At 43.8% G+C, this 72,089-nt stretch overlaps 1 long non-coding RNA gene across 1 annotated transcript; it reads left to right on the top strand.

The window, feature by feature from the left end:
* Positions 1 to 24,597: 24,597 nt before the first annotated feature.
* Positions 24,598 to 64,850, top strand: LOC307181113. Its single transcript, XR_013825908.1, has 3 exons — positions 24,598 to 24,684; positions 64,078 to 64,159; positions 64,778 to 64,850. It is a non-coding gene; the product is annotated as an uncharacterized lncRNA (long non-coding RNA).
* The last annotated feature ends 7,239 nt before the right edge of the window (positions 64,851 to 72,089 follow it).

Raw genomic sequence — 72,089 nt, 5'->3', positions numbered from 1 at the left:
TTGGACGATAGCTGTCATTTATAACTCTGCAGGTTTGTGAATTACAGTGCCCCTGAGCTCCTTTGTTCAACTCGCTTTCTTTTGAGCTGGCCGCAACACCGCAGGATGGCTTCAGGCCCTAATCTGGTTCCGGTACGGCACGCTGAGCCTTTGGTTATTTCCTCTTCCTGGTGGGAAATGAGAGTTAAATTTGCCCGTCCAGACACCTTCAGCTAGCCTCTCATTGGTTCTCGCTATTCCTGTTCATCTTCCACAGAAATTGCAAACTGGGCCAAACAGGAGGTTAAAGGGACTGACTCTCCAAGTGGGGAGAGTGTTAGTAAAGCGTGTGGAATGTTGCACCCGCGTACCAGGGTACGAAAACTGAGACATATTTGAACACGTCTCCCGATCACATGGTTGATCATACTCTAGGTTCCACATGCATGTTTTAGCTGAAGGAAGAATACCTTAAACCTGGGTAGTTGAAACCCGTGGAATGGGTACCATGCAATATGACTTCAAAAGGTCTTCATTTGCTCACGAACCTCTCCAATCCTATCACTGCTGCGTTTATGCCCCTGTACACATGCTTGATTCTCTTTCGGAGACATAGCAATCCATAGGTTTTAAGATACTTACTAGTCAGGTACATTCTTAGGCGTTTAATATGCGGTGTTGAGTCCATTTCGTTGAGCAAGGAGTAGCTCTTGTCTATTCCATATTTGGCTTAAGGAACTTTATCTGTGCTCATTTCAATCTCTGGTTTTATGCAGCACCCCAACTCACCTTTCCCCTTAAGCAAGCATAAGTTGGTTTTCTAAATTTGAGACCCTGTTCTGTTCTGTAATTCAGTTCCTGTGTAGCCAAGTTTACATTCCGTGTATTACTGATATCTTATGATGTTTCTTTTTCTGTGTGACTTATTTCAGTTAGAATCATCATACCTGAATCCACTCATTGTGCTGCTAAGGGCCTGATGACACAGATTTCATTGCTGAGTGATATTGCTTTGTAAGTAAACACCACAACTTCTTTATCCATTTTTCACTTTCTGCGATGTTGAACGTGTACTGTAAACGAGGTTCTTGTAAACAGAGGCGTCCCAAACTTTGGGGTGGCTGTGTCTTTTTGATTTTAATTTCCCTAAGCTATAGGACCATAAGTGGCAGTGCCCTAGGCTCTGTTGCTTTGTTTTTTAGATGTTACAGGAAACACCATACACTTCTCCCGAGTGGTTGTTGGCAATTTACATCCCGCCCATCAGCATAACAAGGCTCCCAGTTCTCCATGGCCTGTCCTGCCTTTCTGGATTTTACACTTTTTTCAGATGGCCCTTTTGACCGGGGGGAAGTGAGACTTCATTGTAGTGCAGATTTCCTTTGCAAGCTTGCTTGGTTGGCCAAAAAGGGCGTATGCGTTTTTTCCTGAATATATTCAGGAAAAAATGCATACGCCCTTTTTGGCCAAGTGCATCATTGTGGACGTTCTGCCTCTTTTCCTATGCTTTCAATGCAATTCCAGTCTACCTCCTGAAATCGGTTTCCTGCAATTCTGCCCCGCTTTCAAGTCCTCTTGGCAGCCTTACTTCAGTCTATTTTTGGACGATAACTGTCATTTATAACTCTGCAGGTTTGTGAATTACAGTGCCCCTGAGCTCCTTTCTTCAACTCGCTTTCTTGTGACCTGGCCGCAACACCGCAGGATGGCTTCAGGCCCTAATCTGGTTCCGGCACGGCATGCTGAGCCTTTGGTTAATTCCTCTTCCTGGTGGGAAATGAGAGTTAAATTTGCCCGTCCAGACACCTCCAGCTAGCCTCTCCTTGGTTCTCGCTATTCCTGTTCATCTTCCGCAGAAATTGCAAACTGGGCCAAACAGGAGGTTAAAGGGACTGACTCTCCAAGTCGGGAGAGTGTTAGTAAAGCGTCTGGAATGTTGCACCCGAGTACCAGGGTACAAAAACTGGGACATATTTGAACACGTCTCCCGATCACATGGTTGATCATACTCTAGGTTCCACATGCATGTTTTAGCTGAAGGAAGAATACCTTAAACCTGGGTAGTTGAAACCCGTGGAATGGGTACCATGCAATATGACTTCAAAGGGTCTTCATTTGCTCACCGAACCTCTCCAATCCTATCACTGCTGCGTTTATGACCCTGTACACATGCTTGATTCTCTTTCGGAGACATAGCAATCCATAGGTTTTAAGATACTTACTAGTCAGGTACATTCTTAGGCGTTTAATATGGGGTGTTGAGTCCATTTCGTTGAGCAAGGAGTAGCTCTTGTCTATTCCATATTTGGCTTAAGGAACTTTATCTGTGCTCATTTCAATCTCTGGTTTTATGCAGCACCCCAACTCACCTTTACCCTAACCAAGCATAAGTTGGTTTTCTAAATTTGAGACCCTGTTCTGTTCTGTAATTCAGTTCCTGTGTAGCCAAGTTTACATTCCGTGTATTACTGATATCTTATGACGTTTCTTTTTCTGTGTGACTTTTTTCAGTTAGAATCATCATACCTGAATCCACTCATTGTGCTGCTAAGGGCCTGATGACACAGATTTCATTGCTGAGTGATATTGCTTTGTAAGTAAATACCACAACTTGTTTATCCATTTTTCACTTTCTGCGATGTTGAACTTGTACTGTAAACGAGGTTCTTGTAAACAGAGCCGTTCCAAACTTTGGGGTGGCTGTGTCTTTTTGATTTTAATTTCCCTAAGCTATAGGACCATAAGTGGAAGTGCCCTAGGTTCTGTTGCTTTGTTTTTTAGATGTTTCAGGAAACACCATACACTTCTCCCGAGTGGTTATTGGCAATTTACATCCCGCCCATCAGCATAACAAGGCTCCCAGTTCTCCATGGCCTGTCCTGCCTTTCTGGATTTTACACTTTTTTCAGATGGCCCTTTTGACCGGGGGGAAGTGAGACTTCATTGTAGTGCAGATTTCCTTTGCAAGCTTGCTTGGTTGGCCAAAAAGGGCGTATGCGTTTTTTCCTGAATATATTCAGGAAAAAACGCATACGCCCTTTTTGGCCAAGTGCATCATTGTGGACGTTCTGCCTCTTTTCCTATGCTTTCAATGCAATTCCAGTCTACCTCCTGAAATCGGTTTCCTGCAATTCTGCCCCGCTTTCAAGTCCTCTTGGCAGCCTTACTTCAGTCTATTTTTGGATGATAGCTGTCATTTATAACTCTGCAGGTTTGTGAATTACAGTGCCCCTGAGCTCCTTTCTTCAACTCGCTTTCTTTTGAGCTGGCCGCAACACCGCAGGATGGCTTCAGGCCCTAATCTGGTTCCGGTATGGCACGCTGAGCCTTTGGTTATTTCCTCTTCCTGGTGGGAAATGAGAGTTAAATTTGCCCGTCCAGACACCTCCAGCTAGCCTCTCATTGGTTCTCGCTATTCCTGTTCATCTTCCGCAGAAATTGCAAACTGGGCCAAACAGGAGATTAAAGGCGCTGACTCTCCAAGTGGGGAGAGTGTTAGTAAAGCGTCTGGAATGTTGCACCTGAGTACCAGGGGAGGAAAACTGAGACATATTTGAACACGTCTCCCGATCACATGGTTGATCATACTCTGCGTTCCACATGCATGTTTTAGCTGAAGGAAGAATACCTAAAACCTGGGTAGTTGAAACCCGTGGAATGGGTACCATGCAATATGACTTCAAAGGGTCTTCATTTGCTCACCGAACCTCTCCAATCCTATCACTGCTGCGTTTATGCCCCTGTACACATGCTTGATTCTCTTTCGGAGACATAGCAATCCATAGGTTTTAAGATACTTACTAGTCAGGTACATTCTTAGGCGTTTAATATGCGGTGTTGAGTCCATTTCGTTGAGCAAGGAGTAGCTCTTGTCTATTCCATATTTGACTTAAGGAACTTTATCTGTGCTCATTTCAATCTCTGGTTTTATGCAGCACCCCACCTCACCTTTCCCCTTAAGCAAGCATAAGTTGGTTTTCTAAATTTGAGACCCTGTTCTGTTCTGTAATTCAGTTCCTGTGTAGCCAAGTTTACATTCCGTGTATTACTGATATCTTATGATGTTTCTTTTTCTGTGTGACTTATTTCAGTTAGAATCATCATACCTGAATCCACTCATTGTGCTGCTAAGGGCCTGATGACACAGATTTCATTGCTGAGTGATATTGCTTTGTAAGTAAATACCACAACTTCTTTATCCATTTTTCACTTTCTGCGATGTTGAACTTGTACTGTAAACAAGGTTCTTGTATACAGAGCCGTTCCAATCTTTGGGGTGGCTGTGTCTTTTTGATTTTTATTTCCCTAAGCTATAGGACCATAAGTGGAAGTGCCCTAGGTTCTGTTGCTTTGTTTTTTAGATGTTTCAGGAAACACCATACACTTCTCCCGAGTGGTTGTTGGCAATTTACATCCCGCCCATCAGCATAACAAGGCTCCCAGTTCTCCATGGCCTGTCCTGCCTTTCTGGATTTTACACTTTTTTCAGATGGCCCTTTTGACCGGGGGGAAGTGAGACTTCATTGTAGTGCAGATTTCCTTTGCAAGCTTGCTTGGTTGGCCAAAAAGGGCGTATGCGTTTTTTCCTGAATATATTCAGGAAAAAACGCATACGCCCTTTTTGGCCAAGTGCATCATTGTGGACGTTCTGCCTCTTTTCCTATGCTTTCAATGCAATTCCAGTCTACCTCCTGAAATCGGTTTCCTGCAATTCTGCCCCGCTTTCAAGTCCTCTTGGCAGCCTTACTTCAGTCTATTTTTGGACGATAGCTGTCATTTATAACTCTGCAGGTTTGTGCATTACAGTGCCCCTGAGCTCCTTTCTTCAACTTGCTTTCTTGTGACCAGGCCGCAACACCGCAGGATGGCTTCAGGCCCTAATCTGGTTCCGGCACGGCATGCTGAGCCTTTGGTTATTTCCTCTTCCTGGTGGGAAATGATAGTTAAATTTGCCCGTCCAGACACCTCCAGCTAGCCTCTCATTGGTTCTCGCTATTCCTGTTCATCTTCCGCAGAAATTGCAAACTGGGCCAAACAGGAGGTTAAAGGCGCTGACTCTCCAAGTGGGGAGAGTGTTAGTAAAGCGTCTGGAATGTTGCACCCGAGTACCAGGGGAGGAAAACTGAGACATATTTGAACACGTCTCCCGTTCACATGGTTGATCATACTTGGGTTCCACATGCATGTTTTAGCTGAAGGAAGAATACCTAAAACCTGGGTAGTTGAAACCCGTGGAATGGGTACCATGAAATATGACTTCAAAGGGTCTTCATTTGCTCACCGAACCTCTCCAATCCTATCACTGCTGCGTTTATGCCCCTGTACACATGCTTGATTCTCTTTCGGAGACATAGCAATCCATAGGTTTTAAGATACTTACTAGTCAGGTACATTCTTAGGCGTTTAATATGCGGTGTTGAGTCCATTTCGTTGAGCAAGGAGTAGCTCTTGTCTATTCCATATTTGGCTTAAGGAACTTTATCTGTGCTCATTTCAATCTCTGGTTTTATGCAGCAACCCAACTCACCTTTACCCTTAAGCAAGCATAAGTTGGTTTTCTAAATTTGAGACCCTGTTCTGTTTTGGAATTCAGTTCCTGTGTAGCCAAGTTTACATTCCGTGTATTAGGGATATCTTATGATGTTTCTTTTTCTGTGTGACTTATTTCAGTTAGAATCATCGTACCTGAATCAACTCATTATGCTTCTACGGGCCTGATGACATAGATTTCATTGCTGAGTGATACTGCATTGTACGTAAGTACCACAAGTTCTTTATCCATTTTTCACTTTCTGCGATGTTGAACTTGTACTGTAAACGAGGTTCTTGTAAACAGGGCCATTCCAAACTTTGGGGTGGCTGTGTCTTTTTGATTTTAATTTCCCTAAGCTATAGGACCATAAGTGGCAGTGCCCTAGGCTCTGTTGCTTTGTTTTTTAGATGTTTCAGGAAACACCATACACTTCTCCCGAGTGGTTGTTGGCAATTTACATCCCACCCATCAGCATAACAAGGCTCCCAGTTCTCCATGACCTGTCCTGCCTTTCTGGATTTTACACTTTTTTCAGATGGCCCTTTTGACCGGGGGGAAGTGAGACTTCATTGTAGTGCAGATTTCCTTTGCAAGCTTGCTTGGTTGGCCAAAAAGGGCGTATGCGTCTTTTCCTGAATATATTCAGGAAAAAACGCATACGCCCTTTTTGGCCAAGTGCATCATTGTGGACGTTCTGCCTCTTTTCCTATGCTTTCAATGCAATTCCAGTCTACCTCCTGAAATCGGTTTCCTGCAATTCTGCCCCGCTTTCAAGTCCTCTTTGCAGCCTTACTGCAGTCTATTTTTGGACGATAGCTGTCATTTATAACTCTGCAGGTTTGTGCATTACAGTGCCCCTGAGCTCCTTTCTTCAACTTGCTTTCTTGTGACCTGGCCGCAACACCGCAGGATGGCTTCAGGCCCTAATCTTGTTCCGGCACGGCACGCTGAGCCTTTGGTTATTTCCTTTTCCTGGTGGGAAATGAGAGTTAAATTTGCCCGTCCTGACACCTCCAGCTAGTCTCTCATTGGTTCTCGCTATTCCTGTTCATCTTCCGCAGAAATTGCAAACTGGGCCAAACAGGAGGTTAAAGGCGCTGACTCTCCAAGTGGGGAGAGTGTTAGTAAAGCGTCTGGAATGTTGCACCCGAGTACCAGGGGAGGAAAACTGAGACATATTTGAACACGTCTCCCGTTCACATGGTTGATCATACTTGGGTTCCACATGCATGTTTTAGCTGAAGGAAGAATACCTTAAACCTGGAGAGTTAAGACCCGTGTAATGTGTACCATGCAATATGACTTCAAAGGGTCTTCATTTGCTCACCGAACCTCTCCAATCCTATCACTGCTGCGTTTATGCCCCTCTACACATGCTTGATTCTCTTTCGGAGACATAGCAATCCATAGGTTTTTAAGATACTTACTAGTCAGGTACATTCTTAGGCATTTAATATGCGGTGTTGAGTCCATTTCGTTGAGCAAGGAGTAGCTCTTGTCTATTCCATATTTGACTTAAGGAACTTTATCTGTGCTCATTTCAATCTCTGGTTTTATGCAGCACCCCAACTCACCTTTACCCTTAAGCAAGCATAAGTTGGTTTTCTAAATTTGAGACCCTGTTCTGTTCTGTAATTCAGTTCCTGTGTAGCCAAGTTTACATTCCATGTATTACTGATATCTTATGATGTTTCTTTTTCTGTGTGACTTACTTCAGTTAGAATCATCATACCTGAATCCACTCATTGTGCTGCTAAGGGCCTGATGACACAGATTTCATTGCTGAGTGATATTGCTTTGTAAGTAAATACCACAACTTCTTTATCCATTTTTCACTTTCTGCGATGTTGAACTTGTACTGTAAACGAGGTTCTTGTAAACAGAGCCGTTCCAAACTTTGGGGTGGCTGTGTCTTTTTGATTTTAATTTCCCTAAGCTATAGGACCATAAGTGGAAGTGCCCTAGGTTCTGTTGCTTTGTTTTTTAGATGTTTCAGGAAACACCATACACTTCTCCCGAGTGGTTGTTGGCAATTTACATCCCGCCCATCAGCATAACAAGGCTCCCAGTTCTCCATGGCCTGTCCTGCCTTTCTGGATTTTACACTTTTTTCAGATGGCCCTTTTGACCGGGGGGAAGTGAGACTTCATTGTAGTGCAGATTTCCTTTGCAAGCTTGCTTGGTTGGCCAAAAAGGGCGTATGCGTTTTTTCCTGAATATATTCAGGAAAAAACGCATACGCCCTTTTTGGCCAAGTGCATCATTGTGGACGTTCTGCCTCTTTTCCTATGCTTTCAATGCAATTCCAGTCTACCTCCTGAAATCGGTTTCCTGCAATTCTGCCCCGCTTTCAAGTCCTCTTGGCAGCCTTACTTCAGTCTATTTTTGGACGATAGCTGTCATTTATAACTCTGCAGGTTTGTGCATTACAGTGCCCCTGAGCTCCTTTCTTCAACTTGCTTTCTTGTGACCAGGCCGCAACACCGCAGGATGGCTTCAGGCCCTAATCTGGTTCCGGCACGGCATGCTGAGCCTTTGGTTATTTCCTCTTCCTGGTGGGAAATGATAGTTAAATTTGCCCGTCCAGACACCTCCAGCTAGCCTCTCATTGGTTCTCGCTATTCCTGTTCATCTTCCGCAGAAATTGCAAACTGGGCCAAACAGGAGGTTAAAGGCGCTGACTCTCCAAGTGGGGAGAGTGTTAGTAAAGCGTCTGGAATGTTGCACCCGAGTACCAGGGGAGGAAAACTGAGACATATTTGAACACGTCTCCCGTTCACATGGTTGATCATACTTGGGTTCCACATGCATGTTTTAGCTGAAGGAAGAATACCTAAAACCTGGGTAGTTGAAACCCGTGGAATGGGTACCATGCAATATGACTTCAAAGGGTCTTCATTTGCTCACCGAACCTCTCCAATCCTATCACTGCTGCGTTTATGCCCCTGTACACATGCTTGATTCTCTTTCGGAGACATAGCAATCCATAGGTTTTAAGATACTTACTAGTCAGGTACATTCTTAGGCGTTTAATATGCGGTGTTGAGTCCATTTCGTTGAGCAAGGAGTAGCTCTTGTCTATTCCATATTTGGCTTAAGGAACTTTATCTGTGCTCATTTCAATCTCTGGTTTTATGCAGCAACCCAACTCACCTTTACCCTTAAGCAAGCATAAGTTGGTTTTCTAAATTTGAGACCCTGTTCTGTTTTGGAATTCAGTTCCTGTGTAGCCAAGTTTACATTCCGTGTATTAGGGATATCTTATGATGTTTCTTTTTCTGTGTGACTTATTTCAGTTAGAATCATCGTACCTGAATCAACTCATTATGCTTCTACGGGCCTGATGACATAGATTTCATTGCTGAGTGATACTGCATTGTACGTAAGTACCACAAGTTCTTTATCCATTTTTCACTTTCTGCGATGTTGAACTTGTACTGTAAACGAGGTTCTTGTAAACAGGGCCATTCCAAACTTTGGGGTGGCTGTGTCTTTTTGATTTTAATTTCCCTAAGCTATAGGACCATAAGTGGCAGTGCCCTAGGCTCTGTTGCTTTGTTTTTTAGATGTTTCAGGAAACACCATACACTTCTCCCGAGTGGTTGTTGGCAATTTACATCCCACCCATCAGCATAACAAGGCTCCCAGTTCTCCATGACCTGTCCTGCCTTTCTGGATTTTACACTTTTTTCAGATGGCCCTTTTGACCGGGGGGAAGTGAGACTTCATTGTAGTGCAGATTTCCTTTGCAAGCTTGCTTGGTTGGCCAAAAAGGGCGTATGCGTCTTTTCCTGAATATATTCAGGAAAAAACGCATACGCCCTTTTTGGCCAAGTGCATCATTGTGGACGTTCTGCCTCTTTTCCTATGCTTTCAATGCAATTCCAGTCTACCTCCTGAAATCGGTTTCCTGCAATTCTGCCCCGCTTTCAAGTCCTCTTTGCAGCCTTACTGCAGTCTATTTTTGGACGATAGCTGTCATTTATAACTCTGCAGGTTTGTGCATTACAGTGCCCCTGAGCTCCTTTCTTCAACTTGCTTTCTTGTGACCTGGCCGCAACACCGCAGGATGGCTTCAGGCCCTAATCTGGTTCCGGCACGGCACGCTGAGCCTTTGGTTATTTCCTTTTCCTGGTGGGAAATGAGAGTTAAATTTGCCCGTCCTGACACCTCCAGCTAGTCTCTCATTGGTTCTCGCTATTCCTGTTCATCTTCCGCAGAAATTGCAAACTGGGCCAAACAGGAGGTTAAAGGCGCTGACTCTCCAAGTGGGGAGAGTGTTAGTAAAGCGTCTGGAATGTTGCACCCGAGTACCAGGGGAGGAAAACTGAGACATATTTGAACACGTCTCCCGTTCACATGGTTGATCATACTTGGGTTCCACATGCATGTTTTAGCTGAAGGAAGAATACCTTAAACCTGGAGAGTTAAGACCCGTGTAATGTGTACCATGCAATATGACTTCAAAGGGTCTTCATTTGCTCACCGAACCTCTCCAATCCTATCACTGCTGCGTTTATGCCCCTCTACACATGCTTGATTCTCTTTCGGAGACATAGCAATCCATAGGTTTTTAAGATACTTACTAGTCAGGTACATTCTTAGGCATTTAATATGCGGTGTTGAGTCCATTTCGTTGAGCAAGGAGTAGCTCTTGTCTATTCCATATTTGACTTAAGGAACTTTATCTGTGCTCATTTCAATCTCTGGTTTTATGCAGCACCCCAACTCACCTTTACCCTTAAGCAAGCATAAGTTGGTTTTCTAAATTTGAGACCCTGTTCTGTTCTGTAATTCAGTTCCTGTGTAGCCAAGTTTACATTCCATGTATTACTGATATCTTATGATGTTTCTTTTTCTGTGTGACTTACTTCAGTTAGAATCATCATACCTGAATCCACTCATTGTGCTGCTAAGGGCCTGATGACACAGATTTCATTGCTGAGTGATATTGCTTTGTAAGTAAATACCACAACTTCTTTATCCATTTTTCACTTTCTGCGATGTTGAACTTGTACTGTAAACGAGGTTCTTGTAAACAGAGCCGTTCCAAACTTTGGGGTGGCTGTGTCTTTTTGATTTTAATTTCCCTAAGCTATAGGACCATAAGTGGAAGTGCCCTAGGTTCTGTTGCTTTGTTTTTTAGATGTTTCAGGAAACACCATACACTTCTCCCGAGTGGTTGTTGGCAATTTACATCCCGCCCATCAGCATAACAAGGCTCCCAGTTCTCCATGGCCTGTCCTGCCTTTCTGGATTTTACACTTTTTTCAGATGGCCCTTTTGACCGGGGGGAAGTGAGACTTCATTGTAGTGCAGATTTCCTTTGCAAGCTTGCTTGGTTGGCCAAAAAGGGCGTATGCGTTTTTTCCTGAATATATTCAGGAAAAAACGCATACGCCCTTTTTGGCCAAGTGCATCATTGTGGACGTTCTGCCTCTTTTCCTATGCTTTCAATGCAATTCCAGTCTACCTCCTGAAATCGGTTTCCTGCAATTCTGCCCCGCTTTCAAGTCCTCTTGGCAGCCTTACTTCAGTCTATTTTTGGACGATAGCTGTCATTTATAACTCTGCAGGTTTGTGCATTACAGTGCCCCTGAGCTCCTTTCTTCAACTTGCTTTCTTGTGACCTGGCCGCAACACCGCAGGATGGCTTCAGGCCCTAATCTGGTTCCGGCACGGCATGCTGAGCCTTTGGTTATTTCCTTTTCCTGGTGGGAAATGAGAGTTAAATTTGCCCGTCCTGACACCTCCAGGTAGTCTCTCATTGGTTCTCGCTATTCCTGTTCATCTTCCGCAGAAATTGCAAACTGGGCCAAACAGGAGGTTAAAGGCGCTGACTCTCCAAGTGGGGAGAGTGTTAGTAAAGCGTCTGGAATGTTGCACCCGAGTACCATGGGAGGAAAAGTGAGACATATTTGAACACGTCTCCCGATCACATGGTTGATCATACTCTGGGTTCCACATGCATGTTTTATCTGAAGGAAGAATACCTAAAACCTGGGTAGTTGAAACCCGTGGAATGGGTACCATGCAATATGACTTCAAAGGGTCTTCATTTGCTCACCGAACCTCTCCAATCCTATCACTGCTGCGTTTATGCCCCTGTACACATGCTTGATTCTCTTTTGGAGACATAGCAATCCATAGGTTTTTAAGATACTTACTAGTCAGGTACATTCTTAGGCATTTAATATGCGGTGTTGAGTCCATTTCGTTGAGCAAGGAGTAGCTCTTGTCTATTCCATATTTGACTTAAGGAACTTTATCTGTGCTCATTTCAATCTCTGGTTTTATGCAGCACCCCAACTCACCTTTACCCTTAAGCAAGCATAAGTTGGTTTTCTAAATTTGAGACCCTGTTCTGTTCTGTAATTCAGTTCCTGTGTAGCCAAGTTTACATTCCGTGTATTACTGATATCTTATGATGTTTCTTTTTCTGTGTGACTTACTTCAGTTAGAATCATCATACCTGAATCCACTCATTGTGCTGCTAAGGGCCTGATGACACAGATTTCATTGCTGAGTGATATTGCTTTGTAAGTAAATACCACAACTTCTTTATCCATTTTTCACTTTCTGCGATGTTGAACTTGTACTGTAAACGAGGTTCTTGTAAACAGAGCCGTTCCAAACTTTGGGGTGGCTGTGTCTTTTTGATTTTAATTTCCCTAAGCTATAGGACCATAAGTGGAAGTGCCCTAGGTTCTGTTGCTTTGTTTTTTAGATGTTTCAGGAAACACCATACACTTCTCCCGAGTGGTTGTTGGCAATTTACATCCCGCCCATCAGCATAACAAGGCTCCCAGTTCTCCATGGCCTGTCCTGCCTTTCTGGATTTTACACTTTTTTCAGATGGCCCTTTTGACCGGGGGGAAGTGAGACTTCATTGTAGTGCAGATTTCCTTTGCAAGCTTGCTTGGTTGGCCAAAAAGGGCGTATGCGTTTTTTCCTGAATATATTCAGGAAAAAACGCATACGCCCTTTTTGGCCAAGTGCATCATTGTGGACGTTCTGCCTCTTTTCCTATGCTTTCAATGCAATTCCAGTCTACCTCCTGAAATCGGTTTCCTGCAATTCTGCCCCGCTTTCAAGTCCTCTTGGCAGCCTTACTTCAGTCTATTTTTGGACGATAGCTGTCATTTATAACTCTGCAGGTTTGTGAATTACAGTGCCCCTGAGCTCCTTTCTTCAACTCGCTTTCTTGTGAGCTGGCCGCAACACCGCAGGATGGCTTCAGGCCCTAATCTGGTTCCGGTACGGCACGCTGAGCCTTTGGTTATTTCCTCTTCCTGGTGGGAAATGAGAGTTAAATTTGCCCGTCCAGACACCTCCAGCTAGCCTCTCATTGGTTCTCGCTATTCCTGTTCATCTTCCGCAGAAATTGCAAACTGGGCCAAACAGGAGGTTAAAAGCGCTGACTCTCCAAGTGGGGAGAGTGTTAGTAAAGCGTCTGGAATGTTGCACCCGAGTACCAGGGGAGGAAAACTGAGACATATTTGAACACGTCTCCCGTTCACATGGTTGATCATACTTGGGTTCCACATGCATGTTTTAGCTGAAGGAAGAATACCTAAAACCTGGGTAGTTGAAACCAGTGGAATGGGTACCATGCAATATGACTTCAAAGGGTCTTCATTTGCTCACCGAACCTCTCCAATCCTATCACTGCTGCGTTTATGCCCCTGTACACATGCTTGATTCTCTTTCGGAGACATAGCAATCCATAGGTTTTAAGATACTTACTAGTCAGGTACATTCTTAGGCGTTTAATATGCGGTGTTGAGTCCATTTCGTTGAGCAAGGAGTAGCTCTTGTCTATTCCATATTTGGCTTAAGGAACTTTATCTGTGCTCATTTCAATCTCTGGTATTATGCAGCAACCCAACTCACCTTTACCCTTAAGCAAGCATAAGTTGGTTTTCTAAATTTAAGACCCTGTTCTGTTTTGGAATTCAGTTCCTGTGTAGCCAAATTTACATTCCGTGTATTAGTGATATCTTATGATGTTTCTTTTTCTGTGTGACTTATTTCAGTTAGAATCATCATACCTGAATCCACTCATTGTGATGCTAAGGGCCTGATGACACAGATTTCATTGCTGAGTGATATTGCTTTGTAAGTGAATACTACAACTTCTTTATCCATTTTTCACTTTCTGCGATTTTGAACTTGTACTGTAAACGAGGTTCTTGTAAACAGAGCCGTTCCAAACTTTGGGGTGGCTGTGTCTTTTTGATTTTAATTTCCCTAAGCTATAGGACCATAAGTGGAAGTGCCCTAGGCTCTATTGCTTTGTTTTTTAGATGTTTCAGGAAACACCATACACTTCTCCCAAGTGTCTGTTGGCAATTTACATCCCGCCCATCAGCATAACAAGGCTCCCAGTTCTCAATGGCCTGTTGCCTTTCTGGATTTTACACTTTTTTCAGATGGCCCTTTTGACCGGGGGGAAGTGAGACTTCATTGTAGTGCAGATTTCCTTTGCAAGCTTGCTTGGTTGGCCAAAAAGGGCGTATGCGTTTTTTCCTGAATATATTCAGGAAAAAACGCATACGCCCTTTTTGGCCAAGTGCATCATTGTGGACGTTCTGCCTCTTTTCCTATGCTTTCAATGCAATTCCAGCCTACCTCCTGAAATCGGTTTCCTGCAATTCTGCCCCGCTTTCAAGTCCTCTTGGCAGCCTTACTTCAGTCTATTTTTGGACGATAGCTGTCATTTATAACTCTGCAGGTTTGTGAATTACAGTGCCCCTGAGCTCCTTTCTTCAACTCGCTTTCTTGTGACCTGGCCGCAACACCGCAGGATGGCTTCAGGCCCTAATCTGGTTCCGGCCCGGCATGCTGAGCCTTTGGTTAATTCCTCTTCCTGGTGGGAAATGAGAGTTAAATTTGCCCGTCCAGACACCTCCAGCTAGCCTCTCATTGGTTCTCGCTATTCCTGTTCATCTTCCACAGAAATTGCAAACTGGGCCAAACAGGAGGTTAAAGAGACTGACTCTCCAAGTCGGGAGAGTGTTAGTAGAGCGTCTGGAATGTTGCACCCGAGTACCAGGGGAGGAAAACTGAGACATATTTGAACACGTCTCCCGATCACATGGTTGATCATAATTGGGTTCCACATGCATGTTTTAGCTGAAGGAAGAATACCTTAAACCTGGAGAGTTGAGACCCGTGTAATGGGTACCATGCAATATGACTTCAAAGGGTCTTCATTTGCTCACCGAACCTCTCCAATCCTATCACTGCTGCGTTTATGCCCCTGTACACACGCTTGATTCTCTTTTGGAGACATAGCAATCCATAGGTTTTAAGATACTTACTAGTCAGGTACATTCTTAGGCATTTAATATGGGGTGTTGAGTCCATTTCGTTGAGCAAGGAGTAGCTCTTGTCTATTCCATATTTGGCTTAAGGAACTTTATCTGTGCTCATTTCAATCTCTGGTTTTATGCAGCACCCCAACTCACCTTTACCCTTAAGCAAGCATAAGTTGGTTTTCTAAATTTGAGACCCTGTTCTGTTCTGTAATTCAGTTCCTGTGTAGCCAAGTTTACATTCCGTGTATTACTGATATCTTATGATGTTTCTTTTTTGTGTGACTTATTTCAGTTAGAATCATCATACCTGAATCCACTCATTGTGCTGCTACGGGCCTGATAACACAGATTTCATTGCTGAGTGATATTGCTTTGTAAGTAAATACCACAACTTCTTTATCCATTTTTCACTTTCTGCGATGTTGAACTTGTACTGTAAACGAGGTTCTTGTAAACAGAGCCGTTCCAAACTTTGGGGTGGCTGTGTCTTTTTGATTTTAATTTCCCTAAGCTATAGGACCATAAGTGGCAGTTCCCTAGGCTCTGTTGCTTTGTTTTTTAGATGTTTCAGGAAACACCATACACTTCTCCCGAGTGTCTGTTGGCAATTTACATCCCGCCCATCAGCATAACAAGGCTCCCAGTTCTCCATGGCCTGTCCTGCCTTTCTGGATTTTACAGATTTTTCAGATGGCCCTTTTGACCGGGGCGAAAGTGAGACTTCATTGTAGTGCAGATTTCCTTTGCAAGCTTGCTTGGTTGGCCAAAAAGGGCGTATGCGTTTTTTCCTGAATATATTCAGGAAAAAACGCATACGCCCTTTTTGGCCAAGTGCATCATTGTGGACGTTCTGCCTCTTTTCCTATGCTTTCAATGCAATTCCAGTCTACCTCCTGAAATCGGTTTCCTGCAATTCTGCCCCGCTTTCAAGTCCTCTTGGCAGCCTTACTTCAGTCTATTTTTGGACGATAGCTGTCATTTATAACTCTGCAGGTTTGTGCATTACAGTGCCCCTGAGCTCCTTTCTTCAACTTGCTTTCTTGTGACCAGGCCGCAACACCGCAGGATGGCTTCAGGCCCTAATCTGGTTCCGGCACGGCATGCTGAGCCTTTGGTTATTTCCTCTTCCTGGTGGGAAATGATAGTTAAATTTGCCCGTCCAGACACCTCCAGCTAGCCTCTCATTGGTTCTCGCTATTCCTGTTCATCTTCCGCAGAAATTGCAAACTGGGCCAAACAGGAGGTTAAAGGCGCTGACTCTCCAAGTGGGGAGAGTGTTAGTAAAGCGTCTGGAATGTTGCACCCGAGTACCAGGGGAGGAAAACTGAGACATATTTGAACACGTCTCCCGTTCACATGGTTGATCATACTTGGGTTCCACATGCATGTTTTATCTGAAGGAAGAATACCTAAAACCTGGGTAGTTGAAACCCGTGGAATGGGTACCATGCAATATGACTTCAAAGGGTCTTCATTTGCTCACCGAACCTCTCCAATCCTATCACTGCTGCGTTTATGCCCCTGTACACATGCTTGATTCTCTTTCGGAGACATAGCAATCCATAGGTTTTAAGATACTTACTAGTCAGGTACATTCTTAGGCGTTTAATATGCGGTGTTGAGTCCATTTCGTTGAGCAAGGAGTAGCTCTTGTCTATTCCATATTTGGCTTAAGGAACTTTATCTGTGCTCATTTCAATCTCTGGTTTTATGCAGCACCCCAACTCACCTTTACCCTTAAGGAAGCATAAGTTGGTTTTCTAAATTTGAGACCCTGTTCTGTTTTGGAATTCAGTTCCTGTGTAGCCAAGTTTACATTCCATGTATTACTGATATCTTATGATGTTTCTTTTTCTGTGTGACTTACTTCAGTTAGAATCATCATACCTGAATCCACTCATTGTGCTGCTAAGGGCCTGATGACACAGATTTCATTGCTGAGTGATATTGCTTTGTAAGTAAATACCACAACTTCTTTATCCATTTTTCACTTTCTGTGATGTTGAACTTGTACTGTAAACGAGGTTCTTGTAAACAGAGCCGTTCCAAACTTTGGGGTGGCTGTGTCTTTTTGATTTTAATTTCCCTAAGCTATAGGACCATAAGTGGAAGTGCCCTAGGTTCTGTTGCTTTGTTTTTTAGATGTTTCAGGAAACACCATACACTTCTCCCGAGTGGTTGTTGGCAATTTACATCCCGCCCATCAGCATAACAAGGCTCCCAGTTCTCCATGGCCTGTCCTGCCTTTCTGGATTTTACACTTTTTTCAGATGGCCCTTTTGACCGGGGGGAAGTGAGACTTCATTGTAGTGCAGATTTCCTTTGCAAGCTTGCTTGGTTGGCCAAAAAGGGCGTATGCGTTTTTTCCTGAATATATTCAGGAAAAAACGCATACGCCCTTTTTGGCCAAGTGCATCATTGTGGACGTTCTGCCTCTTTTCCTATGCTTTCAATGCAATTCCAGTCTACCTCCTGAAATCGGTTTCCTGCAATTCTGCCCCGCTTTCAAGTCCTCTTGGCAGCCTTACTTCAGTCTATTTTTGGACGATAGCTGTCATTTATAACTCTGCAGGTTTGTGCATTACAGTGCCCCTGAGCTCCTTTCTTCAACTTGCTTTCTTGTGACCAGGCCGCAACACCGCAGGATGGCTTCAGGCCCTAATCTGGTTCCGGCACGGCATGCTGAGCCTTTGGTTATTTCCTTTTCCTGGTGGGAAATGAGAGTTAAATTTGCCCGTCCTGACACCTCCAGCTAGCCTCTCATTGGTTCTCGCTATTCCTGTTCATCTTCCGCAGAAATTGCAAACTGGGCCAAACAGGAGGTTAAAGGCGCTGACTCTCCAAGTGGGGAGAGTGTTAGTAAAGCGTCTGGAATGTTGCACCCGAGTACCAGGGGAGGAAAACTGAGACATATTTGAACACGTCTCCCGTTCACATGGTTGATCATACTTGGGTTCCACATGCATGTTTTAGCTGAAGGAAGAATACCTAAAACCTGGGTAGTTGAAACCAGTGGAATGGGTACCATGCAATATGACTTCAAAGGGTCTTCATTTGCTCACCGAACCTCTCCAATCCTATCACTGCTGCGTTTATGCCCCTGTACACATGCTTGATTCTCTTTCGGAGACATAGCAATCCATAGGTTTTTAAGATACTTACTAGTCAGGTACATTCTTAGGCATTTAATATGCGGTGTTGAGTCCATTTCGTTGAGCAAGGAGTAGCTCTTGTCTATTCCATATTTGACTTAAGGAACTTTATCTGTGCTCATTTCAATCTCTGGTTTTATGCAGCACCCCAACTCACCTTTACCCTTAAGCAAGCATAAGTTGGTTTTCTAAATTTGAGACCCTGTTCTGTTCTGTAATTCAGTTCCTGTGTAGCCAAGTTTACATTCCGTGTATTATTGATATCTTATGATGTTTCTTTTTCTGTGTGACTTACTTCAGTTAGAATCATCATACCTGAATCCACTCATTGTGCTGCTAAGGGCCTGATGACACAGATTTCATTGCTGAGTGATATTGCTTTGTAAGTAAATACCACAACTTCTTTATCCATTTTTCACTTTCTGCGATGTTGAACTTGTACTGTAAACGAGGTTCTTGTAAACAGAGCCGTTCCAAACTTTGGGGTGGCTGTGTCTTTTTGAATTTAATTTCCCTAAGCTATAGGACCATAAGTGGCAGTGCCCTAGGCTCTGTTGCTTTGTTTTTTAGATGTTTCAGGAAACACCATACACTTCTCCCGAGTGTCTGTTGGCAATTTACATCCCGCCCATCAGCATAACAAGGCTCCCAGTTCTCCATGGCCTGTCCTGCCTTTCTGGATTTTACACTTTTTTCAGATGGCCCTTTTGACCGGGGGGAAGTGAGACTTCATTGTAGTGCAGATTTCCTTTGCAAGCTTGCTTGGTTGGCCAAAAAGGGCGTATGCGTTTTTTCCTGAATATATTCAGGAAAAAACGCATACGCCCTTTTTGGCCAAGTGCATCATTGTGGACGTTCTGCCTCTTTTCCTATGCTTTCAATGCAATTCCAGTCTACCTATTGAAATCGGTTTCCTGCAATTCTGCCCCGCTTTCAAGTCCTCTTGGCAGCCTTACTTCAGTCTATTTTTGGACGATAGCTGTCATTTATAACTCTGCAGGTTTGTGCATTACAGTGCCCCTGAGCTCCTTTCTTCAACTCGCTTTCTTGTGACCTGGCCGCAACACCGCAGGATGGCTTCAGGCCCTAATCTGGTTCCGGCATGGCACGCTGAGCCTTTGGTTATTTCCTTTTCCTGGTGGGAAATGAGAGTTAAATTTGCCCGTCCTGACACCTCCAGCTAGTCTCTCATTGGTTCTCGCTATTCCTGTTCATCTTCCGCAGAAATTGCAAACTGGGCCAAACAGGAGGTTAAAGGCGCTGACTCTCCAAGTGGGGAGAGTGTTAGTAAAGCGTCTGGAATGTTGCACCCGAGTACCAGGGGAGGAAAACTGAGACATATTTGAACACGTCTCCCGTTCACATGGTTGATCATACTTGGGTTCCACATGCATGTTTTAGCTGAAGGAAGAATACCTTAAACCTGGAGAGTTAAGACCCGTGTAATGTGTACCATGCAATATGACTTCAAAGGGTCTTCATTTGCTCACCGAACCTCTCCAATCCTATCACTGCTGCGTTTATGCCCCTCTACACATGCTTGATTCTCTTTCGGAGACATAGCAATCCATAGGTTTTTAAGATACTTACTAGTCAGGTACATTCTTAGGCATTTAATATGCGGTGTTGAGTCCATTTCGTTGAGCAAGGAGTAGCTCTTGTCTATTCCATATTTGACTTAAGGAACTTTATCTGTGCTCATTTCAATCTCTGGTTTTATGCAGCACCCCAACTCACCTTTACCCTTAAGCAAGCATAAGTTGGTTTTCTAAATTTGAGACCCTGTTCTGTTCTGTAATTCAGTTCCTGTGTAGCCAAGTTTACATTCCATGTATTACTGATATCTTATGATGTGTCTTTTTCTGTGTGACTTACTTCAGTTAGAATCATCATACCTGAATCCACTCATTGTGCTGCTAAGGGCCTGATGACACAGATTTCATTGCTGAGTGATATTGCTTTGTAAGTAAATACCACAACTTCTTTATCCATTTTTCACTTTCTGCGATGTTGAACTTGTACTGTAAACGAGGTTCTTGTAAACAGAGCCGTTCCAAACTTTGGGGTGGCTGTGTCTTTTTGATTTTAATTTCCCTAAGCTATAGGACCATAAGTGGAAGTGCCCTAGGTTCTGTTGCTTTGTTTTTTAGATGTTTCAGGAAACACCATACACTTTTCCCGAGTGGTTGTTGGCAATTTACATCCCGCCCATCAGCATAACAAGGCTCCCAGTTCTCCATGGCCTGTCCTGCCTTTCTGGATTTTACACTTTTTTCAGATGGCCCTTTTGACCGGGGGGAAGTGAGACTTCATTGTAGTGCAGATTTCCTTTGCAAGCTTGCTTGGTTGGCCAAAAAGGGCGTATGCGTTTTTTCCTGAATATATTCAGGAAAAAACGCATACGCCCTTTTTGGCCAAGTGCATCATTGTGGACGTTCTGCCTCTTTTCCTATGCTTTCAATGCAATTCCAGTCTACCTCCTGAAATCGGTTTCCTGCAATTCTGCCCCGCTTTCAAGTCCTCTTGGCAGCCTTACTTCAGTCTATTTTTGGACGATAGCTGTCATTTATAACTCTGCAGGTTTGTGCATTACAGTGCCCCTGAGCTCCTTTCTTCAACTTGCTTTCTTGTGACCAGGCCGCAACACCGCAGGATGGCTTCAGGCCCTAATCTGGTTCCGGCACGGCTTGCTGAGCCTTTGGTTATTTCCTTTTCCTGGTGGGAAATGAGAGTTAAATTTGCCCGTCCTGACACCTCCAGGTAGTCTCTCATTGGTTCTCGCTATTCCTGTTCATCTTCCGCAGAAATTGCAAACTGGGCCAAACAGGAGGTTAAAGGCGCTGACTCTCCAAGTGGGGAGAGTGTTAGTAAAGCGTCTGGAATGTTGCACCCGAGTACCATGGGAGGAAAAGTGAGACATATTTGAACACGTCTCCCGATCACATGGTTGATCATACTCTGGGTTCCACATGCATGTTTTATCTGAAGGAAGAATACCTAAAACCTGGGTAGTTGAAACCCGTGGAATGGGTACCATGCAATATGACTTCAAAGGGTCTTCATTTGCTCACCGAACCTCTCCAATCCTATCACTGCTGCGTTTATGCCCCTGTACACATGCTTGATTCTCTTTCGGAGACATAGCAATCCATAGGTTTTTAAGATACTTACTAGTCAGGTACATTCTTAGGCATTTAATATGCGGTGTTGAGTCCATTTCGTTGAGCAAGGAGTAGCTCTTGTCTATTCCATATTTGACTTAAGGAACTTTATCTGTGCTCATTTCAATCTCTGGTTTTATGCAGCACCCCAACTCACCTTTACCCTTAAGCAAGCATAAGTTGGTTTTCTAAATTTGAGACCCTGTTCTGTTCTGTAATTCAGTTCCTGTGTAGCCAAGTTTACATTCCGTGTATTATTGATATCTTATGATGTTTCTTTTTCTGTGTGACTTACTTCAGTTAGAATCATCATACCTGAATCCACTCATTGTGCTGCTAAGGGCCTGATGACACAGATTTCATTGCTGAGTGATATTGCTTTGTAAGTAAATACCACAACTTCTTTATCCATTTTTCACTTTCTGCGATGTTGAACTTGTACTGTAAACGAGGTTCTTGTAAACAGAGCCGTTCCAAACTTTGGGGTGGCTGTGTCTTTTTGAATTTAATTTCCCTAAGCTATAGGACCATAAGTGGCAGTGCCCTAGGCTCTGTTGCTTTGTTTTTTAGATGTTTCAGGAAACACCATACACTTCTCCCGAGTGTCTGTTGGCAATTTACATCCCGCCCATCAGCATAAGAAGGCTCCCAGTTCTCCATGGCCTGTCCTGCCTTTCTGGATTTTACACTTTTTTCAGATGGCCCTTTTGACCGGGGGGAAGTGAGACTTCATTGTAGTGCAGATTTCCTTTGCAAGCTTGCTTGGTTGGCCAAAAAGGGCGTATGCGTTTTTTCCTGAATATATTCAGGAAAAAACGCATACGCCCTTTTTGGCCAAGTGCATCATTGTGGACGTTCTGCCTCTTTTCCTATGCTTTCAATGCAATTCCAGTCTACCTCCTGAAATCGGTTTCCTGCAATTCTGCCCCGCTTTCAAGTCCTCTTGGCAGCCTTACTTCAGTCTATTTTTGGACGATAGCTGTCATTTATAACTCTGCAGGTTTGTGAATTACAGTGCCCCTGAGCTCCTTTGTTCAACTCGCTTTCTTTTGAGCTGGCCGCAACACCGCAGGATGGCTTCAGGCCCTAATCTGGTTCCGGTACGGCACGCTGAGCCTTTGGTTATTTCGTCTTCCTGGTGGGAAATGAGAGTTAAATTTGCCCGTCCAGACACCTCCAGCTAGCCTCTCATTGGTTCTCGCTATTCCTGTTCATCTTCCGCAGAAATTGCAAACTGGGCCAAACAGGAGGTTAAAGGCGCTGACTCTCCAAGTGGGGAGAGTGTTAGTAAAGCGTCTGGAATGTTGCACCCCAGTACCAGGGGAGGAAAACTGAGACATATTTGAACACGTCTCCCGTTCACATGGTTGATCATACTTGGGTTCCACATGCATGTTTTAGCTGAAGGAAGAATACCTAAAACCTGGGTAGTTGAAACCAGTGGAATGGGTACCATGCAATATGACTTCAAAGGGTCTTCATTTGCTCACCGAACCTCTCCAATCCTATCACTGCTGCGTTTATGCCCCTGTACACATGCTTGATTCTCTTTCGGAGACATAGCAATCCATAGGTTTTAAGATACTTACTAGTCAGGTACATTCTTAGGCGTTTAATATGCGGTGTTGAGTCCATTTCGTTGAGCAAGGAGTAGCTCTTGTCTATTCCATATTTGGCTTAAGGAACTTTATCTGTGCTCATTTCAATCTCTGGTATTATGCAGCAACCCAACTCACCTTTACCCTTAAGCAAGCATAAGTTGGTTTTCTAAATTTAAGACCCTGTTCTGTTTTGGAATTCAGTTCCTGTGTAGCCAAATTTACATTCCGTGTATTAGTGATATCTTATGATGTTTCTTTTTCTGTGTGACTTATTTCAGTTAGAATCATCATACCTGAATCCATTCATTGTGATGCTAAGGGCCTGATGACACAGATTTCATTGCTGAGTGATATTGCTTTGTAAGTGAATACTACAACTTCTTTATCCATTTTTCACTTTCTGCGATTTTGAACTTGTACTGTAAACGAGGTTCTTGTAAACAGAGCCGTTCCAAATTTTGGGGTGGCTGTGTCTTTTTGATTTTAATTTCCCTAAGCTATAGGACCATAAGTGGAAGTGCCCTAGGCTCTATTGCTTTGTTTTTTAGATGTTTCAGGAAACACCATACACTTCTCCCAAGTGTCTGTTGGCAATTTACATCCCGCCCATCAGCATAACAAGGCTCCCAGTTCTCAAAGGCCTGTTGCCTTTCTGGATTTTACACTTTTTTCAGATGGCCCTTTTGACCGGGGGGAAGTGAGACTTCATTGTAGTGCAGATTTCCTTTGCAAGCTTGCTTGGTTGGCCAAAAAGGGCGTATGCGTTTTTTCCTGAATATATTCAGGAAAAAACGCATACGCCCTTTTTGGCCAAGTGCATCATTGTGGACGTTCTGCCTCTTTTCCTATGCTTTCAATGCAATTCCAGCCTACCTCCTGAAATCGGTTTCCTGCAATTCTGCCTCGCTTTCAAGTCCTCTTGGCAGCCTTACTTCAGTCTATTTTTGGACGATAACTGTCATTTATAACTCTGCAGGTTTGTGAATTACAGTGCCCCTGAGCTCCTTTCTTCAACTCGCTTTCTTGTGAGCTGGCCGCAACACCGCAGGATGGCTTCAGGCCCTAATCTGGTTCCGGCCCGGCATGCTGAGCCTTTGGTTAATTCCTCTTCCTGGTGGGAAATGAGAGTTAAATTTGCCCGTCCAGACACCTCCAGCTAGCCTCTCATTGGTTCTCGCTATTCCTGTTCATCTTCCACAGAAATTGCAAACTGGGCCAAACAGGAGGTTAAAGGGACTGACTCTCCAAGTCGGGAGAGTGTTAGTAGAGCGTCTGGAATGTTGCACCCGAGTACCAGGGGAGGAAAACTGAGACATATTTGAACACGTCTCCCGATCACATGGTTGATCATACTCTGGGTTCCACATGCATGTTTTAGCTGAAGGAAGAATACCTTAAACCTGGAGAGTTGAGACCCGTGGAATGGGTACCATGCAATATGACTTCAAAGGGTCTTCATTTGCTCACCGAACCTCTCCAATCCTATCACTGCTGCATTTATTCCCCTGTACACACGCTTGATTCTCTTTTGGAGACATAGCAATCCATAGGTTTTAAGATACTTACTAGTCAGGTACATTCTTAGGGGTTTAATATGGGGTTTTGAGTCCATTTCGTTGAGCAAGGAGTAGCTCTTGTCTATTCCATATTTGGCTTAAGGAACTTTATCTGTGCTCATTTCAATCTCTGGTTTTATGCAGCACCCCAACTCACCTTTACCCTTAAGCAAGCATAAGTTGGTTTTCTAAATTTGAGACCCTGTTCTGTTCTGTAATTCAGTTCCTGTGTAGCCAAGTTTACATTCCGTGTATTACTGATATCTTATGATGTTTCTTTTTCTGTGTGACTTATTTCAGTTAGAATCATCATACCTGAATCCACTCATTGTGATGCTAAGGGCCTGATGACATAGAATTCATTGCTGAGTGATATTGCTTTGTAAGTAAATACCACAACTTCTTTATCCATTTTTCACTTTCTGCGATGTTGAATTTGTACTGTAAACGAGGTTCTTTTAAACAGAGGCGTCCCAAACTTTGGAGTGGCTGTGTCTTTTTGATTTTAATTTCCCTAAGCTATAGGACCATAAGTGGCAGTGCCCTAGGCTCTGTTGCTTTGTTTTTTAGATGTTTCAGGAAACACCATACACTTCTCCCGAGTGTCTGTTGGCAATTTACATCCCGCCCATCAGCATAACAAGGCTCCCAGTTCTCCATGGCCTGTCCTGCCTTTCTGGATTTTACACTTTTTTCAGATGGCCCTTTTGACCGGGGGGAAGTGAGACTTCATTGTAGTGCAGATTTCCTTTGCAAGCTTGCTTGGTTGGCCAAAAAGGGCGTATGCGTTTTTTCCTGAATATATTCAGGAAAAAACGCATACGCCCTTTTTGGCCAAGTGCATCATTGTGGACGTTCTGCCTCTTTTCCTATGCTTTCAATGCAATTCCAGTCTACCTCCTGAAATCGGTTTCCTGCAATTCTGCCCCGCTTTCAAGTCCTCTTGGCAGCCTTACTTCAGTCTATTTTTGGACGATAGCTGTCATTTATAACTCTGCAGGTTTGTGAATTACAGTGCCCCTGAGCTCCTTTCTTCAACTCGCTTTCTTGTGACCTGGCCACAACACCGCAGGATGGCTTCAGGCCCTAATCTGGTTCCGGTACGGCACGCTGAGCCTTTGGTTATTTCCTCTTCCTGGTGGGAAATGAGAGTGAAATTTGCCCGTCCAGACACCTCCAGCTAGCCTCTCATTGGTTCTCGCTATTCCTGTTCATCTTCCGCAGAAATTGCAAACTGGGCCAAACAGGAGGTTAAAGGCGCTGACTCTCCAAGTGGGGAGAGTGTTAGTAAAGCGTCTGGAATGTTGCACCCGAGTACCAGGGGAGGAAAACTGAGACATATTTGAACACGTCTCCCGTTCACATGGTTGATCATAATTGGGTTCCACATGCATGTTTTAGCTGAAGGAAGAATACCTTAAACCTGGAGAGTTGAGACCCGTGTAATGGGTACCATGCAATATGACTTCAAAGGGTCTTCATTTGCTCACCGAACCTCTCCAATCCTATCACTGCTGCGTTTATGCCCCTGTACACACGCTTGATTCTCTTTTGGAGACATAGCAATCCATAGGTTTTAAGATACTTACTAGTCAGGTACATTCTTAGGCATTTAATATGGGGTGTTGAGTCCATTTCGTTGAGCAAGGAGTAGCTCTTGTCTATTCCATATTTGGCTTAAGGAACTTTATCTGTGCTCATTTCAATCTCTGGTTTTATGCAGCACCCCAACTCACCTTTACCCTTAAGCAAGCATAAGTTGGTTTTCTAAATTTGAGACCCTGTTCTGTTCTGTAATTCAGTTCCTGTGTAGCCAAGTTTACATTCCGTGTATTACTGATATCTTATGATGTTTCTTTTTTGTGTGACTTATTTCAGTTAGAATCATCATACCTGAATCCACTCATTGTGCTGCTACGCGCCTGATAACACAGATTTCATTGCTGAGTGATATTGCTTTGTAAGTAAATACCACAACTTCTTTATCCATTTTTCACTTTCTGCGATGTTGAACTTGTACTGTAAACGAGGTTCTTGTAAACAGAGCCGTTCCAAACTTTGGGGTGGCTGTGTCTTTTTGATTTTAATTTCCCTAAGCTATAGGACCGTAAGTGGCAGTGCCCTAGGCTCTGTTGCTTTGTTTTTTAGATGTTTCAGGAAACACCATACACTTCTCCCGAGTGGTTGTTGGCAATTTACATCCCACCCATCAGCATAACAAGGCTCCCAGTTCTCCATGACCTGTCCTGCCTTTCTGGATTTTACACTTTTTTCAGATGGCCCTTTTGACCGGGGGGAAGTGAGACTTCATTGTAGTGCAGATTTCCTTTGCAAGCTTGCTTGGTTGGCCAAAAGGGCGTATGCATTTTTTCCTGAATATATTCAGGAAAAAACGCATACGCCCTTTTTGGCCAAGTGCATCATTGTGGGCGTTCTGCCTCTTTTCCTATGCTTTCAATGCAATTCCAGTCTACCTCCTGAAATCGGTTTCCTGCAATTCTGCCCCGCTTTCAAGTCCTCTTGGCAGCCTTACTTCAGTCTATTTTTGGACGATAGCTGTCATTTATAACTCTGCAGGTTTGTGAATTACAGTGCCCCTGAGCTCCTTTCTTCAACTCCCTTTCTTGTGACCTGGCCGCAACACCGCAGGATGGCTTCAGGCCCTAATCTGGTTCCGGCACGGCATGCTGAGCCTTTGGTTAATTCCTCTTCCTGGTGGGAAATGAGAGTTAAATTTGCCCGTCCAGACACCTCCAGCTAGCCTCTCATTGGTTCTCGCTATTCCTGTTCATCTTCCGCAGAAATTGCAAACTGGGCCAAACAGGAGGTTAAAGGCGCTGACTCTCCAAGTGGGGAGAGTTTTAGTAAAGCGTCTGGAATGTTGCACCCGAGTACCAGGGGAGGAAAACTGAGACATATTTGAACACGTCTCCCGTTCACATGGTTGATCATACTTGGGTTCCACATGCATGTTTTAGCTGAAGGAAGAATACCTTAAACCTGGAGAGTTAAGACCCGTGTAATGGGTACCATGCAATATGACTTCAAAGGGTCTTCATTTGCTCACCGAACCTCTCCAATCCTATCACTGCTGCGTTTATGCCCCTGTACACATGCTTGATTCTCTTTTGGAGACATAGCAATCCATAGGTTTTACAATACTTACTAGTCAGGTACATTCTTAGGCGTTTAATATGCGGTGTTGAGTCCATTTCGTTGAGCAAGGAGTAGCTCTTGTCTATTCCATATTTGACTTAAGGAACTTTATCTGTGCTCATTTCAATCTCTGGTTTTATGCAGCACCCCAACTCACCTTTACCCTTAAGCAAGCATAAGTTGGTTTTCTAAATTTGAGACCCTGTTCTGTTCTGTAATTCAGTTCCTGTGTAGCCAAGTTTACATTCCGTGTATTACTGATATCTTATGATGTTTCTTTTTCTGTGTGACTTATTTCAGTTAGAATCATCATACCTGAATCCACTCATTGTGCTGCTAAGGGCCTGATGACATAGATTTCATTGCTGAGTGATATTGCTTTGTAAGTAAATACCACAACTTCTTTATCCATTTTTCACTTTCTGCGATGTTGAACTTGTACTGTAAACGAGGTTCTTGTAAACAGAGCCATTCCAAACTTTGGGGTGGCTGTGTCTTTTTGATTTTAATTTCCCTAAGCTATAGGACCATAAGTGGCAGTGCCCTAGGCTCTGTTGCTTTGTTTTTTAGATGTTTCAGGAAACACCATACACTTCTCCCCAGTGTCTGTTGGCAATTTACATCCCGCCCATCAGCATAACAAGGCTCCCAGTTCTCCATGGCCTGTCCTGCCTTTCTGGATTTTACACTTTTTTCAGATGGCCCTTTTGACCGGGGGGAAGTGAGACTTCATTGTAGTGCAGATTTCCTTTGCAAGCTTGCTTGGTTGGCCAAAAAGGGCGTATGCGTTTTTTCCTGAATATATTCAGGAAAAAACGCATACGCCCTTTTTGGCCAAGTGCATCATTGTGGACGTTCTGCCTCTTTTCCTATGCTTTCAATGCAATTCCAGTCTACCTCCTGAAATCGGTTTCCTGCAATTCTGCCCCACTTTCAAGTCCTCTTGGCAGCCTTACTTCAGTGTATTTTTGGACGATAGCTGTCATTTATAACTCTGCAGGTTTGTGAATTACAGTGCCCCTGGGCTCCTTTCTTCAACTCACTTTCTTTTAAGCTGGCCGCAACACCGCAGGATGGCTTCAGGCCCTAATCTGGTTCCGGTACGGCACGCTGAGCCTTTGGTTATTTCCTCTTCCTGGTGGGAAATGAGAGTTAAATTTGCCCGTCCAGACACCTCCAGCTAGCCTCTCATTGGTTCTCGCTATTCCTGTTCATCTTCCGCAGAAATTGCAAACTGGGCCAAACAGGAGGTTAAAGGGACTGACTCTCCAAGTGGGGAGAGTGTTAGTAAAGCGTCTGGAATGTTGCACCCGAGTACCAGGGGAGGAAAACTGAGACATATTTGAACACGTCTCCCGTTCACATGGTTGATCATAATTGGGTTCCACATGCATGTTTTAGCTGAAGGAAGAATACCTTAAACCTGGAGAGTTGAGACCCGTGTAATGGGTACCATGCAATATGACTTCAAAGGGTCTTCATTTGCTCACCGAACCTCTCCAATCCTATCACTGCTGCGTTTATGCCCCTGTACACACGCTTGATTCTCTTTTGGAGACATAGCAATCCATAGGTTTTAAGATACTTACTAGTCAGGTACATTCTTAGGTGTTTAATATGGGGTGTTGAGTCCATTTCGTTGAGCAAGGAGTAGCTCTTGTCTATTCCATATTTGGCTTAAATAACTTTATCTGTGCTCATTTCAATCTCTGGTTTTATGCAGCACCCCAACTCACCTTTACCCTTAAGCAAGCATAAGTTGGTTTTCTAAATTTGAGAACCTGTTCTGTTTTGGAATTCAGTTCCTGTGTAGCCAAGTTTACATTCCGTGTATTAGTGATATCTTATGATGTTTCTTTTTCTGTGTGACTTACTTCAGTTAGAATCATCATACCTGAATCCACTCATTGTGCTGCTAAGGGCCTGATGACACAGATTTCATTGCTGAGTGATATTGCTTTGTAAGTAAATACCACAACTTCTTTATCCATTTTTCACTTTCTGCGATGTTGAACTTGTACTGTAAACGAGGTTCTTGTAAACAGAGCCGTTCCAAACTTTGGGGTGGCTGTGTCTTTTTGAATTTAATTTCCCTAAGCTATAGGACCATAAGTGGCAGTGCCCTAGGCTCTGTTGCTTTGTTTTTTAGATGTTTCAGGAAACACCATACACTTCTCCCGAGTGTCTGTTGGCAATTTACATCCCGCCCATCAGCATAACAAGGCTCCCAGTTCTCCATGGCCTGTCCTGCCTTTCTGGATTTTACACTTTTTTCAGATGGCCCTTTTGACCGGGGGGAAGTGAGACTTCATTGTAGTGCAGATTTCCTTTGCAAGCTTGCTTGGTTGGCCAAAAAGGGCGTATGCGTTTTTTCCTGAATATATTCAGGAAAAAACGCATACGCCCTTTTTGGCCAAGTGCATCATTGTGGACGTTCTGCCTCTTTTCCTATGCTTTCAATGCAATTCCAGTCTACCTCCTGAAATCGGTTTCCTGCAATTCTGCCCCGCTTTCAAGTCCTCTTGGCAGCCTTACTTCAGTCTATTTTTGGACGATAGCTGTCATTTATAACTCTGCAGGTTTGTGAATTACAGTGCCCCTGAGCTCCTTTCTTCAACTCGCTTTCTTGTGACCTGGCCGCAACACCGCAGGATGGCTTCAGGCCCTAATCTGGTTCCGGCACGGCACGCTGAGCCTTTGGTTAATTCCTCTTCCTGGTGGGAAATGAGAGTTAAATTTGCCCGTCCAGACACCTCCAGCTAGCCTCTCATTGGTTCTCGCTATTCCTGTTCATCTTCCGCAGAAATTGCAAACTGGGCCAAACAGGAGGTTAAAGGGACTGACTCTCCAAGTGGGGAGAGTGTTAGTAAAGCGTCTGGAATGTTGCACCCGAGTACCAGGGGAGGAAAACTGAGACATATTTGAACACGTCTCCGGATCACATGGTTGATCATACTCTAGGTTCCACATGCATGTTTTAGCTGAAGGAAGAATACCTTAAACCTGGGTAGTTGAAACCCGTGGAATGGGTACCATGCAATATGACTTCAAAGGGTCTTCATTTGCTCACGAACCTCTCCAATCCTATCACTGCTGCGTTTATGCCCCTGTACACATGCTTGATTCTCTTACGGAGACATAGCAATCCATAGGTTTTAAGATACTTACTAGTCAGGTACATTCTTAGGCGTTTAATATGCGGTGTTGAGTCCATTTCGTTGAGCAAGGAGTAGCTCTTGTCTATTCCATATTTGGCTTAAGGAACTTTATCTGTGCTCATTTCAATCTCTGGTTTTATGCAGCACCCCAACTCACCTTTCCCCTTAAGCAAGCATAAGTTGGTTTTCTAAATTTGAGACCCTGTTCTGTTCTGTAATTCAGTTCCTGTGTAGCCAAGTTTACATTCCGTGTATTAGAGATATCTTATGAGTTTCTTTTTCTGTGTGACTTATTTCAGTTAGAATCATCGTACCTGAATCCACTCATTATGCTTCTACGGGCCTGATGACATAGATTTCATTGCTGAGTGATACTGCATTGTACGTAAGTACCACAAGTTCTTTATCCATTTTTCACTTTCTGCGATGTTGAACTTGTACTGTAAACGAGGTTCTTGTAAACAGAGGCGTCCCAAACTTTGGGGTGGCTGTGTCGTTTTGATTTTAATTTCCCTAAGCTATAGGACCATAAGTGGCAGTGCCCTAGGCTCTGTTGCTTTGTTTTTTAGATGTTTCAGGAAACACCATACACTTCTCCAGAGTGTCTGTTGGCAATTTACATCCCGCCCATCAGCATAACAAGGCTCCCAGTTCTCCATGGCCTGTCCTGCCTTTCTGGATTTTACACTTTTTTCAGATGGCCCTTTTGACCGGGGGGAAGTGAGACTTCATTGTAGTGCAGATTTCCTTTGCAAGCTTGCTTGGTTGGCCAAAAAGGGCGTATGCGTTTTTTCCTGAATATATTCAGGAAAAAACGCATACGCCCTTTTTGGCCAAGTGCATCATTGTGGACGTTCTGCCTCTTTTCCTATGCTTTCAATGCAATTCCAGTCTACCTCCTGAAATCGGTTTCCTGCAATTCTGCCCCGCTTTCAAGTCCTCTTGGCAGCCTTACTTCAGTCTATTTTTGGACGATAGCTGTCATTTATAACTCTGCAGGTTTGTGAATTACAGTGCCCCTGAGCTCCTTTCTTCAACTCGCTTTCTTTTGAGCTGGCCGCAACACCGCAGGATGGCTTCAGGCCCTAATCTGGTTCCGGTACGGCACGCTGAGCCTTTGGTTATTTCCTCTTCCTGGTGGGAAATGAGAGTTAAATTTGCCCGTCCAGACACCTCCAGCTAGCCTCTCATTGGTTCTCGCTATTCCTGTTCATCTTCCGCAGAAATTGCAAACTGGGCCAAACAGGAGGTTAAAGGCGCTGACTCTCCAAGTGGGGAGAGTGTTAGTAAAGCGTCTGGAATGTTGTACCCGAGTACCAGGGGAGGAAAACTGAGACATATTTGAACACGTCTCCCGTTCACATGGTTGATCATACTTGGGTTCCACATGCATGTTTTAGCTGAAGGAAGAATACCTTAAACCTTGAGAGTTGAAACCCGTGGAATGGGTACCATGCAATATGACTTCAAAGGGTCTTCATTTGCTCACCGAACCTCTCCAATCCTATCACTGCTGCGTTTATGCCCCTGTACACACGCTTGATTCTCTTTTGGAGACATAGCAATCCATAGGTTTTAAGATACTTACTAGTCAGGTACATTCTTAGGTGTTTAATATGGGGTGTTGAGTCCATTTCGTTGAGCAAGGAGTAGCTCTTGTCTATTCCATATTTGGCTTAAATAACTTTATCTGTGCTCATTTCAATCTCTGGTTTTATGCAGCACCCCAACTCACCTTTACCCTTAAGCAAGCATAAGTTGGTTTTCTAAATTTGAGAACCTGTTCTGTTTTGGAATTCAATTCCTGTGTAGCCAAGTTTACATTCTGTGTATTAGTGATATCTTATGATGTTTCTTTTTCTGTGTGACTTACTTCAGTTAGAATCATCGTACCTGAATCCACTCATTGTGCTGCTAAGGGCCTGATGACACAGATTTCATTGCTGAGTGATATTGCTTTGTAAGTAAATACCACAACTTCTTTATCCATTTTTCACTTTCTGCGATGTTGAACTTGTACTGTAAACGAGGTTCTTGTAAACAGAGCCATTCCAAACTTTGGGGTGGCTGTGTCTTTTTGAATTTAATTTCCCTAAGCTATAGGACCATAAGTGGCAGTGCCCTAGGCTCTGTTGCTTTGTTTTTTAGATGTTTCAGGAAACACCATACACTTCTCCCGAGTGTCTGTTGGCAATTTACATCCCGCCCATCAGCATAACAAGGCTCCCAGTTCTCCATGGCCTGTCCTGCCTTTCTGGATTTTACACTTTTTTCAGATGGCCCTTTTGACCGGGGGGAAGTGAGACTTCATTGTAGTGCAGATTTCCTTTGCAAGCTTGCTTGGTTGGCCAAAAAGGGCGTATGCGTTTTTTCCTGAATATATTCAGGAAAAAACGCATACGCCCTTTTTGGCCAAGTGCATCATTGTGGACGTTCTGCCTCTTTTCCTATGCTTTCAATGCAATTCCAGTCTACCTCCTGAAATCGGTTTCCTGCAATTCTGCCCCGCTTTCAAGTCCTCTTGGCAGCCTTACTTCAGTCTATTTTTGGACGATAGCTGTCATTTATAACTCTGCAGGTTTGTGAATTACAGTGCCCCTGAGCTCCTTTCTTCAACTCGCTTTCTTGTGACCTGGCCGCAACACCGCAGGATGGCTTCAGGCTCTAATCTGGTTCCGGTACGGCACGCTGAGCCTTTGGTTATTTCGTCTTCCTGGTGGGAAATGAGAGTTAAATTTGCCCGTCCAGACACCTCCAGCTAGCCTCTCATTGGTTCTCGCTATTCCTGTTCATCTTCCGCAGAAATTGCAAACTGGGCCAAACAGGAGGTTAAAGGCGCTGACTCTCCAAGTGGGGAGAGTGTTAGTAAAGCGTCTGGAATGTTGCACCCGAGTACCAGGGGAGGAAAACTGAGACATATTTGAACACGTCTCCCGTTCACATGGTTGATCATACTTGGGTTCCACATGCATGTTTTAGCTGAAGGAAGAATACCTAAAACCTGGGTAGTTGAAACCCGTGGAATGGGTACCATGCAATATGACTTCAAAGGGTCTTCATTTGCTCACCGAACCTCTCCAATCCTATCACTGCTGCGTTTATGCCCCTGTACACATGCTTGATTCTCTTTCGGAGACATAGCAATCCATAGGTTTTAAGATACTTACTAGTCAGGTACATTCTTAGGCGTTTAATATGCGGTGTTGAGTCCATTTCGTTGAGCAAGGAGTAGCTCTTGTCTATTCCATATTTGGTTTAAGGAACTTTATCTGTGCTCATTTCAATCTCTGGTTTTATGCAGCACCCCAACTCACCTTTCCCCTTAAGCAAGCATAAGTTGGTTTTCTAAATTTGAGACCCTGTTCTGTTCTGTAATTCAGTTCCTGTGTAGCCAAGTTTACATTCCGTGTATTAGAGATATCTTATGAGTTTCTTTTTCTGTGTGACTTATTTCAGTTAGAATCATCGTACCTGAATCCACTCATTATGCTTCTACGGGCCTGATGACATAGATTTCATTGCTGAGTGATACTGCATTGTACGTAAGTACCACAAGTTCTTTATCCATTTTTCACTTTCTGCGATGTTGAACTTGTACTGTAAACGAGGTTCTTGTAAACAGAGGCGTCCCAAACTTTGGGGTGGCTGTGTCGTTTTGATTTTAATTTCCCTAAGCTATAGGACCATAAGTGGCAGTGCCCTAGGCTCTGTTGCTTTGTTTTTTAGATGTTTCAGGAAACACCATACACTTCTCCAGAGTGTCTGTTGGCAATTTACATCCCGCCCATCAGCATAACAAGGCTCCCAGTTCTCCATGGCCTGTCCTGCCTTTCTGGATTTTACACTTTTTTCAGATGGCCCTTTTGACCGGGGGGAAGTGAGACTTCATTGTAGTGCAGATTTCCTTTGCAAGCTTGCTTGGTTGGCCAAAAAGGGCGTATGCGTTTTTTCCTGAATATATTCAGGAAAAAACGCATACGCCCTTTTTGGCCAAGTGCATCATTGTGGACGTTCTGCCTCTTTTCCTATGCTTTCAATGCAATTCCAGTCTACCTCCTGAAATCGGTTTCCTGCAATTCTGCCCCGCTTTCAAGTCCTCTTGGCAGCCTTACTTCAGTCTATTTTTGGACGATAGCTGTCATTTATAACTCTGCAGGTTTGTGAATTACAGTGCCCCTGAGCTCCTTTCTTCAACTCGCTTTCTTTTGAGCTGGCCGCAACACCGCAGGATGGCTTCAGGCCCTAATCTGGTTCCGGCACGGCACGCTGAGCCTTTGGTTAATTCCTCTTCCTGGTGGGAAATGAGAGTTAAATTTGCCCGTCCAGACACCTCCAGCTAGCCTCTCATTGGTTCTCGCTATTCCTGTTCATCTTCCGCAGAAATTGCAAACTGGGCCAAACAGGAGGTTAAAGGGACTGACTCTCCAAGTGGGGAGAGTGTTAGTAAAGCGTCTGGAATGTTGCACCCGAGTACCAGGGGAGGAAAACTGAGACATATTTGAACACGTCTCCCGATCACATGGTTGATCATACTCTAGGTTCCACATGCATGTTTTAGCTGAAGGAAGAATACCTTAAACCTGGGTAGTTGAAACCCGTGGAATGGGTACCATGCAATATGACTTCAAAGGGTCTTCATTTGCTCACGAACCTCTCCAATCCTATCACTGCTGCGTTTATGCCCCTGTACACATGCTTGATTCTCTTACGGAGACATAGCAATCCATAGGTTTTAAGATACTTACTAGTCAGGTACATTCTTAGGCATTTAATATGCGGTGTTGAGTCCATTTCGTTGAGCAAGGAGTAGCTCTTGTCTATTCCATATTTGACTTAAGGAACTTTATCTGTGCTCATTTCAATCTCTGGTTTTATGCAGCACCCCAACTCACTTTTACACTTAAGCAAGCATAAGTTGGTTTTCTAAATTTGAGACCCTGTTCTGTTTTGGAATTCAGTTCCTGTGTAGCCAAGTTTACATTCCGTGTATTAGTGATATCTTATGATGTTTCTTTTTCTGTGTGACTTATTTCAGTTAGAATCATCATACCTGAATCCACTCATTGTGCTGCTAAGGGCCTGATGACATACTTTTCATTGCTGAGTGATATTGCTTTGTAAGTAAATACCACAACTTCTTTATCCATTTTTCACTTTCTGCGATGTTGAACTTGTACTGTAAACGAGGTTCTTGTAAACAGAGCCGTTCCAAACTTTGGGGTGGCTGTGTCTTTTTGATTTTAATTTCCCTAAGCTATAGGACCATAAGTGGAAGTGCCCTAGGTTCTGTTGCTTTGTGTTTTAGATGTTTCAGGAAACACCATACACTTCTCCAGAGTGTCTGTTGGCAATTTACATCCCGCCCATCAGCATAACAAGGCTCCCAGTTCTCCATGGCCTGTCCTGCCTTTCTGGATTTTACACTTTTTTCAGATGGCCCTTTTGACTGGGGGGAAGTGAGACTTCATTGTAGTGCAGATTTCCTTTGCAAGCTTGCTTGGTTGGCCAAAAAGGGCGTATGCGTTTTTTCCTGAATATATTCAGGAAAAAACGCATACGCCCTTTTTGGCCAAGTGCATCATTGTGGACGTTCTGCCTCTTTTCCTATGCTTTCAATGCAATTCCAGTCTACCTCCTGAAATCGGTTTCCTGCAATTCTGCCCCGCTTTCAAGTCCTCTTGGCAGCCTTACTTCAGTCTATTTTTGGACGATAGCTGTCATTTATAACTCTGCAGGTTTGTGAATTACAGTGCCCCTGAGCTCCTTTGTTCAACTCGCTTTCTTTTGAGCTGGCCGCAACACCGCAGGATGGCTTCAGGCTCTAATCTGGTTCCGGTACGGCACGCTGAGCCTTTGGTTATTTCGTCTTCCTGGTGGGAAATGAGAGTTAAATTTGCCCGTCCAGACACCTCCAGCTAGCCTCTCATTGGTTCTCGCTATTCCTGTTCATCTTCCGCAGAAATTGCAAACTGGGCCAAACAGGAGGTTAAAGGCGCTGACTCTCCAAGTGGGGAGAGTGTTAGTAAAGCGTCTGGAATGTTGCACCCGAGTACCAGGGGAGGAAAACTGAGACATATTTGAACACGTCTCCCGTTCACATGGTTGATCATACTTGGGTTCCACATGCATGTTTTAGCTGAAGGAAGAATACCTAAAACCTGGGTAGTTGAAACCCGTGGAATGGGTACCATGCAATATGACTTCAAAGGGTCTTCATTTGCTCACCGAACCTCTCCAATCCTATCACTGCTGCGTTTATGCCCCTCTACACATGCTTGATTCTCTTTCGGAGACATAGCAATCCATAGGTTTTAAGATACTTACTAGTCAGGTACATTCTTAGGCGTTTAATATGCGGTGTTGAGTCCATTTCGTTGAGCAAGGAGTAGCTCTTGTCTATTCCATATTTGGTTTAAGGAACTTTATCTGTGCTCATTTCAATCTCTGGTTTTATGCAGCACCCCAACTCACCTTTCCCCTTAAGCAAGCATAAGTTGGTTTTCTAAATTTGAGACCCTGTTCTGTTTTGGAATTCAGTTCCTGTGTAGCCAAGTTTACATTCCGTGTATTAGAGATATCTTATGAGTTTCTTTTTCTGTGTGACTTATTTCAGTTAGAATCATCGTACCTGAATCCACTCATTATGCTTCTACGGGCCTGATGACATAGATTTCATTGCTGAGTGATACTGCATTGTACGTAAGTACCACAAGTTCTTTATCCATTTTTCACTTTCTGCGATGTTGAACTTGTACTGTAAACGAGGTTCTTGTAAACAGAGGCGTCCCAAACTTTGGGGTGGCTGTGTCGTTTTGATTTTAATTTCCCTAAGCTATAGGACCATAAGTGGCAGTGCCCTAGGCTCTGTTGCTTTGTTTTTTAGATGTTTCAGGAAACACCATACACTTCTCCAGAGTGTCTGTTGGCAATTTACATCCCGCCCATCAGCATAACAAGGCTCCCAGTTCTCCATGGCCTGTCCTGCCTTTCTGGATTTTACACTTTTTTCAGATGGCCCTTTTGACCGGGGGGAAGTGAGACTTCATTGTAGTGCAGATTTCCTTTGCAAGCTTGCTTGGTTGGCCAAAAAGGGCGTATGCGTTTTTTCCTGAATATATTCAGAAAAAAACGCATACGCCCTTTTTGGCCAAGTGCATCATTATGGACGTTCTGCCTCTTTTCCTATGCTTTCAATGCAATTCCAGTCTACCTCCTGAAATCGGTTTCCTGCAATTCTGCCCCGCTTTCAAGTCCTCTTGGCAGCCTTACTTCAGTCTATTTTTGGACGATAGCTGTCATTTATAACTCTGCAGGTTTGTGAATTACAGTGCCCCTGAGCTCCTTTCTTCAACTCGCTTTCTTTTGAGCTGGCCGCAACACCGCAGGATGGCTTCAGGCCCTAATCTGGTTCCGGTACGGCACGCTGAGCCTTTGGTTATTTCCTCTTCCTGGTGGGAAATGAGAGTTAAATTTGCCCGTCCAGACACCTCCAGCTAGCCTCTCATTGGTTCTCGCTATTCCTGTTCATCTTCCGCAGAAATTGCAAACTGGGCCAAACAGGAGGTTAAAGGCGCTGACTCTCCAAGTGGGGAGAGTGTTAGTAAAGCGTCTGGAATGTTGTACCCGAGTACCAGGGGAGGAAAACTGAGACATATTTGAACACGTCTCCCGTTCACATGGTTGATCATACTTGGGTTCCACATGCATGTTTTAGCTGAAGGAAGAATACCTTAAACCTGGAGAGTTGAAACCCGTGGAATGGGTACCATGCAATATGACTTCAAAGGGTCTTCATTTGCTCACCGAACCTCTCCAATCCTATCACTGCTGCGTTTATGCCCCTGTACACACGCTTGATTCTCTTTTGGAGACATAGCAATCCATAGGTTTTAAGATACTTACTAGTCAGGTACATTCTTAGGTGTTTAATATGGGGTGTTGAGTCCATTTCGTTGAGCAAGGAGTAGCTCTTGTCTATTCCATATTTGGCTTAAGGAACTTTATCTGTGCTCATTTCAATCTCTGGTTTTATGCAGCACCCCAACTCACCTTTACCCTTAAGCAAGCATAAGTTGGTTTTCTAAATTTGAGAACATGTTCTGTTTTGGAATTCAGTTCCTGTGTAGCCAAGTTTACATTCCGTGTATTAGTGATATCTTATGATGTTTCTTTTTCTGTGTGACTTACTTCAGTTAGAATCATCATACCTGAATCCACTCATTGTGCTGCTAAGGGCCTGATGACACAGATTTCATTGCTGAGTGATATTGCTTTGTAAGTAAATACCACAACTTCTTTATCCATTTTTCACTTTCTGCGATGTTGAACTTGTACTGTAAACGAGGTTCTTGTAAACAGAGGCGTCCCAAACTTTGGGGTGGCTGTGTCTTTTTGATTTTAATTTCCCTAAGCTATAGGACCATAAGTGGAAGTGCCCTAGGTTCTGTTGCTTTGTTTTTTAGATGTTTCAGGAAACACCATACACTTCTCCCGAGTGGTTGTTGGCAATTTACATCCCGCCCATCAGCATAACAAGGCTCCCAGTTCTCCATGGCCTGTCCTGCCTTTCTGGATTTTACACTTTTTTCAGATGGCCCTTTTGACCAGGGGGAAGTGAGACTTCATTGTAGTGCAGATTTCCTTTGCAAGCTTGCTTGGTTGGCCAAAAAGGGCGTATGCGTTTTTTCCTGAATATATTCAGGAAAAAACGCATACGCCCTTTTTGGCCAAGTGCATCATTGTGGACGTTCTGCCTCTTTTCCTATGCTTTCAATGCAATTCCAGTCTACCTCCTGAAATCGGTTTCCTGCAATTCTGCCCCGCTTTCAAGTCCTCTTGGCAGCCTTACTTCAGTCTATTTTTGGACGATAGCTGTCATTTATAACTCTGCAGGTTTGTGAATTACAGTGCCCCTGAGCTCCTTTGTTCAACTCGCTTTCTTTTGAGCTGGCCGCAACACCGCAGGATGGCTTCAGGCTCTAATCTGGTTCCGGTACGGCACGCTGAGCCTTTGGTTATTTCGTCTTCCTGGTGGGAAATGAGAGTTAAATTTGCCCGTCCAGACACCTCCAGCTAGCCTCTCATTGGTTCTCGCTATTCCTGTTCATCTTCCGCAGAAATTGCAAACTGGGCCAAACAGGAGGTTAAAGGCGCTGACTCTCCAAGTGGGGAGAGTGTTAGTAAAGCGTCTGGAATGTTGCACCCGAGTACCAGGGGAGGAAAACTGAGACATATTTGAACACGTCTCCCGTTCACATGGTTGATCATACTTGGGTTCCACATGCATGTTTTAGCTGAAGGAAGAATACCTAAAACCTGGGTAGTTGAAACCCGTGGAATGGGTACCATGCAATATGACTTCAAAGGGTCTTCATTTGCTCACCGAACCTCTCCAATCCTATCACTGCTGCGTTTATGCCCCTGTACACATGCTTGATTCTCTTTCGGAGACATAGCAATCCATAGGTTTTAAGATACTTACTAGTCAGGTACATTCTTAGGCGTTTAATATGCGGTGTTGAGTCCATTTCGTTGAGCAAGGAGTAGCTCTTGTCTATTCCATATTTGGCTTAAGGAACTTTATCTGTGCTCATTTCAATCTCTGGTTTTATGCAGCACCCCAACTCACCTTTCCCCTTAAGCAAGCATAAGTTGGTTTTCTAAATTTGAGACCCTGTTCTGTTCTGTAATTCAGTTCCTGTGTAGCCAAGTTTACATTCCGTGTATTAGAGATATCTTATGAGTTTCTTTTTCTGTGTGACTTATTTCAGTTAGAATCATCGTACCTGAATCCACTCATTATGCTTCTACGGGCCTGATGACATAGATTTCATTGCTGAGTGATACTGCATTGTACGTAAGTACCACAAGTTCTTTATCCATTTTTCACTTTCTGCGATGTTGAACTTGTACTGTAAACGAGGTTCTTGTAAACAGAGGCGTCCCAAACTTTGGGGTGGCTGTGTCGTTTTGATTTTAATTTCCCTAAGCTATAGGACCATAAGTGGCAGTGCCCTAGGCTCTGTTGCTTTGTTTTTTAGATGTTTCAGGAAACACCATACACTTCTCCAGAGTGTCTGTTGGCAATTTACATCCCGCCCATCAGCATAACAAGGCTCCCAGTTCTCCATGGCCTGTCCTGCCTTTCTGGATTTTACACTTTTTTCAGATGGCCCTTTTGACCGGGGGGAAGTGAGACTTCATTGTAGTGCAGATTTCCTTTGCAAGCTTGCTTGGTTGGCCAAAAAGGGCGTATGCGTTTTTTCCTGAATATATTCAGGAAAAAACGCATACGCCCTTTTTGGCCAAGTGCATCATTGTGGATGTTCTGCCTCTTTTCCTATGCTTTCAATGCAATTCCAGTCTACCTCCTGAAATCGGTTTCCTGCAATTCTGCCCCGCTTTCAAGTCCTCTTGGCAGCCTTACTTCAGTCTATTTTTGGACGATAGCTGTCATTTATAACTCTGCAGGTTTGTGAATTACAGTGCCCCTGAGCTCCTTTCTTCAACTCGCTTTCTTTTGAGCTGGCCGCAACACCGCAGGATGGCTTCAGGCCCTAATCTGGTTCCGGTACGGCACGCTGAGCCTTTGGTTATTTCCTCTTCCTGGTGGGAAATGAGAGTTAAATTTGCCCGTCCAGACACCTCCAGCTAGCCTCTCATTGGTTCTCGCTATTCCTGTTCATCTTCCGCAGAAATTGCAAACTGGGCCAAACAGGAGGTTAAAGGCGCTGACTCTCCAAGTGGGGAGAGTGTTAGTAAAGCGTCTGGAATGTTGTACCCGAGTACCAGGGGAGGAAAACTGAGACATATTTGAACACGTCTCCCGTTCACATGGTTGATCATACTTGGGTTCCACATGCATGTTTTAGCTGAAGGAAGAATACCTTAAACCTGGAGAGTTGAAACCCGTGGAATGGGTACCATGCAATATGACTTCAAAGGGTCTTCATTTGCTCACCGAACCTCTCCAATCCTATCACTGCTGCGTTTATGCCCCTGTACACACGCTTGATTCTCTTTTGGAGACATAGCAATCCATAGGTTTTAAGATACTTACTAGTCAGGTACATTCTTAGGTGTTTAATATGGGGTGTTGAGTCCATTTCGTTGAGCAAGGAGTAGCTCTTGTCTATTCCATATTTGGCTTAAGGAACTTTATCTGTGCTCATTTCAATCTCTGGTTTTATGCAGCACCCCAACTCACCTTTACCCTTAAGCAAGCATAAGTTGGTTTTCTAAATTTGAGAACCTGTTCTGTTTTGGAATTCAGTTCCTGTGTAGCCAAGTTTACATTCCGTGTATTAGTGATATCTTATGATGTTTCTTTTTCTGTGTGACTTACTTCAGTTAGAATCATCGTACCTGAATCCACTCATTGTGCTGCTAAGGGCCTGATGACACAGATTTCATTGCTGAGTGATATTGCTTTGTAAGTAAATACCACAACTTCTTTATCCATTTTTCACTTTCTGCGATGTTGAACTTGTACTGTAAACGAGGTTCTTGTAAACAGAGCCGTTCCAAACTTTGGGGTGGCTGTGTCTTTTTGAATTTAATTTCCCTAAGCTATAGGACCATAAGTGGCAGTGCCCTAGGCTCTGTTGCTTTGTTTTTTAGATGTTTCAGGAAACACCATACACTTCTCCCGAGTGTCTGTTGGCAATTTACATCCCGCCCATCAGCATAACAAGGCTCCCAGTTCTCCATGGCCTGTCCTGCCTTTCTGGATTTTACACTTTTTTCAGATGGCCCTTTTGACCGGGGGGAAGTGAGACTTCATTGTAGTGCAGATTTCCTTTGCAAGCTTGCTTGGTTGGCCAAAAAGGGCGTATGCGTTTTTTCCTGAATATATTCAGGAAAAAACGCATACGCCCTTTTTGGCCAAGTGCATCATTGTGGACGTTCTGCCTCTTTTCCTATGCTTTCAATGCAATTCCAGTCTACCTCCTGAAATCGGTTTCCTGCAATTCTGCCCCGCTTTCAAGTCCTCTTGGCAGCCTTACTTCAGTCTATTTTTGGACGATAGCTGTCATTTATAACTCTGCAGGTTTGTGAATTACAGTGCCCCTGAGCTCCTTTCTTCAACTCGCTTTCTTGTGCCCTGGCCGCAACACCGCAGGATGGCTTCAGGCCCTAATCTGGTTCCGGCACGGCACGCTGAGCCTTTGGTTAATTCCTCTTCCTGGTGGGAAATGAGAGTTAAATTTGCCCGTCCAGACACCTCCAGCTAGCCTCTCATTGGTTCTCGCTATTCCTGTTCATCTTCCGCAGAAATTGCAAACTGGGCCAAACAGGATGTTAAAGGGACTGACTCTCCAAGTGGGGAGAGTGTTAGTAAAGCGTCTGGAATGTTGCACCCGAGTACCAGGGGAGGAAAACTGAGACATATTTGAACACGTCTCCCGATCACATGGTTGATCATACTCTAGGTTCCACATGCATGTTTTAGCTGAAGGAAGAATACCTTAAAACTGGGTAGTTGAAACCCGTGGAATGGGTACCATGCAATATGACTTCAAAGGGTCTTCATTTGCTCACGAACCTCTCCAATCCTATCACTGCTGCGTTTATGCCCCTGTACACATGCTTGATTCTCTTACGGAGACATAGCAATCCATAGGTTTTAAGATACTTACTAGTCAGGTACATTCTTAGGCGTTTAATATGCGGTGTTGAGTCCATTTCGTTGAGCAAGGAGTAGCTCTTGTCTATTCCATATTTGACTTAAGGAACTTTATCTGTGCTCATTTCAATCTCTGGTTTTATGCAGCACCCCAACTCACTTTTACACTTAAGCAAGCATAAGTTGGTTTTCTAAATTTGAGACCCTGTTCTGTTTTGGAATTCAGTTCCTGTGTAGCCAAGTTTACATTCCGTGTATTAGTGATATCTTATGATGTTTCTTTTTCTGTGTGACTTATTTCAGTTAGAATCATCATAACTGAATCCACTCATTGTGCTGCTAAGGGCCTGATGACATACTTTTCATTGCTGAGTGATATTGCTTTGTAAGTAAATACCACAACTTCTTTATCCATTTTTCACTTTCTGCGATGTTGAACTTGTACTGTAAACGAGGTTCTTGTAAACAGAGCCGTTCCAAACTTTGGGGTGGCTGTGTCTTTTTGATTTTAATTTCCCTAAGCTATAGGACCATAAGTGGAAGTGCCCTAGGTTCTGTTGCTTTGTTTTTTAGATGTTTCAGGAAACACCATATACTTCTCCCAAGTGGTTGTTGGCAATTTACATCCCGCCCATCAGATTAACAAGGCTCCCAGTTCTCCATGGCCTGTCCTGCCTTTCTGGATTTTACAGTTTTTTCAGATGGCCCTTTTGACCGGGCGGGAAGTGAGACTTCATTGTAGTGCAGATTTCCTTTGCAAGCTTGCTTGGTTGGCCAAAAAGGGCGTATGCGTTTTTTCCTGAATATATTCAGGAAAAAACGCATACGCCCTTTTTGGCCAAGTGCATCATTGTGGACGTTCTGCCTCTTTTCCTATGCTTTCAATGCAATTCCAGTCTACCTCCTGAAATCGGTTTCCTGCAATTCTGCCCCGCTTTCAAGTCCTCTTGGCAGCCTTACTTCAGTCTATTTTTGGACGATAGCTGTCATTTATAACTCTGCAGGTTTGTGAATTACAGTGCCCCTGAGCTCCTTTCTTCAACTCGCTTTCTTGTGACCTGGCCGCAACACCGCAGGATGGCTTCAGGCCCTAATCTGGTTCCGGCACGGCACGCTGAGCCTTTGGTTAATTCCTCTTCCTGGTGGGAAATGAGAGTTAAATTTGCCCGTCCAGACACCTCCAGCTAGCCTCTCATTGGTTCTCGCTATTCCTGTTCATCTTCCGCAGAAATTGCAAACTGGGCCAAACAGGAGGTTAAAGGCGCTGACTCTCCAAGTGGGGAGAGTGTTAGTAAAGCGTCTGGAATGTTGTACCCGAGTACCAGGGGAGGAAAACTGAGACATATTTGAACACGTCTCCCGTTCACATGGTTGATCATACTTGGGTTCCACATGCATGTTTTAGCTGAAGGAAGAATACCTTAAACCTGGGTAGTTGAAACCCGTGGAATGGGTACCATGCAATATGACTTCAAAGGGTCTTCATTTGCTCACCGAACCTCTCCAATCCTATCACTGCTGCGTTTATGCCCCTGTACACACGCTTGATTCTCTTTTGGAGACATAGCAATCCATAGGTTTTAAGATACTTACTAGTCAGGTACATTCTTAGGTGTTTAATATGGGGTGTTGAGTCCATTTCGTTGAGCAAGGAGTAGCTCTTGTCTATTCCATATTTGGCTTAAATAACTTTATCTGTGCTCATTTCAATCTCTGGTTTTATGCAGCACCCCAACTCACCTTTACCCTTAAGCAAGCATAAGTTGGTTTTCTAAATTTGAGAACCTATTCTGTTTTGGAATTCAGTTCCTGTGTAGCCAAGTTTACATTCCGTGTATTAGGGATATCTTATGATGTTTCTTTTTCTGTGTGACTTACTTCAGTTAGAATCATCGTACCTGAATCCACTCATTGTGCTGCTAAGGGCCTGATGACACAGATTTCAATGCTGAGTGATATTGCTTTGTAAGTAAATACCACAACTTCTTTATCCATTTTTCACTTTCTGCGATGTTGAACTTGTACTGTAAACGAGGTTCTTGTAAACAGAGCCGTTCCAAACTTTGGGGTGGCTGTGTCTTTTTGATTTTAATTTCCCTAAGCTATAGGACCATAAGTGGCAGTGCCCTAGGCTCTGTTGCTTTGTTTTTTAGATGTTTCAGGAAACACCATACACTTCTCCCGAGTGTCTGTTGGCAGTTTACATCCCGCCCATCAGCATAACAAGGCTCCCAGTTCTCCATGGCCTGTCCTGCCTTTCTGGATTTTACACTTTTTTCAGATGGCCCTTTTGACCGGGGGGAAGTGAGACTTCATTGTAGTGCAGATTTCCTTTGCAAGCTTGCTTGGTTGGCCAAAAAGGGCGTATGCGTTTTTTCCTGAATATATTCAGGAAAAAACGCATACGCCCTTTTTGGCCAAGTGCATCATTGTGGACGTTCTGCCTCTTTTCCTATGCTTTCAATGCAATTCCAGTCTACCTCCTGAAATCGGTTTCCTGCAATTCTGCCCCGCTTTCAAGTCCTCTTGGCAGCCTTACTTCAGTCTATTTTTGGACGATAGCTGTCATTTATAACTCTGCAGGTTTGAGAATTACAGTGCCCCTGAGCTCCTTTCTTCAACTCGCTTTCTTGTGACCTGGCCGCAACACCGCAGGATGGCTTCAGGCCCTAATCTGGTTCCGGCACGGCACGCTGAGCCTTTGGTTAATTCCTCTTCCTGGTGGGAAATGAGAGTTAAATTTGCCCGTCCAGACACCTCCAGCTAGCCTCTCATTGGTTCTCGCTATTCCTGTTCATCTTCCGCAGAAATTGCAAACTGGGCCAAACAGGAGGTTAAAGGGACTGACTCTCCAAGTGGGGAGAGTGTTAGTAAAGCGTCTGGAATGTTGCACCCGAGTACCAGGGGAGGAAAACTGAGACATATTTGAACACGTCTCCTGATCACATGGTTGATCATACTCTAGGTTCCACATGCATGTTTTAGCTGAAGGAAGAATACCTTAAACCTGGGTAGTTGAAACCCGTGGAATGGGTACCATGCAATATGACTTCAAAGGGTCTTCATTTGCTCACGAACCTCTCCAATCCTATCACTGCTGCGTTTATGCCCCTGTACACATGCTTGATTCTCTTACGGAGACATAGCAATCCATAGGTTTTAAGATACTTACTAGTCAGGTACATTCTTAGGCGTTTAATATGCGGTGTTGAGTCCATTTCGTTGAGCAAGGAGTAGCTCTTGTCTATTCCATATTTGACTTAAGGAACTTTATCTGTGCTCATTTCAATCTCTGGTTTTATGCAGCACCCCAACTCACCTTTACACTTAAGCAAGCATAAGTTGGTTTTCTAAATTTGAGACCCTGTTCTGTTTTGGAATTCAGTTCCTGTGTAGCCAAGTTTACATTCCATGTATTAGTGATATCTTATGATGTTTCTTTTTCTGTGTGACTTATTTCAGTTAGAATCATCATACCTGAATCCACTCATTGTGCTGCTAAGGGCCTGATGACACACTTTTCATTGCTGAGTGATATTGCTTTGTAAGTAAATACCACAACTTCTTTATCCATTTTTCACTTTCTGCGATGTTGAACTTGTACTGTAAACGAGGTTCTTGTAAACACAGCCGTTCCAAACTTTGGGGTGGCTGTGTCGTTTTGATTTTAATTTCCCTAAGCTATAGGACCATAAGTGGAAGTGCCCTAGGTTCTGTTGCTTTGTTTTTTAGATGTTTCAGGAAACACCATACACTTCTCCCGAGTGGTTGTTGGCAATTTACATCCCGCCCATCAGATTAACAAGGCTCCCAGTTCTCCATGGCCTGTCCTGCCTTTCTGGATTTTACAGTTTTTTCAGATGGCCCTTTTGACCGGGGGGAAGTGAGACTTCATTGTAGTGCAGATTTCCTTTGCAAGCTTGCTTGGTTGGCCGAAAAGGGCGTATGCGTTTTTTCCTGAATATATTCAGGAAAAAACGCATACGCCCTTTTTGGCCAAGTGCATCATTGTGGATGTTCTGCCTCTTTTCCTATGCTTTCAATGCAATTCCAGTCTACCTCCTGAAATCGGTTTCCTGCAATTCTGCCCCGCTTTCAAGTCCTCTTGGCAGCCTTACTTCAGTCTATTTTTGGACGATAGCTGTCATTTATAACTCTGCAGGTTTGTGAATTACAGTGCCCCTGAGCTCCTTTCTTCAACTCGCTTTCTTGTGACCTGGCCGCAACACCGCAGGATGGCTTCAGGCCCTAATCTGGTTCCGGCACGGCACGCTGAGCCTTTGGTTATTTCCTCTTCCTGGTGGGAAATGAGAGTTAAATTTGCCCGTCCAGACACCTCCAGCTAGCCTCTCATTGGTTCTCGCTATTCCTGTTCATCTTCCGCAGAAATTGCAAACTGGGCCAAACAGGAGGTTAAAGGCGCTGACTCTCCAAGTGGGGAGAGTGTTAGTAAAGCGTCTGGAATGTTGCACCCGAGTACCAGGGGAAGAAAACTGAGACATATTTGAACACGTCTCCCGTTCACATGGTTGATCATACTTGGGTTCCACATGCATGTTTTAGCTGAAGGAAGAATACCTTAAACCTGGAGAGTTGAGACCCGTGGAATGGGTACCATGCAATATGACTTCAAAGGGTCTTCATTTGCTCACCGAACCTCTCCAATCCTATCACTGCTGCGTTTATGCCCCTGTACACATGCTTGATTCTCTTTCGGAGACATAGCAATCCATAGGTTTTAAGATACTTACTAGTCAGGTACATTCTTAGGCGTTTAATATGCGGTGTTGAGTCCATTTCGTTGAGCAAGGAGTAGCTCTTGTCTATTCCATATTTGACTTAAGGAACTTTATCTGTGCTCATTTCAATCTCTGGTTTTATGCAGCACCCAAACTCACCTTTCCCCTTAAGCAAGCATAAGTTGCTTTTCTAAATTTGAGACCCTGTTCTGTTCTGTAATTCAGTTCCTGTGTAGCCAAGTTTACATTCCGTGTATTACTGATATCTTATGATGTTTCTTTTTCTGTGTGACTTACTTCAGTTAGAATCATCATACCTGAATCCACTCATTGTGCTGCTAAGGGCCTGATGACACAGATTTCATTGCTGAGTGATATTGCTTTGTAAGTAAATACCACAACTTCTTTATCCATTTTTCACTTTCTGCGATGTTGAACTTGTACTGTAAACGAGGTTCTTGTAAACAGAGGCGTCCCAAACTTTGGGGTGGCTGTGTCTTTTTGATTTTAATTTCCCTAAGCTATAGGACCATAAGTGGAAGTGCCCTAGGTTCTGTTGCTTTGTTTTTTAGATGTTTCAGGAAACACCATACACTTCTCCCGAGTGGTTGTTGGCAATTTACATCCCGCCCATCAGCATAACAAGGCTCCCAGTTCTCCATGGCCTGTCCTGCCTTTCTGGATTTTACACTTTTTTCAGATGGCCCTTTTGACCAGGGGGAAGTGAGACTTCATTGTAGTGCAGATTTCCTTTGCAAGCTTGCTTGGTTGGCCAAAAAGGGCGTATGCGTTTTTTCCTGAATATATTCAGGAAAAAACGCATACGCCCTTTTTGGCCAAGTGCATCATTGTGGACGTTCTGCCTCTTTTCCTATGCTTTCAATGCAATTCCAGTCTACCTCCTGAAATCGGTTTCCTGCAATTCTGCCCCGCTTTCAAGTCCTCTTGGCAGCCTTACTTCAGTCTATTTTTGGACGATAGCTGTCATTTATAACTCTGCAGGTTTGTGAATTACAGTGCCCCTGAGCTCCTTTGTTCAACTCGCTTTCTTTTGAGCTGGCCGCAACACCGCAGGATGGCTTCAGGCTCTAATCTGGTTCCGGTACGGCACGCTGAGCCTTTGGTTATTTCGTCTTCCTGGTGGGAAATGAGAGTTAAATTTGCCCGTCCAGACACCTCCAGCTAGCCTCTCATTGGTTCTCGCTATTCCTGTTCATCTTCCGCAGAAATTGCAAACTGGGCCAAACAGGAGGTTAAAGGCGCTGACTCTCCAAGTGGGGAGAGTGTTAGTAAAGCGTCTGGAATGTTGCACCCGAGTTCCAGGGGAGGAAAACTGAGACATATTTGAACACGTCTCCCGTTCACATGGTTGATCATACTTGGGTTCCACATGCATGTTTTAGCTGAAGGAAGAATACCTAAAACCTGGGTAGTTGAAACCCGTGGAATGGGTACCATGCAATATGACTTCAAAGGGTCTTCATTTGCTCACCGAACCTCTCCAATCCTATCACTGCTGCGTTTATGCCCCTGTACACATGCTTGATTCTCTTTCGGAGACATAGCAATCCATAGGTTTTAAGATACTTACTAGTCAGGTACATTCTTAGGCGTTTAATATGCGGTGTTGAGTCCATTTCGTTCAGCAAGGAGTAGCTCTTGTCTATTCCATATTTGGCTTAAGGAACTTTATCTGTGCTCATTTCAATCTCTGGTTTTATGCAGCAACCCAACTCACCTTTCCCCTTAAGCAAGCATAAGTTGGTTTTCTAAATTTGAGACCCTGTTCTGTTTTGGAATTCAGTTCCTGTGTAGCCAAGTTTACATTCCGTGTATTAGTGATATCTTATGATGTTTCTTTTTCTGTGTGACTTATTTCAGTTAGAATCATCGTACCTGAATCTACTCATTATGCTGCTACGGGCCTGATGACATAGATTTCATTGCTGAGTGATACTGCATTGTACGTAAGTACCACAAGTTCTTTATCCATTTTTCACTTTCTGCGATGTTGAACTTGTACTGTAAACGAGGTTCTTGTAAACAGAGCCGTTCCAAACTTTGGGTGGCTGTGTCTTTTTGATTTTAATTTCCCTAAGCTATAGGACCATAAGTGGAAGTGCCCTAGGCTCTGTTGCTTTGTTTTTTAGATGTTTCAGGAAACACCATACACTTCTCCAGAGTGTCTGTTGGCAATTTACATCCCGCCCATCAGCATAACAAGGCTCCCAGTTCTCCATGGCCTGTCCTGCCTTTCTGGATTTTACACTTTTTTCAGATGGCCCTTTTGACCGGGGGGAAGTGAGACTTCATTGTAGTGCAGATTTCCTTTGCAAGTTTGCTTGGTTGGCCAAAAAGGGCGTATGCGTTTTTTCCTGAATATATTCAGGAAAAAACGCATACGCCCTTTTTGGCCAAGTGCATCATTGTGGACGTTCTGCCTCTTTTCCTATGCTTTCAATGCAATTCCAGTCTACCTCCTGAAATCGGTTTCCTGCAATGCTGCCCCGCTTTCAAGTCCTCTTGGCAGCCTTACTTCAGTCTATTTTTGGACGATAGCTGTCATTTATAACTCTGCAGGTTTGTGAATTACAGTGCCCCTGAGCTCCTTTCTTCAACTCGCTTTCTTGTGACCTGGCCGCAACACCGCAGGATGGCTTCAGGACCTAATCTGGTTCCGGCACGGCACGCTGAGCCTTTGGTTAATTCCTCTTCCTGGTGGGAAATGAGAGTTAAATTTGCCCGTCCAGACACCTCCAGCTAGTCTCCCATTGGTTCTCGCTATTCCTGTTCATCTTCCGCAGAAATTGCAAACTTGGCCAAACAGGAGGTTAAAGGGACTGACTCTGCAAGTCGGGAGAGTGTTATTAAAGCCTCTGGAATGTTGCACCCGAGTACCAGGTGTACGAAAACTGAGACATATTTGAACACGTCTCCCGATCACATGGTTGATCATACTCTAGGTTCCACATGCATGTTTTAGCTGAAGGAAGAATACCTTAAACCTGGGTAGTTGAAACCCGTGGAATGGGTACCATGCAATATGACTTCAAAGTGTTTTCATTTGCGCACCGAACCTCTCCAATCCTATCACTGCTGCGTTTATGCCCCTGTACACATGCTTGATTCTCTTTTGGAGACATAGCAATCCATAGGTTTTAAGATACTTACTAGTCAGGAACATTCTTAGGCGTTTAATATGGGGTGTTGAGTCCATTTCGTTGAGCAAGGAGTAGCTCTTGTCTATTCCATATTTGGCTTAAGGAACTTTATCTGTGCTCATTTCAATCTCTGGTTTTATGCAGCACCCCAACTCACCTTTCCCCTTAAGCAAGCATAAGTTGGTTTTCTAAATTTGAGACCCTGTTCTGTTCTGTAATTCAGTTCCTGTGTAGCCAAGTTTACATTCCGTGTATTACTGATATCTTATGATGTTTCTTTTTCTGTGTGACTTACTTAAGTTAGAATCATCATACCTGAATCCACTCATTGTGCTGCTACGGGCCTGATGACACAGATTTCACTGCTGAGTGATATTGCTTTGTAAGTAAATACCACAACTTCTTTATCCATTTTTCACTTTCTGCGATGTTGAACTTGTACTGTAAACGAGGTTCTTGTAAACAGAGCCGTTCCAAACTTTGGGGTGGCTGTGTCTTTTTGATTTTAATTTCCCTAAGCTATAGGACCATAAGTGGAAGTACCCTAGGTTCTGTTGCTTTGTTTTTTAGATGTTTCAGGAAACACCATACACTTCTCCCGAGTGGTTGTTGGCAATTTTCATCCCGCCCATCAGCATAACAAGGCTCCCAGTTCTCCATGGCCTGTCCTGCCTTTCTGGATTTTACACTTTTTTCAGATGGCCCTTTTGACCGGGGGGAAGTGAGACTTCATTGTAGTGCAGATTTCCTTTGCTAGCTTGCTTGGTTGGCCAAAAAGGGCGTATGCGTTTTTTCCTGAATATATTCAGGAAAAAACGCATACGCCCTTTTTGGCCAAGTGCATCATTGTGGACGTTCTGCCTCTTTTCCTATGCTTTCAATGCAATTCCAGTCTACCTCCTGAAATCGGTTTCCTGCAATGCTGCCCCGCTTTCAAGTCCTCTTGGCAGCCTTACTTCAGTCTATTTTTGGACGATAGCTGTCATTTATAACTCTGCAGGTTTGTGAATTACAGTGCCCCTGAGCTCCTTTCTTCAACTCGCTTTCTTGTGACCTGGCCGCAACACCGCAGGATGGCTTCAGGCCCTAATCTGGTTCCGGCACTGCACGCTGAGCCTTTGGTTATTTCCTCTTCCTGGTGGGAAATGAGAGTTAAATTTGCCCGTCCAGACACCTCCAGCTAGCCTCTCATTGGTTCTCGCTATTCCTGTTAATCTTCCGCAGAAATTGCAAACTGGGCCAAACAGGAGGTTAAAGGGACTGACTCTCCAAGTCGGGAGAGTGTTGGTAAAGCGTCTGGAATGTTGCACCCGAGTACCAGGGGAGGAAAACTGAGACATATTTGAACACGTCTCCCGTTCACATGGTTGATCATACTCTGGGTTCCACATGCATGTTTTAGCTGAAGGAAGAATACCTTAAACCTGGAGAGTTGAGACCCGTGTAATGGGTACCATGCAGTATAACTTCAAAGGGTCTTCATTTGCTCACCGAACCTCTCCAATCCTATCACTGCTGTGTTTATTCCCCTGTACACACGCTTGATTCTCTTTTGGAGACATAGCAATCCATAGGTTTTAAGATACTTACTAGTCAGGTACATTCTTAGGGGTTTAATATGGGGTTTTGAGTCCATTTCGTTGAGCAAGGAGTAGCTCTTGTCTATTCCATATTTGGCTTAAGGAACTTTATCGGTGCTCATTTCAATCTCTGGTTTTATGCAGCACCCCAACTCACCTTTCCCCTTAAGCAAGCATAAGTTGGTTTTCTAAATTTGAGACCCTGTTCTGTTCTGTAATTCAGTTCCTGTGTAGCCAAGTTTACATTCCGTGTATTACTGATATCTTATGATGTTTCTTTTTCTGTGTGACTTACTTCAGTTAGAATCATCATACCTGAATCCACTCATTGTGCTGCTAAGGGCCTGATGACACAGATTTCATTGCTGAGTGATATTGCTTTGTAAGTAAATACCACAACTTCTTTATCCATTTTTCACTTTCTGCGATGTTGAACTTGTACTGTAAACGAGGTTCTTGTAAACAGAGGCGTCCCAAACTTTGGGGTGGCTGTGTCTTTTTGATTTTAATTTCCCTAAGCTATAGGACCATAAGTGGCAGTGCCCTAGGCTCTGTTGCTTTGTTTTTTAGATATTTCAGGAAACACCATACACTTCTCCCGAGTGTCTGTTGGCAATTTACATCCCGCCGATCAGCATAACAAGGCTCCCAGTTCTCCATGGCCTGTCCTGCCTTTCTGGATTTTACACTTTTTTCAGATGGCCCTTTTGACCGGGGGGAAGTGAGACTTCATTGTAGTGCAGATTTCCTTTGCAAGCTTGCTTGGTTGGCCAAAAAGGGCGTATGCGTTTTTTCCTGAATATATTCAGGAAAAAACGCATACGCCCTTTTTGGCCAAGTGCATCATTGTGGACGTTCTGCCTCTTTTCCTATGCTTTCAATGCAATTCCAGTCTACCTCCTGAAATCGGTTTCCTGCAATTCTGCCCCGCTTTCAAGTCCTCTTGGCAGCCTTACTTCAGTATATTTTTGGACGATAGCTGTCATTTATAACTCTGCAGGTTTGTGAATTACAGTGCCCCTGAGCTCCTTTCTTCAACTCGCTTTCTTGTGACCTGGCCGCAACACCGCAGGATGGCTTCAGGCCCTAATCTGGTTCCGGCACGGCACGCTGAGCCTTTGGTTATTTCCTCTTCCTGGTGGGAAATGAGAGTTAAATTTGCCCGTCCAGACACCTCCAGCTAGTCTCTCATTGGTTCTCGCTATTCCTGTTCATCTTCCGCAGAAATTGCAAACTGGGCCAAACAGGAGGTTAAAGGGACTGACTCTCCAAGTGGGGAGAGTGTTAGTAAAGCGTCTGGAATGTTGCACCCGAGTACCAGGGTACGAAAACTGAGACATATTTGAACACGTCTCCCGTTCACATGGTTGATCATACTTGGGTTCCACATGCATGTTTTAGCTGAAGGAAGAATACCTAAAACCTGGGTAGTTGAAACCCGTGGAATGGGTACCATGCAATATGACTTCAAAGGGTCTTCATTTGCTCACCGAACCTCTCCAATCCTATCACTGCTGCGTTTATGCCCCTGTACACATGCTTGATTCTCTTTTGGAGACATAGCAATCCATAGGTTTTAAGATACTTACTAGTCAGGTACATTCTTAGGCGTTTAATATGCGGTGTTGAGTCCATTTCGTTGAGCAACGAGTAGCTCTTGTCTATTCCATATTTGGCTTAAGGAACTTTATCTGTGCTCATTTCAATCTCCGGTTTTATGCAGCAACCCAACTCACCTTTACCCTTAAGCAAGCATAAGTTGGTTTTCTAAATTTGAGACCCTGTTCTGTTTTGGAATTCAGTTCCTGTGTAGCCAAGTTTACATTCCGTGTATTACTGATATCTTATGATGTTTCTTTTTCTGTGTGACTTATTTCAGTTAGAATCATCGTACCTGAATCTACTCATTATGCTGCTACGGGCCTGATGACATAGATTTCATTGCTGAGTGATACTGCATTGTACGTAAGTACCACAAGTTCTTTATCCATTTTTCACTTTCTGCGATGTTGAACTTGTACTGTAAACAAGGTTCTTGTAAACAGAGCCGTTCCAAACTTTGGGGTGGCTGTGTCTTTTTGATTTTAATTTCCCTAAGCTATAGGACCATAAGTGGAAGTGCCCTAGGCTCTGTTGCTTTGTTTTTTATATGTTTCAGGAAACACCATACACTTCTCCCGAGTGGTTGTTGGCAATTTACATCCCGCCCATCAGCATAACAAGGCTCCCAGTTCTCCATGGCCTGTCCTGCCTTTCTGGATTTTACACTTTTTTCAGATGGCCCTTTTGACCGGGGGGAAGTGAGACTTCATTGTAGTGCAGATTTCCTTTGCAAGCTTGCTTGGTTGGCCAAAAAGGGCGTATGCGTTTTTTCCTGAATATATTCAGGAAAAAACGCATACGCCCTTTTTGGCCAAGTGCATCATTGTGGACGTTCTGCCTCTTTTCCTATGCTTTCAATGCAATTCCAGTCTACCTCCTGAAATCGGTTTCCTGCAATTCTGCCCCGCTTTCAAGTCCTCTTGGCAGCCTTACTTCAGTCTATTTTTGGACGATAGCTGTCATTTATAACTCTGCAGGTTTGTGAATTACAGTGCCCCTGAGCTCCTTTGTTCAACTCGCTTTCTTTTGAGCTGGCCGCAACACCGCAGGATGGCTTCAGGCCCTAATCTGGTTCCGGTACGGCACGCTGAGCCTTTGGTTATTTCCTCTTCCTGGTGGGAAATGAGAGTTAAATTTGCCCGTTCAGACACCTCCAGCTAGCCTGTCATTGGTTCTCGCTATTCCTGTTCATCTTCCGCAGAAATTGCAAACTGGGCCAAACAGGAGGTTAAAGGGACTGACTCTCCAAGTCGGGAGAGTGTTAGTAAAGCGTCTGGAATGTTGCACCCAAGTACCAGGGTACGAAAACTGAGACATATTTGAACACGTCTCCCGATCACATGGTTGATCATACTCTAGGTTCCACATGCATGTTTTAGCTGAAGGAAGAATACCTTAAACCTGGGTAGTTGAAACCCGTGGAATGGGTACCATGCAATATGACTTCAAAGGGTCTTCATTTGCTCACCGAACCTCTCCAATCCTATCACTGCTGCGTTTATGCCCCTGTACACATGCTTGATTCTCTTTTGGAGACATAACAATCCATAGGTTTTAAGATACTTACTAGTCAGGAACATTCTTAGGCGTTTAATATGGGGTGTTGAGTCCATTTCGTTGAGCAAGGAGTAGCTCTTGTCTATTCCATATTTGGCTTAAGGAACTTTATCTGTGCTCATTTCAATCTCTGGTTTTATGCAGCACCCCAACTCACCTTTCCCCTTAAGCAAGCATAAGTTGGTTTTCTAAATTTGAGACCCTGTTCTGTTCTGTAATTCAGTTCCTGTGTAGCCAAGTTTACATTCCGTGTATTACTGATATCTTATGATGTTTCTTTTTCTGTGTGACTTATTTCAGTTAGAATCATCGTACCTGAATCTACTCATTATGCTGCTATGGGCCTGATGACATAGATTTCATTGCTGAGTGATACTGCATTGTACGTAAGTACCACAAGTTCTTTATCCATTTTTCACTTTCTGCGATGTTGAACTTGTACTGTAAACGAGGTTCTTGTAAACAGAGCCGTTCCAAACTTTGGGGTGGCTGTGTCTTTTTGATTTTAATTTCCCTAAGCTATAGGACCATAAGTGGAAGTGCCCTCGGCTCTGTTGCTTTGTTTTTTATATGTTTCAGGAAACACCATACACTTCTCCCGAGTGGTTGTTGGCAATTTACATCCCGCCCATCAGCATAACAAGGCTCCCAGTTCTCCATGGCCTGTCCTGCCTTTCTGGATTTTACACTTTTTTCAGATGGCCCTTTTGACCGGGGGGAAGTGAGACTTCATTGTAGTGCAGATTTCCTTTGCAAGCTTGCTTGGTTGGCCAAAAAGGGCGTATGCGTTTTTTCCTGAATATATTCAGGAAAAAACGCATACGCCCTTTTTGGCCAAGTGCATCATTGTGGACGTTCTGCCTCTTTTCCTATGCTTTCAATGCAATTCCAGTCTACCTCCTGAAATCGGTTTCCTGCAATTCTGCCCCGCTTTCAAGTCCTCTTGGCAGCCTTACTTCAGTCTATTTTTGGACGATAGCTGTCATTTATAACTCTGCAGGTTTGTGAATTACAGTGCCCCTGAGCTCCTTTCTTCAACTCGCTTTCTTGTGACCTGGCCGCAACACCGCAGGATGGCTTCAGGACCTAATCTGGTTCCGGCATGGCACGCTGAGCCTTTGGTTAATTCCTCTTCCTGGTGGGAAATGAGAGTTAAATTTGCCCGTCCAGACACCTCCAGCTAGCCTCTCATTGGTTCTCGCTATTCCTGTTCATCTTCCGCAGAAATTGCAAACTGGGCCAAACAGGAGGTTAAAGGGACTGACTCTCCAAGTCGGGAGAGTGTTAGTAAAGCGTCTGGAATGTTGCACCCAAGTACCAGGGTACGAAAACTGAGACATATTTGAACACGTCTCCCGATCACATGGTTGATCATACTCTAGGTTCCACATGCATGTTTTAGCTGAAGGAAGAATACCTTAAACCTGGGTAGTTGAAACCCGTGGAATGGGTACCATGCAATATGATTTCAAAGGGTCTTCATTTGCTCACCGAACCTCTCCAATCCTATCACTGCTGCGTTTATTCCCCTGTACACACGCTTGATTCTCTTTTGGAGACATAGCAATCCATAGGTTTTAAGATACTTACTAGTCAGGTACATTCTTAGGGGTTTAATATGGGGTGTTGAGTCCATTTCGTTGAGCAAGGAGTAGCTCTTGTCTATTCCATATTTGGCTTAAGGAACTTTATCTGTGCTCATTTCAATCTCTGGTTTTATGCAGCACCCCAACTCACCTTTCCCCTTAAGCAAGCATAAGTTGGTTTTCTAAATTTGAGACCCTGTTCTGTTCTGTAATTCAGTTCCTGTGTAGCCAAGTTTACATTCCGTGTATTACTGATATCTTATGATGTTTCTTTTTCTGTGTGACTTATTTCAGTTAGAATCATCATACCTGAATCCACTCATTGTGCTGCTAAGGGCCTGATGACACAGATTTCATTGCTGAGTGATATTGCTTTGTAAGTAAATACCACAACTTCTTTATCCATTTTTCACTTTCTGCGATGTTGAACGTGTACTGTAAACGAGGTTCTTGTAAACAGAGCCATTCCAAACTTTGGGGTGGCTGTGTCTTTTTCATTTTAATTTCCCTAAGCTATAGGACCATAAGTGGAAGTGCCCTAGGTTCTGTTGCTTTGTTTTTTAGATGTTTCAGGAAACACCATACACTTCTCCCGAGTGGTTGTTGGCAATTTACATCCCGCCCATCAGCATAACAAGGCTCCCAGTTCTCCATGGCCTGTCCTGCCTTTCTGGATTTTACACTTTTTTCAGATGGCCCTTTTGACCGGGGGGAAGTGAGACTTCATTGTAGTGCAGATTTCCTTTGCAAGCTTGCTTGGTTGGCCAAAAAGGGCGTATGCGTTTTTTCCTGAATATATTCAGGAAAAAACGCATACGCCCTTTTTGGCCAAGTGCATCATTGTGGACGTTCTGCCTCTTTTCCTATGCTTTCAATGCAATTCCAGTCTACCTCCTGAAATCGGTTTCCTGCAATTCTGCCCCGCTTTCAAGTCCTCTTGGCAGCCTTACTTCAGTCTATTTTTGGACGATAGCTGTCATTTATAACTCTGCAGGTTTGTGAATTACAGTGCCCCTGAGCTCCTTTGTTCAACTCGCTTTCTTTTGAGCTGGCCGCAACACCGCAGGATGGCTTCAGGCCCTAATCTGGTTCCGGTACGGCACGCTGAGCCTTTGGTTATTTCCTCTTCCTGGTGGGAAATGAGAGTTAAATTTGCCCGTCCAGACACCTCCAGCTAGCCTCTCATTGGTTCTCGCTATTCCTGTTCATCTTCCGCAGAAATTGCAAACTGGGCCAAACAGGAGGTTAAAGGCGCTGACTCTCCAAGTGGGGAGAGTGTTAGTAAAGCGTCTGGAATGTTGCACCCGAGTACCAGGGGAGGAAAACTGAGACATATTTGAACACGTCTCCCGTTCACATGGTTGATCATACTTGGGTTCCACATGCATGTTTTAGCTGAAGGAAGAATACCTTAAACCTGGAGAGTTGAGACCCGTGGAATGGGTACCATGCAATATGACTTCAAAGGGTCTTCATTTGCTCACCGAACCTCTCCAATCCTATCACTGCTGCGTTTATGCACCTGTACACATGCTTGATTCTCTTTTGGAGACATAGCAATCCATAGGTTTTAAGATACTTACTAGTCAGGTACATTCTTAGGCGTTTAATATGGGGTGTTGAGTCCATTTCGTTGAGCAAGGAGTAGCTCTTGTCTATTCCATATTTGGCTTAAGGAACTTTATCTGTGCTCATTTCAATCTCTGGTTTTATGCAGCAACCCAACTCACCTTTCCCCTTAAGCAAGCATAAGTTGGTTTTCTAAATTTGAGACCCTGTTCTGTTTTGGAATTCAGTTCCTGTGTAGCCAAGTTTACATTCCATGTATTACTGATATCTTATGATGTTTCTTTTTCTGTGTGACTTATTTCAGTTAGAATCATCGTACCTGAATCTACTCATTATGCTGCTATGGGCCTGATGACATAGATTTCATTGCTGAGTGATACTGCATTGTACGTAAGTACCACAAGTTCTTTATCCATTTTTCACTTTCTGCGATGTTGAACTTGTACTGTAAACGAGGTTCTTGTAAACAGAGCCGTTCCAAACTTTGGGGTGGCTGTGTCTTTTTGATTTTAATTTCCCTAAGCTATAGGACCATAAGTGGAAGTGCCCTAGGCTCTGTTGCTTTGTTTTTTATATGTTTCAGGAAACACCATACACTTCTCCCAAGTGTCTGTTGGCAATTTACATCCCGCCCATCAGCATAACAAGGCTCCCAGTTCTCCATGGCCTGTCCTGCCTTTCTGGATTTTACACTTTTTTCAGATGGCCCTTTTGACCGGGGGGAAGTGAGACTTCATTGTAGTGCAGATTTCCTTTGCAAGCTTGCTTGGTTGGCCAAAAAGGGCGTATGCGTTTTTTCCTGAATATATTCAGGAAAAAACGCATACGCCCTTTTTGGCCAAGTGCATCATTGTGGACGTTCTGCCTCTTTTCCTATGCTTTCAATGCAATTCCAGTCTACCTCCTGAAATCGGTTTCCTGCAATTCTGCCCCGCTTTCAAGTCCTCTTGGCAGCCTTACTTCAGTCTATTTTTGGACGATAGCTGTCATTTATAACTCTGCAGGTTTGTGAATTACAGTGCCCCTGAGCTCCTTTCTTCAACTCGCTTTCTTGTGACCTGGCCGCAACACCGCAGGATGGCTTCAGGACCTAATCTGGTTCCGGCACGGCACGCTGAGCCTTTGGTTAATTCCTCTTCCTGGTGGGAAATGAGAGTTAAATTTGCCCGTCCAGACACCTCCAGCTAGCCTCTCATTGGTTCTCGCTATTCCTGTTCATCTTCTGCAGAAATTGCAAACTGGGCCAAACAGGAGGTTAAACGGACTGACTCTCCAAGTCGGGAGAGTGTTAGTAAAGCGTCTGGAATGTTGCACCCGAGTACCAGGGTACGAAAACTGAGACATATTTGAACACGTCTCCCGATCACATGGTTGATCATACTCTAGTTTCCACATGCATGTTTTAGCTGAAGGAATAATACCTTAAACCTGGGTAGTTGAAACCCGTGGAATGGGTACCATGCAATATGACTTCAAAGGGTCTTCATTTGCTCACCGAACCTCTCCAATCCTATCACTGCTGCGTTTATGCCCCTGTACACATGCTTGATTCTCTTTTGGAGACATAGCAATCCATAGGTTTTAAGATACTTACTAGTCAGGAACATTCTTAGGCGTTTAATATGGGGTGTTGAGTCCATTTCGTTGAGCAAGGAGTAGCTCTTGTCTATTCCATATTTGGCTTAAGGAACTTTATCTGTGCTCATTTCAATCTCTGGTTTTATGCAGCACCCCAACTCACCTTTCCCCTTAAGCAAGCATAAGTTGGTTTTCTAAATTTGAGACCCTGTTCTGTTCTGTAATTCAGTTCCTGTGTAGCCAAGTTTACATTCCGTGTATTACTGATATCTTATGATGTTTCTTTTTCTGTGTGACTTATTTCAGTTAGAATCATCATACCTGAATCCACTCATTGTGATGCTGAGGGCCTGATGACATAGATTTCATTGCTGAGTGATATTGCTTTGTAAGTGAATACCACAACTTCTTTATCCATTTTTCACTTTCTGCGATGTTGAACTTGTACTGTAAACGAGGTTCTTGTAAACAGAGCCGTTCCAAACTTTGGGGTGGCTGTGTCTTTTTGATTTTAATTTCCCTAAGCTATAGGACCATAAGTGGCAGTGCCCTAGGCTCTGTTGCTTTGTTTTTTAGATGTTTCAGGAAACACCATACACTTCTCCCAAGTGTCTGTTGGCAATTTACATCCCGCCCATCAGCATAACAAGGCTCCCAGTTCTTAATGGCCTGTTGCCTTTCTGGATTTTACACTTTTTTCAGATGGCCCTTTTGACCGGGGGGAAGTGAGACTTCATTGTAGTGCAGATTTCCTTTGCAAGCTTGCTTGGTTGGCCAAAAAGGGCGTATGCGTTTTTTCCTGAATATATTCAGGAAAAAACGCATACGCCCTTTTTGGCCAAGTGCATCATTGTGGACGTTCTGCCTCTTTTCCTATGCTTTCAATGCAATTCCAGTCTACCTCCTGAAATCGGTTTCCTGCAATTCTGCCCCGCTTTCAAGTCCTCTTGGCAGCCTTACTTCAGTCTATTTTTGGACGATAGCTGTCATTTATAACTCTGCAGGTTTGTGAATTACAGTGCCCCTGAGCTCCTTTCTTCAACTCGCTTTCTTGTGACCTGGCCGCAACACCGCAGGATGCCTTCAGGACCTAATCTGGTTCCGGCATGGCACGCTGAGCCTTTGGTTAATTCCTCTTCCTGGTGGGAAATGAGAGTTAAATTTGCCCGTCCAGACACCTCCAGCTAGCCTCTCATTGGTTCTCGCTATTCCTGTTCATCTTCCGCAGAAATTGCAAACTGGGCCAAACAGGAGGTTAAAGGGACTGACTCTCCAAGTCGGGAGAGTGTTAGTAAAGCGTCTGGAATGTTGCACCCAAGTACCAGGGTACGAAAACTGAGACATATTTGAACACGTCTCCCGATCACATGGTTGATCATACTCTAGGTTCCACATGCATGTTTTAGCTGAAGGAAGAATACCTTAAACCTGGGTAGTTGAAACCCGTGGAATGGGTACCATGCAATATGATTTCAAAGGGTCTTCATTTGCTCACCGAACCTCTCCAATCCTATCACTGCTGCGTTTATTCCCCTGTACACACGCTTGATTCTCTTTTGGAGACATAGCAATCCATAGGTTTTAAGATACTTACTAGTCAGGTACATTCTTAGGGGTTTAATATGGGGTGTTGAGTCCATTTCGTTGAGCAAGGAGTAGCTCTTGTCTATTCCATATTTGGCTTAAGGAACTTTATCTGTGCTCATTTCAATCTCTGGTTTTATGCAGCACCCCAACTCACCTTTCCCCTTAAGCAAGCATAAGTTGGTTTTCTAAATTTGAGACCCTGTTCTGTTCTGTAATTCAGTTCCTGTGTAGCCAAGTTTACATTCCGTGTATTACTGATATCTTATGATGTTTCTTTTTCTGTGTGACTTATTTCAGTTAGAATCATCATACCTGAATCCACTCATTGTGCTGCTAAGGGCCTAATGACACAGATTTCATTGCTGAGTGATATTGCTTTGTAAGTAAATACCACAACTTCTTTATCCATTTTTCACTTTCTGCGATGTTGAACGTGTACTGTAAACGAGGTTCTTGTAAACAGAGCCGTTCCAAACTTTGGGGTGGCTGTGTCTTTTTGATTTTAATTTCCCTAAGCTATAGGACCATAAGTGGAAGTGCCCTAGGCTCTGTTGCTTTGTTTTTTAGATGTTTCAGGAAACACCATACACTTCTCCCGAGTGGTTGTTGGCAATTTACATCCCGCCCATCAGCATAACAAGGCTCCCAGTTCTCCATGGCCTGTCCTGCCTTTCTGGATTTTACACTTTTTTCAGATGGCCCTTTTGACCGGGGGGAAGTGAGACTTCATTGTAGTGCAGATTTCCTTTGCAAGCTTGCTTGGTTGGCCAAAAAGGGCGTATGCGTTTTTTCCTGAATATATTCAGGAAAAAACGCATACGCCCTTTTTGGCCAAGTGCATCATTGTGGACGTTCTGCCTCTTTTCCTATGCTTTCAATGCAATTCCAGTCTACCTCCTGAAATCGGTTTCCTGCAATTCTGCCCCGCTTTCAAGTCCTCTTGGCAGCCTTACTTCAGTCTATTTTTGGACGATAGCTGTCATTTATAACTCTGCAGGTTTGTGAATTACAGTGCCCCTGAGCTCCTTTCTTCAACTCGCTTTCTTGTGACCTGGCCGCAACACCGCAGGATGGCTTCAGGCCCTAATCTGGTTCCGGCACTGCACGCTGAGCCTTTGGTTATTTCCTCTTCCTGGTGGGAAATGAGAGTTAAATTTGCCCGTCCAGACACCTCCAGCTAGTCTCTCATTGGTTCTCGCTATTCCTGTTCATCTTCTGCAGAAATTGCAAACTGGGCCAAACAGGAGGTTAAAGGGACTGACTCTCCAAGTCGGGAGAGTGTTAGTAAAGCGTCTGGAACGTTGCACCCGAGTACCAGGGTACGAAAACTGAGACATATTTGAACACGTCTCCCGATCACATGGTTGATCATACTCTAGGTTCCACATGCATGTTTTAGCTGAAGGAAGAATACCTTAAACCTGGAGAGTTGAGACCCGTGTAATGGGTACCATGCAATATGACTTCAAAGGGTCTTCATTTGCTCACCGAACCTCTCCAATCCTATCACTGCTGTGTTTATTCCCCTGTACACACGCTTGATTCTCTTTTGGAGACATAGCAATCCATAGGTTTTAAGATACTTACTAGTCAGGTACATTCTTAGGGGTTTAAAATGGGGTTTTGCGTCCATTTCGTTGAGCAAGGAGTAGCTCTTGTCTATTCCATATTTGGCTTAAGGAACTTTATCTGTGCTCATTTCAATCTCTGGTTTTATGCAGCACCCCAACTCACCTTTACCCTTAAGCAAGCATAAGTTGGTTTTCTAAATTTGAGACCCTGTTCTGTTCTGTAATTCAGTTCCTGTGTAGCCAAGTTTACATTCCGTGTATTACTGATATCTTATGATGTTTCTTTTTCTGTGTGACTTATTTCAGTTAGAATCATCATACCTGAATCCACTCATTGCGATGCTAAGGGCATGATGACATAGATTTCATTGCTGAGTGATATTGCTTTGTAAGTGAATACCACAACTTCTTTATCCATTTTTCACTTTCTGCGATGTTGAACTTGTACTGTAAACGAGGTTCTTGTAAACAGAGCCGTTCCAAACTTTGGGGTGGCTGTGTCTTTTTGATTTTAATTTCCCTAAGCTATAGGACCATAAGTGGAAGTGCCCTAGGCTCTGTTGCTTTGTTTTTTAGATGTTTCAGGAAACACCATACACTTTTCCCGAGTGTCTGTTGGCAATTTACATCCCGCCGATCAGCATAACAAGGCTCCCAGTTCTCCATGGCCTGTCCTGCCTTTCTGGATTTTACACTTTTTTCAGATGACCCTTTTGACCCGGGGGAAGTGAGACTTCATTGTAGTGCAGATTTCCTTTGCAAGCTTGCTTGGTTGGCCAAAAAGGGCGTATGCGTTTTTTCCTGAATATATTCAGGAAAAAACGCATACGCCCTTTTTGGCCAAGTGCATCATTGTGGACGTTCTGCCTCTTTTCCTATGCTTTCAATGCAATTCCAGTCTACCTCCTGAAATCGGTTTCCTGCAATTCTGCCCCGCTTTCAAGTCCTCTTGGCAGCCTTACTTCAGTCTATTTTTAGACGATAGCTGTCATTTATAACTCTGCAGGTTTGTGAATTACAGTGACCCTGAGCTCCTTTCTTCAACTCGCTTTCTTGTGACCTGGCCGCAACACCGCAGGATGGCTTCAGGCCCTAATCTGGTTCCGGCACTGCACGCTGAGCCTTTGGTTATTTCCTCTTCCTGGTGGGAAATGAGAGTTAAATTTGCCCGTCCAGACACCTCCAGCTAGTCTCTCATTGGTTCTCGCTATTCCTGTTCATCTTCTGCAGAAATTGCAAACTGGGCCAAACAGGAGGTTAAAGGGACTGACTCTCCAAGTCGGGAGAGTGTTAGTAAAGCGTCTGGAATGTTGCACCCGAGTACCAGGGTACGAAAACTGAGACATATTTGAACACGTCTCCCGATCACATGGTTGATCATACTCTAGGTTCCACATGCATGTTTTAGCTGAAGGAAGAATACCTTAAACCTGGGTAGTTGAAACCCGTGAAATGGGTACCATGCAATATGACTTCAAAGGGTCTTCATTTGCTCACCAAACCTCTCCAATCCTATCACTGCTGCGTTTATGCCCCTGTACACATGCTTGATTCTCTTTTGGAGACATAGCAATCCATAGGTTTTAAGATACTTACTAGTCAGGTACATTCTTAGGCGTTTAATATGCGGTGTTGAGTCCCTTTCGTTGAACAAGGAGTAGCTCTTGTCTATTCCATATTTGGCTTAAGGAACTTTATCTGTGCTCATTTCAATCTCTGGTTTTATGCAGCAACCCAACTCACCTTTACCCTTAAGCAAGCATAAGTTGGTTTTCTAAATTTGAGACCCTATTCTGTTTTGGAATTCAGTTCCTGTGTAGCCAAGTTTACATTCCGTGTATTACTGATATCTTATGATGTTTCTTTTTCTGTGTGACTTATTTCAGTTAGAATCATCGTACCTGAATCTACTCATTATGCTGCTACGGGCCTGATGACATAGATTTCATTGCTGAGTGATACTGCATTGTACGTAAGTACCACAAGTTCTTTATCCATTTTTCACTTTCTGCGATGTTGATCTTGTACTGTAAACGAGGTTCTTGTAAACAGAGCCGTTCCAAACTTTGGGGTGGCTGTGTCTTTTTGATTTTAATTTCCCTAAGCTATAGGACCATAAGTGGAAGTGCCCTCGGCTCCGTTGCTTTGTTTTTTAGATGTTTCAGGAAACACCATACACTTCTCCCGAGTGGTTGTTGGCAATTTACATCCCGCCCATCAGCATAACAAGGTTCCCAGTTCTCCATGGCCTGTCCTGCCTTTCTGGATTTTACACTTTTTTCAGATGGCCCTTTTGACCGGGGGGAAGTGAGACTTCATTGTAGTGCAGATTTCCTTTGCAAGCTTGCTTGGTTGGCCAAAAAGGGCGTATGCGTTTTTTCCTGAATATATTCAGGAAAAAACGCATACGCCCTTTTTGGCCAAGTGCATCATTGTGGACGTTCTGCCTCTTTTCCTATGCTTTCAATGCAATTCCAGTCTACCTCCTGAAATCGGTTTCCTGCAATTCTGCCCCGCTTTCAAGTCCTCTTGGCAGCCTTACTTCAGTCTATTTTTGGACGATAGCTGTCATTTATAACTCTGCAGGTTTGTGAATTACAGTGCCCCTGAGCTCCTTTCTTCAACTCGCTTTCTTGTGACCTGGCCGCAACACCGCAGGATGGCTTCAGGACCTAATCTGGTTCCGGCATGGCACGCTGAGCCTTTGGTGAATTCCTCTTCCTGGTGGGAAATGAGAGTTAAATTTGCCCGTCCAGACACCTCCAGCTAGCCTGTCATTGGTTCTCGCTATTCCTGTTCATCTTCCGCAGAAATTGCAAACTGGGCCAAACAGGAGGTCAAAGGGACTGACTCTCCAAGTAGGGAGAGTGTTAGTAGAGCGTCTGGAATGTTGCACCCAAGTACCAGGGTACGAAAACTGAGACATATTTGAACACGTCTCCCGATCACATGGTTGATCATACTCTAGGTTCCACATGCATGTTTTAGCTGAAGGAAGAATACCTTAAACCTGGGTAGTTGAAACCCGTGGAATGGGTACCATGCAATGTGACTTCAAAGGGTCTTCATTTGCTCACCGAACCTCTCCAATCCTATCACTGCTGCGTTTATTCCCCTGTACACATGCTTGATTCTCTTTTGGAGACATAGCAATCCATAGGTTTTAAGATACTTACTAGTCAGGTACATTCTTAGGGGTTTAATATGGGGTGTTGAGTCCATTTCATTGAGCAAGGAGTAGCTCTTGTCTATTCCATATTTGGCTTAAGGAACTTTATCTGTGCTCATTTCAATCTCTGGTTTTATGCAGCACCCCAACTCACCTTTCCCCTTAAGCAAGCATAAGTTGGTTTTCTAAATTTGAGACCCTGTTCTGTTCTGTAATTCAGTTCCTGTGTAGCCAAGTTTACATTCCGTGTATTACTGATATCTTATGATGTTTCTTTTTCTGTGTGACTTATTTCAGTTAGAATCATCATACCTGAATCCACTCATTGTGCTGCTAAGGGCCTGATGACACAGATTTCATTGCTGAGTGATATTGCTTTGTAAGTAAATACCACAACTTCTTTATCCATTTTTCACTTTCTGCGATGTTGAACGTGTACTGTAAACGAGGTTCTTGTAAACAGAGCCATTCCAAACTTTGGGGTGGCTGTGTCTTTTTTATTTTAATTTCCCTAAGCTATAGGACCATAAGTGGAAGTGCCCTAGGTTCTGTTGCTTTGTTTTTTAGATGTTTCAGGAAACACCATACACTTCTCCCGAGTGGTTGTTGGCAATTTACATCCCGCCCATCAGCATAACAAGGCTCCCAGTTCTCCATGGCCTGTCCTGCCTTTCTGGATTTTACACTTTTTTCAGATGGCCCTTTTGACCGGGGGGAAGTGAGACTTCATTGTAGTGCAGATTTCCTTTGCAAGCTTGCTTGGTTGGCCAAAAAGGGCGTATGCGTTTTTTCCTGAATATATTCAGGAAAAAACGCATACGCCCTTTTTGGCCAAGTGCATCATTGTGGACGTTCTGCCTCTTTTCCTATGCTTTCAATGCAATTCCAGTCTACCTCCTGAAATCGGTTTCCTGCAATTCTGCCCCGCTTTCAAGTCCTCTTGGCAGCCTTACTTCAGTCTATTTTTGGACGATAGCTGTCATTTATAACTCTGCAGGTTTGTGAATTACAGTGCCCCTGAGCTCCTTTGTTCAACTCGCTTTCTTTTGAGCTGGCCGCAACACCGCAGGATGGCTTCAGGCCCTAATCTGGTTCCGGTACGGCACGCTGAGCCTTTGTTTATTTCCTCTTCCTGGTGGGAAATGAGAGTTAAATTTGCCCGTCCAGACACCTCCAGCTAGCCTGTCATTGGTTCTCGCTATTCCTGTTCATCTTCCGCAGAAATTGCAAACTGGGCCAAACAGGAGGTTAAAGGCGCTGACTCTCCAAGTGGCGAGAGTGTTAGTAAAGCGTCTGGAATGTTGCACCCGAGTACCAGGGGAGGAAAACTGAGACATATTTGAACACGTCTCCCGTTCACATGGTTGATCATACTTGGGTTCCACATGCATGTTTTAGCTGAAGGAAGAATACCTTAAACCTGGAGAGTTGAGACCCGTGGAATGGGTACCATGCAATATGACTTCAAAGGGTCTTCATTTGCTCACCGAACCTCTCCAATCCTATCACTGCTGCGTTTATGCACTTGTACACATGCTTGATTCTGTTTTGGAGACATAGCAATCCATAGGTTTTAAGATACTTACTAGTCAGGTACATTCTTAGGCGTTTAATATGGGTTGATGAGTCCATTTCGTTGAGCAAGGAGTAGCTCTTGTCTATTCCATATTTGGCTTAAGGAACTTTATCTGTGCTCATTTCAATCTCTGGTTTTATGCAGCAACCCAACTCACCTTTCCCCTTAAGCAAGCATAAGTTGGTTTTCTAAATTTGAGACCCTGTTCTGTTTTGGAATTCAGTTCCTGTGTAGCCAAGTTTACATTCCGTGTATTAGTGATATCTTATGATGTTTCTTTTTCTGTGTGACTTATTTCAGTTAGAATCATCGTACCTGAATCTACTCATTATGCTGCTACGGGCCTGATGACATAGATTTCATTGCTGAGTGATACTGCATTGTACGTAAGTACCACAAGTTCTTTATCCATTTTTCACTTTCTGCGATGTTGAACTTGTACTGTAAACGAGGTTCTTGTAAACAGAGCCGTTCCAAACTTTGGGGTGGCTGTGTCTTTTTGATTTTAATTTCCCTAAGCTATAGGACCATAAGTGGAAGTGCCCTAGGCTCTGTTGCTTTGTTTTTTAGATGTTTCAGGAAACACCATACACTTCTCCCAAGTGTCTGTTGGCAATTTACATCCCGCCCATCAGCATAACAAGGCTCCCAGTTCTCCATGGCCTGTCCTGCCTTTCTGGATTTTACACTTTTTTCAGATGGCCCTTTTGACCGGGGGGAAGTGAGACTTCATTGTAGTGCAGATTTCCTTTGCAAGCTTGCTTGGTTGGCCAAAAAGGGCGTATGCGTTTTTTCCTGAATATATTCAGGAAAAAACGCATACGCCCTTTTTGGCCAAGTGCATCATTGTGGACGTTCTGCCTTTTTTCCTATGCTTTCAATGCAATTCCAGTCTACCTCCTGAAATCGGTTTCCTGCAATTCTGCCCCGCTTTCAAGTCCTCTTGGCAGCCTTACTTCAGTCTATTTTTGGAGGATAGCTGTCATTTATAACTCTGCAGGTTTGTGAATTACAGTGCCCCTGAGCTCCTTTCTTCAACTCGCTTTCTTGTGACCTGGCCGCAACACCGCAGGATGGCTTCAGGACCTAATCTGGTTCCGGCACGGCACGCTGAGCCTTTGGTTAATTCCTCTTCCTGGTGGGAAATGAGAGTTAAATTTGCCCGTCCAGACACCTCCAGCTAGCCTCTCATTGGTTCTCGCTATTCCTGTTCATCTTCCGCAGAAATTGCAAACTGGGCCAAACAGGAGGTTAAACGGACTGACTCTCCAAGTCGGGAGAGTGTTAGTAAAGCGTCTGGAATGTTGCACCCGAGTACCAGGGTACGAAAACTGAGACATATTTGAACACGTCTCCCGATCACATGGTTGATCATACTCTAGTTTCCACATGCATGTTTTAGCTGAAGGAAGAATACCTTAAACCTGGGTAGTTGAAACCCGTGGAATGGGTACCATGCAATATGACTTCAAAGGGTCTTCATTTGCTCACCGAACCTCTCCAATCCTATCACTGCTGCGTTTATGCCCCTGTACACATGCTTGATTCTCTTTTGGAGACATAGCAATCCATAGGTTTTAAGATACTTACTAGTCAGGAACATTCTTAGGCGTTTAATATGGGGTGTTGAGTCCATTTCGTTGAGCAAGGAGTAGCTCTTGTCTATTCCATATTTGGCTTAAGGAACTTTATCTGTGCTCATTTCAATCTCTGGTTTTATGCAGCACCCCAACTCACCTTTACCCTTAAGCAAGCATAAGTTGGTTTTCTAAATTTGAGACCCTGTTCTGTTCTGTAATTCAGTTCCTGTGTAGCCAAGTTTACATTCCGTGTATTACTGATATCTTATGATGTTTCTTTTTCTGTGTGACTTATTTCAGTTAGAATCATCATACCTGAATCCACTCATTGTGCAGCTAAGGGCCTGATGTCACAGATTTCATTGCTGAGTGATATTGCTTTGTAAGTAAATACCACAACTTCTTTATCCATTTTTCACTTTCTGCGATGTTGAACTTGTACTGTAAACGAGGTTCTTGTAAACAGAGCCGTTCCAAACTTTGGGGTGGCTGCGTCTTTTAGATTTTAATTTCCCTAAGCTATAGGACCATAAGTGGAAGTGCCCTAGGTTCTGTTGCTTTGTTTTTTACATGTTTCAGGAAACACCATACACTTCTCCCGAGTGGTTCTTGGCAATTTACATCCCGCCCATCAGCATAACAAGGCTCCCAGTTCTCAATGGCCTTTTGCCTTTCTGGATTTTACACTTTTTTCAGATGGCCCTTTTGACCGGGGGGAAGTGAGACTTCATTGTAGTGCAGATTTCCTTTGCAAGCTTGCTTGGTTGGCCAAAAAGGGCGTATGCGTTTTTTCCTGAATATATTCAGGAAAAAACGCATACGCCCTTTTTGGCCAAGTGCATCATTGTGGACGTTCTGCCTCTTTTCCTATGCTTTCAATGCAATTCCAGTCTACCTCCTGAAATCGGTTTCCTGCAATTCTGCCCCGCTTTCAAGTCCTCTTGGCAGCCTTACTTCAGTCTATTTTTGGACGATAGCTGTCATTTATAACTCTGCAGGTTTGTGAATTACAGTGCCCCTGAGCTCCTTTCTTCAACTCGCTTTCTTGTGACCTGGCCGCAACACCGCAGGATGGCTTCAGGACCTAATCTGGTTCCGGCATGGCACGCTGAGCCTTTGGTTAATTCCTCTTCCTGGTGGGAAATGAGAGTTAAATTTGCCCGTCCAGACACCTCCAGCTAGCCTCTCATTGGTTCTCGCTATTCCTGTTCATCTTCCGCAGAAATTGCAAACTGGGCCAAACAGGAGGTTAAAGGGACTGACTCTCCAAGTAGGGAGAGTGTTAGTAAAGCGTCTGGAATGTTGCACCCAAGTACCAGGGTACGAAAACTGAGACATATTTGAACACGTCTCCCGATCACATGGTTGATCATACTCTAGGTTCCACATGCATGTTTTAGCTGAAGGAAGAATACCTTAAACCTGGGTAGTTGAAACCCGTGGAATGGGTACCATGCAATATGACTTCAAAGGGTCTTCATTTGCTCACCGAACCTCTCCAATCCTATCACTGCTGCGTTTATGCCCCTGTACACATGCTTGATTCTCTTTTGGAGACATAGCAATCCATAGGTTTTAAGATACTTACTAGTCAGGTACATTCTTAGGCGTTTAATATGGGGTTTTGAGTCCATTTCGTTGAGCAAGGAGTAGCTCTTGTCTATTCCATATTTGGCTTAAGGAACTTTATCTGTGCTCATTTCAATCTCTGGTTTTATGCAGCACCCCAACTCACCTTTCCCCTTAAGCAAGCATAAGTTGGTTTTCTAAATTTGAGACCCTGTTCTGTTCTGTAATTCAGTTCCTGTGTAGCCAAGTTTACATTCCGTGTATTACTGATATCTTATGATGTTTCTTTTTCTGTGTGACTTATTTCAGTTAGAATCATCATACCTGAATCCACTCATTGTGCTGCTAAGGGCCTGATGACACAGATTTCATTGCTGAGTGATATTGCTTTGTAAGTAAATACCACAACTTCTTTATCCATTTT

Source organism: Stenella coeruleoalba (assembly GCF_951394435.1).
Source record: "Stenella coeruleoalba genome assembly, contig: scaffold_395, whole genome shotgun sequence".
Taxonomy (NCBI): Eukaryota; Metazoa; Chordata; class Mammalia; order Artiodactyla; family Delphinidae; genus Stenella; species Stenella coeruleoalba.
Note: the sequence above shows the minus strand (reverse complement) of the source record. Positions and strands in the feature narration are given on the sequence as shown.